At 36.2% G+C, this 72,089-nt stretch overlaps 1 protein-coding gene across 1 annotated transcript; it reads right to left on the bottom strand.

The window, feature by feature from the left end:
- Positions 1-31,810: 31,810 nt before the first annotated feature.
- LOC131077487 (serine/threonine-protein phosphatase PP2A-2 catalytic subunit) lies at positions 31,811-56,929 on the bottom strand. The gene is made up of 6 exons (XM_058014983.2): positions 56,107-56,929; positions 52,122-52,236; positions 51,226-51,334; positions 51,026-51,103; positions 33,114-33,305; positions 31,811-32,931 (listed from the first exon to the last, which is right to left on the bottom strand). Exons 1-6 carry the CDS (start codon positions 56,357-56,359, stop codon positions 32,758-32,760), a joined length of 921 nt encoding a protein of 306 aa, XP_057870966.1. The 5' UTR covers positions 56,360-56,929; the 3' UTR covers positions 31,811-32,757.
- Between the last annotated feature and the right edge of the window lie 15,160 nt (positions 56,930-72,089).

Below are 72,089 nucleotides of genomic sequence, written 5' to 3'. Positions count from 1 at the left end.
TCTTTGGAGTAACCTCAAGGAAGCTCCTAGGATACATTGTCTCAAGAAAAGGCATTGAAGTAGATTCGGTGAAAGTCAAAGAAATCATGGACATGCCACCTCCAAAGAACATCAGTCGGTTAAGGACACTACAAGGGTGGCTATAATCAATTCAGATATTCATTGCACAATTGGTTGATAAGTGTCATCCCTTCATGCATCTATTACACAATAATATCCACTTTCAATGGGATACAAAGTGCCAACTAGAATTACAAATGCTTAAAAACTACCTAATGAATACACCATTATTGATCCCACCAAATCCAAGTAGACCTCTATTGCTATATATTTCAACTACAAATGCGGTATTAGGAGTACTGTTGGAACAACACAATGCAGAAGAAAAAGAATGTCTTGTATATTATATCTCTCGCACATTGGTAGGCTATGAACTCAACTACACACCTATTGAATGAGCTTGCCTAGCAGTTAGCTTAGCAGCCACCAAATTGAGGCACTACATGTTAACACACAAGGTATAACTCAAGTTGCTTGGCCAAAGGGGTTATGATCTTGAGTAAATTTGATATCAAGTATGTGGACCGCAAGGAAATCAAGGGGCAAGCTATTGTAGATCAATTGGCTGATGCACCCCTCGCAGGTGACCATCCTCTTGTTTCCAATTTTCCAGATGAAGAGATATTCATGATCACAGCTACACAACCGTGGAAGCTCTATTTTGATGGCCCATATACCAGACATGGCTCGGGGGCAGGTATTGAAGAGGTAAAAACATAGCAAGGTGATATCAGATGGTTAGTAGGCAAACAAAGCATTCAAACACATTAAAGACATGAAACATTAACAAACCATATGAAAACATAAACACAATATTTATACCTTGCAAGTTTATACCTTCTCCCTCATATTGAGCTTGGTGAAGTGAAGGCGCCCCTTGATGATGCTCCACTTGATATGCTCCTTTGAGTGATTTGAATGTGGTTGGCTCTCCAATATAGTGCACAAATCGGATGTGATGGATTAAGGATTAAAGGATGGAATGGCTAAGTATGGATGAGTGCTAATTTTGGCATGGTAAGGGTATAAGGATGATTTCTTGGGCACAAACTAGCAACATGGATTTACTAAACTTGGAGATGATATATGAGGGGATGGAGAACTCAATTTATAGGAAGAGGGGAGTAGAAATGGAGGGCTAGGATTGACCCAAGATGGAGGGTCAGGATTCCTTGTGAGCCCACACAAGGCCCAAGAGGAGGTGGCAAGACAAGTGTGGAGACCAAGAGATATGCCTTAAAGGAATTTCTCGTCTCCACACTCTTGAAGGTTCATTGGGAAGACTTACCAATGTGCCTAGGGAAGAACAAGGAATAAGATATTCCTTGAGGGATAGAGATGAAGAATTAAAAATTCTTCAAAAAGGATGTTCATGGGGATTGGAGGAATAAGGAGGAATTAAAAATTCCTTGGAGGATGGGATGCCTAGAGGAATGTGAGATTTTGAAAATCTCACATTCACCTAAGAAAATAGCATTTAAGGAAGGTGGTTGGATGGAAGGGACAAGGAGTTGACTTTGTAGCCACTAGCAACTCATTAGGAGAGAGATTAGAAGAATGATTAGGTGGGATTAGGGTAGATAAGATTTGTAGGAGGATTTGACTAGGAGAGAGAATGAGTGGAGGGAATTAAAAATTAGAAGAATAATGCTAAGTGAGTTTAGGGAGTTTCTAGAAGAATTCATTAGGTTAATGATGGATTAGGAAAAAGTTGATTTGTAGGAATCCCTTAGGTTAACTAATTAATTGAAATTAATTAGTTAAGAGGAGGAATTTGTGGAGACTTGATATTAAGGATTTTTAGAAGAATAAAAGTGGATTGATTTATCAAATAAATCAATCAATGGACTATAGTGACAATATTAATTATAATTAATTAATATTGAGGAGGGATTAAAAATTGGCACAATTAATAAATTAATTATTTCAGGAACTTAAAATAATTAAAATAATTATTTTTAAGTGTCTACAGGTATTCTTTTCATCACACCTCAAGGTGAAAGCATCTCGAAGTCATACAGGCTCACTTTCCCATGCACCAATAATATAGCATAATATGAGGCCTTGATCACAGGACTCATATTGGCTATACAATGGCATATAAAAGAGCTACAAGTATATGGAGATTCTCAGCTAGTCATCTGATAAGTCACTGATGAGTATCAAACTAAGGATGATAAGCTCATGCCATATAAAAGGATGGTGGATAGTTACAAAGAATCATTTACAATTATCACATTTGAGAAAGTACTTAGAGATCAGAATCGAGTTGTCGACACAATGGCTACAATTGCATCTCTCCTGGATCTTCCGCAAAATTCAACATGCTACGAGTTCTTAGTAGAACAGCTTTGGATCCCCGCGTATGATATCCCCGAAACTGAAATAATATGTCGCCTTGTCGATTTTGGATCCCCATGGTACGGTGAGTTCTTCACTTACCTCCACGATCACACACTTCCTCCTAACCAATCCAATAACCAACAAAAAACCTTCATCCACCAAACCACTCGATACACCATCATTGTTGAAACCCTATACAAGTGAAGTCTTGATGGTACTCTCCTTCAATGTCTGGAACAAGATGAGATAACAAAGGCCTTGTAAGAGGTACATGAAGGAATTTATGGGGCTCACTCAAGCGGTCCTTCACTCACAAAGAAAATCATACACGTTGGATACTGTTGGTCATCCATGGAAAAAGATTCCTACTATTTTGTAAGAAAATACAAGAAATGTCAAGTTCACGGAGACCTAATACATGCACCAGCACAGGAATTGCAACCAATCACAACACCATGGCCCTTTTGTCAATGGGGATTTGACCTCATGGGTAAAATCCATCCATCTTCATCCAACGGTCATAAATTTATCATTACCGCCATAGAATACTTCACAAAGTGGATAGAAGTCATTCCACTTACCCAAGTCACCGACAAGAAGATCACCTCATTCATCCTTAATTACATCATCTGTTGGTATGGTTTACCCATGTCCATCATCACAGATAACGGGCTTCCTTTCAAAAATCAAGATGTTCGTGAGCTTTGTGAGAATTTTCACATCCAACACCATTTTTCTACTCCCTATTACCCACGAGGTAATGGTCAAACCGAAGCATCAAACAAAAACATATTGAGGATCCTTAAAAAGACAGTCAATGATGCTAGTCGTGATTGGCACATTTGATTAAATCCAGCACTATGGGCGTATCGAACTAGCATTCGAACCCCTACAGGCACAACTCCCTACTCACTGGTCTATGGAGAAGAATCCATCCTACCTATTGAGGTTGAAATACCATCTCTACGGGTCTCTTTCCATAATTTGATAGATGATGAAGCATACCGGGTCTCCCGTCTTCAGGACTTGGAACTGCTTGATGAAAGACGACAAGCTGCATACAACCACTTAAAAGCCTATCAACAACGCATGAGTAGAAGCTACAATCATCAGGTTAAACCTTGTACATTTGAGGTAGGTGATCTTGTTCTTTGAGATAATCCTCGCAACCAACCAAACAGAGAACATCAGGGCAAGTTTGAATCCAACTGGCTAGGTCCATATGTTATCACTGTTGTATTTGGGTCTAGGGCATATTAGTTGGAAACTTCAGAAGGGGAACCTCTAGGAGATCCGATCAACAACATGCACCTCAAACGGTTTCATACATAATTTGTACAAAGCATCAGGCTCCTCCACTATATCAAAAAATACCAAAAACATTCAGAAAATGTCCTGAAGAAAATACAAAAAAAATCAAGAAAATCGTAAAGAAAAACCATTCATCCAAACGGTGAAAACCACTACGGTGACACCTTGGGTAAGTACAATGGTGAAAACCTGGCAAATAGGTGCCATTCGTAAAGGCTATGGCTTCGTTGTCTTTCAAACTTGTTGCGATCACATCCATTGCATCCATCCATTCATTATTTAAACCATGGCTTGTCATTGATCTGCAATCAGGGTTAGTACTTCATGTGTCCTGCATCTCGCTTTCATAGTGACATCTAACTGGGGGAAATGCTCTTAACCTACTGATGGAAGTGGATTCTACATTAATTGTGATTAATTGAGTTCCTTATTCAAAATTGGCTGGAAATAATACCAAAAACATTCATAAAAGCTCAGAATAATACCAAAAATATTTAAAAACACTCACAAAACCCAAAAACACGTCAAAAACATCAAAAATCAATCAAAAACATGGCAACGTATATTATTCTTTGTACATACACGTCACAACAGACACCAAACAAACATTTTGAGCTACTCAAACGATGATCACTTATCAAATCAACCAACCAATCAAAACATCTACACACAATTGTCTTCACAAGGACACATCTTTCCTCACAGACAAGACATGGTAACATTTTCTTTGACAAGAAAATTTTGTTTAGCTGATAAGCACTTGGTCGGTTTGTTAGTTATTTATTTATTCATATCAGGTTCCTACGCTACTTTAGGATATCCACAAGTTATTAGAGTAGTCAGGATGGCTCCTGATATCTTCTTCTTTGTTTGTTGTCTACGGATTGTTCTAATGAAGTTCTGGGGCATGCACTAATGGTGTCTACGTGGGAAGTTCACTAAGCTACGTGATCCTATGCAAAATATAGTCATAGATCACTATGGCTTACTAACTACAGCGTATACCTCGACCATTTGCACATGAACCAGAATGGAGGGTAACTTTTCCTTGTCTATAAATGCTTGCCTATAGGTGAAATGCTCAAACTTGGTTCCTGCTACCTCGGCCAAGAATGGTACTACCATGCTCAATGATTAAAAAAATGCACTTTGAATAATTTATGGATCATCATTTCATCTCATCTGTATATATTGCATTCCATTGCATTCCATCCATACATACATCTATATTGTTGCATATCATTCATACATAGTAATGACAATGAATACTCTTTTTTTCGATCTTCTTCCATAGGAATGAGTCCTAGGTCCTCCATACCTTCTATCTAACATTGATCCCCCCCTCACCCTCCCCATCTTGATCATCAGCATCACATACCCTACATTGTGTCCCATCAACTCAATCAAGCTACGTTCATCACCGTCCATCTCTAACAAGAGGGGTTGCATTTCCCATCCTAGGTCATCCTATAAGTAAAGCAAGTTACTCTATCTATACAGGCACATTGACTCATGCACACCTAGACTATCAACAAATACTTTTTGATCAAGTATCTTCGGGTCTCAATAGGTAATCAATTATGGCAATCCTAGACTACAATAGGCATTTACATCAATTGCCTAGTCTCAACGGGGCTGCTATGATTCACCACAAACAACCTACAACGCAAACACTATCAATTGATCAACTAATCAAACACAATCACAACGGACAATTACATCAATTGTCTAAGTCTCAACGAGTATTTTGCTTCAAATACCTTGACTTCATCGGGCAATTACATCAATTGTCTAAGTCACAACAGGTCACTTTGATTCACTTACTCAGACTTTATCATGTCCAAGCGAACACCTGACATCAACTATCACGCTTTGACTCAACCAGGGCAATTAAACCGATTGCACCAGATTGTCCAACCAATTTTGATCAATTGTATAGCATCACTTAAAAGCAAACACCACATTTGTACCATATCTCCTACATGACCTAAGGGTACTCACTGGCTTGCCATTTCTCTGTATTCACTCTGTTTTCTCCCATTCTTTCACTAGTATTTCTAAATTCTTCTCTTCTACCTCCCCCCAACTTCTTTCTCGTTCTTTTTTGAGAGATCGCCCAATTTTTTGAAATTTTTCAGCCCATCTCTCAAGGGGGCATACCACCCACTAAATTAACATTTATGGGGCATATTTCTTCACACCTATTTTCTTTCTTTGAAACAACGCGATAAACCACACCATCTCAAAGAGGGGCAAATGTAGTCACATAAATCTGTCCACATAATTAAATGAATATTTAATATTTATTTGATTATTTAACCATCAGTCATCAATTAATTAAATTAATATTTAATTAATTCATCCTCAACCTCTTCTCCTATTAATTAAATAAATTATTCAATTTATTTAAATTAATTCACTAAGCCACACTCAAAATCAATTAAATGAATAAAACACATTTAGTTAATTTAACCCCCTTTCATCTTTTAAATAAATAATAAAACACTTAATTAAATCTCTAAACTACCCCCCTCCCCCCACTTGCATTCTCCTACAAATGCAAGTTGCACCTATTTTATTGAAATAAAGTAATTTTATTTTAATTAAAATCCTATTTTCCCTCACCCACCAAACTCACTTGCATCCTAAACCCATTCTAGATTATGTTGGCATTTCAATAAATCTGTTGGTATAAGGATATTGAGAAGGTTGCTGGAGATTATTGATATAACTGATAAAGGATAATTACTGTCTTAATAATATTATTTTGTCATTGATGTCAAGAAATTGATTTTCTGATTCAGTATGATGTTGCCATATCTTAAGAAGTATGTTTTGATGAGTATAAAGATGTCAGTAAGTGACACAGAATGAATGTGAAAATGAAGGGGAAATATGTTATTCAAATGGGCAACTGTTACTGAGTTAGACAGTGATGAGATTATGTCGTTTTGATTGTTTTTGATATCCTATATATGTGTATTCATTGACTGAACAAGAAGGAGAAAAGATTCCATGAGTAAAGGTTTGATACTGTTCTATGTTACCAAGCAAGGAGCTAGTCGGTAAACCCCAAGGTTATTGATATCGGTTAATGAAGGCAGAATGTCTACCGAGTGAAGTTCAGTATTAATCGAGTAACAACCAAGCAGTGACAGAATGCATTGGATGAATAAAAGCATTATTAAATGAAGGATGCCAATGAGCTGGAGATGTATAGATGATTGGTATGTCATGCAAGAAATTTTGTTGAGGATCTACGACAATAAAAATACAAGAGTCAAATCTACAGCGCAGATTAAACAGTCATAACCTAGCACAAGTACCAAGGAAGGAATACAAGTTCCAAGGCAAGATAAAATGTTTTTCAGATCGAAGAATTCAATGAACCTAGTCAAGTATGATGATCTGATGGCTAAGATTGATCATGAGAAATGTGATCAAGGAGATTAAGCGGTTAAGAATTGTTTATAAATATGGAATTGTTGAAGAACAATGCATGCGGGCAAATAGAAGAACAATGATGTTGCTGTAGTGATCACCAAGCACAGAAGATTGAAGATCCGATTGAAGGACAGATTGAGAAGCCCAACAAGAAGCAAGATAAGTCTTATGACAAGATTATCTTGAGTAAATTGAGCACATAGAATCTGCTTTAGCATTTCAGATGTGAAGTTGCAGATATATTTTATTACTGTTATTTATTTTGTAAGTGATAGGAAATCTCTTAACTGAGTGGACATAACAGTCTTATTTGTAAATCCTCTAGCAAGGTAACATTTTGAATGAGTGTTTGAAATCCTTTGACAAGGTCACTTCTAACAAAGTGCAAGATTCTAACGGATCTGAGGGAAATCCCTTAACTGGGTCACATCTAGCAATGTGTTTTTGTAATCTGTAACAGGATTGGCTTTTAACCGAGCATACTCTAGAAGGGTATATTTCTTAGTGGGTCCGAAATCCCACAGTGGTTTTTCCCTATTTGGGTTTCCACGTTAAATCTAGTGTTAAATATGTTGTGATGTTTTAAGTTTGTCAGCTTATGAGTTTGAATGATTTACAGTCTAGGTTGCATATTAAAGTAAATGCTATCGAGGTTGAATCTGTTGAATATATTGAATTGTGAGTTTATATGATTCACCCCCCCCCCCTCTCATCTTACTAACAATTGGTATCAGAGCTCTGGACTCCGGAAGAAAAGTTTAAAGGAACTTGAGGCAAGATCTAAAGATGTATAAGAGGGATGCCCCAAAGCTGAACAAGTCGAGTTTCTCCACATGGCAGAAAAGGATGAAGTTGCACTTATCAAGAATTGGAGAATATGCAACATATTATCTGGAGAATGATTACACTGCACCGAGCACCTACCTGATGACAATGGAAGAGATAAAGGCAAAGCAAGAACATATTCAAGCAATGATTAAAATAACATCAGCATTGACCGACTCAGAGTTTAATGATCTGGAAGGTTGTAATGATGCCAAAGCAATGTGGAATAAGCTCATATCTGTGTATGGTGGTGATGAACATGTTCAGAGAGAAAAAGTAGATAGTGTAAGAGGTCAACTTGAATCCATGAGAATGAATGAAGGTGAGAACATAATCCAATACAGTACAAGGTTAAAGGAAACTGTCAATCAAATCAAAGGAGCAGGAGGAACTATTGAAGAAAAGGATGTAACAAGTAAGTTGCTTAGAACACTTCTACCTACTTATGCCATTCAAGTCTCTGCAATTAATGAATTAAGGTATGTACCAAACATGCCAGTCTCCTTGGATGCCACTATCGGTAAGCTACATGCATTTGAGTTAAGTAATTTTGATAACAGTGGGTCTTCGGTAAATAAAGTTGAATCTGCATTCAGTTCTTTTCATCTTGGTGAATCTGATGATTACAATGATAGAATGTATAAGTATACTGAAGGAAATCACAGTGGAGCAAGGGAAAGATTTTAAAAAAACATGGAAGAAGTACAAAAACTATATGAGGAAATTAGAAAGCAAGAAGAGTTTGAAGCATTACTAGCCAGAAGGTTACCAAGAGGTAAAGGTAAGTATAAAGGGAAGTTACCTTTGAAATGTTTTAACTATGATAAAATAGGACATATGGCTTATAACTTCCCTAACAAAGAATCTAGTGAAAAGAGAGAATACCGAGATGATAGACAGAAAGACAATCATTACAGAGGGCACCGAGACTTCAGAAGGAGAGATAGGAAGACATGCCTAGTAGCTGATGAGGAATCCAACAATGATAAATCTGATGAAACTGAGACAGAGGAAGTTGTTTATGTGGCTATCAAAGATGGATCAGATGAAGAAAGTTATGAAGAAAAAGCCTTAATATCTCACATAAATAATAATGATTCTTGGATCATAGATAGTGGATGCTCACATCACATGACAGGTGATAAACACAAGTTTGTTAAATTAGAAGATTATGATGGACGTTATGTAAGATTTGGTAATGATGCACCATGTCCGGTGAAAGGTAAAGGACTAATCACACTTCTTGACAATGCTAAATGTGATGATGTATATTGGGTTGAAGGTTTGAAATACAATTTGTTGAGTGTAGCACAGCTAAACAATACAGGATACCGAATAGAATTTCAGAAGGGAATTGTCAAAGTTCATGACAAATATGGAAAGTTAGCTACTACCGGGACTTAAACAAGAGGTAATACATTTCATCTTGACTCAACTCGGAATAATTGTTTGTATGCAAAAATAGAAGATACCTGGTTATGGCATAAAAGGTTTTGTCATGTAAATTTTGATAACCTGATCAAAATAAGTAAGAAGCACCGAGTAAGAGGTCTACCGAGCTTGGAAAAACCTGAGAATGCTATGTGTCGAGGATGCCAGATGGGTAAGATGACAAGATCAAGCTTTACAAGTAAGTCCTACACTTCTAAAGGAATTTTAGATCTTGTGCACATCGATCTTTGTGGTCCTATGAAAGTTCAAAGTTATTATGGTGATAAATACTTCATATTATTTGTGGATGATTACTCAAGGATGATGTCAAATATGTTTTTAAAAGAAAAATCAAAAGCCTTTTAAATGTTCAAATGGTATAAGGCAAGAGTTGAAAATGAAACAGGAAGACAGCTGAAATGTCTAAGATCTGATAGAGGAGGAGAGTTCATTTCTGATGAATTTAACTTATTTTGCAATGATCATGGTATAAAGAGACAAGTGTCTGCACTGAGAACACCACAGCAAAATGGAATAGCTGAAAGAAGAAACAGATCTATTGTAGACTGTGCCAAAACCCTGATGATAGAAAAGAGGGTACCTCAAACATTTTGGAGAGAAGCATTAAGCACTACAGTCTGCACCTTGAACCGAGTACAACTGAAGAAAGGATCTTTGAAGACACCGTATGAAATCTGGTATGGCAAGAAACCTAATGTGAGTTATTTTAAAATATTTGGGAGTAGATGTAATGTTCACAAAGATGACAGAAATGGAAAGTTTGAACAGAAAAGCGAAGAAGGAACATTTCTTGGTTATTCTTCTTGAAGTAAAGCATTTAAATGTTTGATCAAATCATCTACCAAAATAGTGGAAAGTGCAAATGTGAAAATTGATGAATTTGCAGAAAGAAATGATGAAGGAAATTCCAAAGAACCAGAAGATTATGAAGAGTTTGTATATGTTCAATCGAGAAGTCCTGCCAAGAAAGTTGATGAAGCAAATGAAGAAAATACCTAGTTACCGAGTGATGAAGAAGATCATACATAGCCTACCGAGCCTATATTAGACAAATATGTTAGAAGAAATCATGCATCAAGTCAGATTATAGGAGATAAGGATGATCCAGTGATGACAAGAAACAAACTGAGATAGAACACATGTCTGAGATCTAAATTTGAACCGAGGATAGTAAAAGAGGCATTTAGCAATGAAGATTGGGTAAATGCTATGACAGAAGAGATTGAACAAATCAAGAAAAATGAAACATGGACACTGATCCCAAGACCAAAAGAGAAAAATGTAATCGGTACAAAGTGGATTTTCAGAAACAAGCTAAATGAAAAAGGTGAGGTCATTCGGAATAAAGCAAGGCTAGTCTGCAAAGGTTATGCTCAAGAAGAAGGAATAGACTATGGTGAGACTTTTGCACCTGCGGCAAGACTTGAAGGAGTAAGAACATTGTTGGCATATGTTGCTTACAAAAATTTCAAGGTATATCAAATGGATGTTAAATCTGCATTTTTGAATGGTATACTAGAAGAAGTTTATATTGAACAGCCTGGAGGATTTGTTGAAGAGAAGAATAAAGATCAGGTATGTAAGTTAAACAAAGCTTTATATGGCCTAAAGCAAGCACCTAGAGCATGGTATGAGAGATTGCACACTTACTTAATCAAGATTGGTTTTATGAGAACAAGTGAAAACAGTAACATGTATATGAAGAATGATGAGGACAATGGAATACTGATTTCAGCCATATTTGTTGATGATATTATTTTTTGTGGAAATGATTCTTTATGCAAGAACTTTGGAAATGAAATGTGCAAAGAATTTGAGATGTCATTAATCGGTGAAATAAAGTATTTTATAAGTTTACAAATACTGCAAATGAAAGATGAGATTTCATTACTCAATCCAAGTATATAAAGGAAATCTTGAAGAAATTTGGAATGGAGGATTCTAAACCTGTAAGTACTCCGATGACTACCAATTGTAAACTATCAAAGAATGATGAATCTGCATCTGTTGATGAGACACTTTACCGATCTATGATTGGAAAGTTGCAATATGTAGTTCACAGCAGGCCTGATATAGCACATGCAGTAGGTACAGTTGCAATATTTTCTGCAGATCCCAAAGAAACCCATATGATAGCAATCAAGAGAATTTTCAGATACTTGAGAGGCATTGAAGATTATGGTTTAGTATATAAAAAGAGGAATGATTTTGATTTAAAAGTCTATACTGATGCTGATTGGGCAGGAAACATTGATGATAGGAAAAGCACAAGCGGTGGAGCTTTCTTTTTTGGAGAAAGACTAGTGAGTTGGCTTAGCAAGAAACAAGGATGCATTTCACAGTCAACAGCTGAAGCTGAATATGTCGTTGCAGCATTGAATTGCACCAATATAGCATGGATCAAACAACTGTTGGAAGGTATGAATGAGAAAGTTACCGAGCCAGTAACTATATTCTATGATAATACTAGTGCTATTAACATTTCAAAGAATTCAGTAATGCACTCTAAGACAAAGCATATCTCTATAAAGTATCATTATCTCAGAGAATAAGTTCAAGAAAAGAGAGTTGTGCTGGAATATATTAGTTCAAAGGAACAAATAGCAGACATCTTCACAAAGCCACTGCCAAGGGACACTTTTGAGTATCTCATAAGCAAGTTAGGTGTCCTACCCCTATCTTCTACTCAATGACAAAGTTCAATGAAAGCATCAATTCTATGACTCAACAGAATACTGTTTATGAGTTGATGTTGATTTACACACTTTAGGAGGTCGCCTAAAGTTGTGCAGGAAATAGTGATTGAAGACAAGATGCTCTGACCGAGACTGAAATGATACAATTGTATATGTTTCAACTGCAAGGAAATTACTTCACAGGGAAAGTAATCATGCATTAGTTTTCCTTTTTGGCATTGTTGTCAAAGGGAGAGATGACTAATGACAGGGGGAGAAAGTTTGCAGGAGATGTTTACAGCTCAAGGATTAACAGCAGATAATTTTACAGCAATCTGAATCCGAATCAATTGAAATAAATCAAGTTGGTATTGCCATCAATGCCAAAGGAGGAGATTGTTGGCATTTCAATAAGTCTGTTGGTATAAGGATATTGAGAAGGTTGTTGAAGATTATTGATATAACTGATAAAGGATAATTATTGTCTTAATAATATTATTTTGTCATTGATGTCAAGAAATTGATTTTCTAATTCAGTATGATGTTGCCATATCTTAAGAAGCATGTTTTGATGAGTATAAAGATGTCGGTAAGTGACACAAAATGAATGTGAAAATGAAGGGGAAAATATGTTATTCAAATTGGCAACTATTACCGATTTAGACAGTGATGAGATTATGTCGTTTTGATTGTTTTTGATATCCTATATATGTGTATTCATTGACTGAACCAGAAGGAGAAAAGATTTCATGAGTAAAGGTTTGATATTGTTCTATGTTACTGAGCAAGGAGCTAGTCGGTAAACCCCAAGGTTATCGATATCGGTTAACAAAGGCAGAATGTCTACCGAGTGAAGTTCAGTATTAACCGAGTAACAACCGAGCAGTAACAGAACGCATTGGATGAATAAAAGCATTATTAAATGAAGGATGCCAATGAGCTAGAGATGTATAGATGATTGGTATATCGTGCAAGAAGTTTGTTGAGGATCTAAGACGATGAAAATACAAGAGTCAGATCTACAGCGCAGATTAAACGGTCATAACCTAGCACAAGTACCAAGGAAGGAATACAAGTTCCAAGGTGAGATCAAACATTTTTCAGATCGAAGGATTCAATGAACCTATTCAAGTATGATGATCTGATGGCTAAGATTGATCATGGGAAATGTGATCAAGGAGATTAAGCAGTTAGGAATTGTTTATAAATAAGGAATTGTTGAAGAACAATGTATGCAGGCAAATAGAAGAACAGTGATGTTGCTATAGTGATCACCAAGCACAGAAGATTGAAGATCTGATTGAAGGACAGATTGAGAAGCCCAGCAAAAAGCAAGATAAGTCTTATGAAAAGATTATCTTGAGTACATTGAGCACATAGAATCTAGTTTAGCATTTTAGATGTGAAATTGCAGATATATTTTATTATTATTATTTATTCTGTAAGTGACAGGAAATCTCTTAACCAAGTGGACCTAACAGTCTTATTTGTAAATCCTCTAGCAAGGTAACATTCTAAATGAGTATTTGAAATCCTTTAACAAGGTCACTTCTAACAAAGTGCAAGATTCTAACAGATCTGAGGGAAATCCCTTAACCGGGTCACATCTAGCAATGTGTTTTTGTAATCTATAACAGGATTGGCTTTTAACCGAGCATACTCTAGAAGGGTATATTTCTTAGTGGGTCCGAAATCCCACAGTGGTTTTTCCCTATTTGGGTTTCCACGTTAAATCTGGTCTTAAATATGTTGTGATGTTTTAAGTTTGTCATCTTATGAGTTTGAATGATTTACAGTCTAGGTTGCATATTAAAGTAAATGCTATCGAGGTTGAATCTATTGAATATATTGAATTGTGAGTTTATATGATTCACCCCCCCTCTCATCTTACTAACAGATTCTTCTAAACCATTCCTAATTAGCCTAATCACCCTCCTAATTATTGTCACATTCCTAAGCAACTTGAAGTCACTTCTCAAAGCCTCCAAAGTCTTTGAAAAGCATTAAATGCTTTATGTCTCCAACAAGTTAACCCCTAAAGTCTTCCAAACCATTAATGGTTCTTACATGACCATTTATGGCTCTTACATAACCATTAATGGTTAAACTCGACTCACCCACATGGTTAGAGACTTTCCTTCAACCTCCATTTAACTCATGGGACTCTTCAAGCATTCATTGCTTTGACCATGGTTATCCCCACTAACTCTTGCACAAGAGTTTGTCCATTGGATAAAAGCATTATTCATTGGATAAAGGCTTTATTCATTCAACTCAAGCCTAACCTTACCTCCCAAGCTAACCTTCATGTCATCTCAAGCATTTAATGCTTCTTCCCTCTCCTCTCAAGTCATCTCATGATGGCATTTGTCATACTGGGATTGGGTTGAAAACCCTCACATGGATCATAAACCCGTCAATCTTGACCCTTGTTGAGATTACTCAATCTCAACCATCCATTTCTCTATTTTTCCTATAAATAGAGCCCATTTCCTTCATATCCAGATCCAGAAATCTTGTATGCATCTAACCTATACCAAATTTGAGAGAGCATCTAGGAGCACTTTTCTTTGTTATTTTGGATAAAATTAACATAGATTTAATTAGGCTTTCTCATATTTAGCTTGTATTTGCATAATTAATCATTTTCATAATCTTGCATCTCCATAAGACTTCCATAGTAGTGCACAAAGCTGAGGGCTACACTCATGTGGAACTTGGAGAGGAGAGGAACAAGGGAGGAGCAGCTATGAGCATGTTTGAGAGCATTTGGGAGGGTTTAGTGTCTTTTCTCCATTTTCGTATGCTTTCTATAATATGTTTAATATCTCTCTTGATATGCATGCTTAGAATTGTAGTTTCTTTTGTATTTCGCTTATGATTGATACTACTAACACTAATGAATGATTTGTCTTGTTTTTCCTAACATCCTTTTTGTATAGCATCACTCCTCATTTTGGAAGGGAACCAAATAGCCTAAAATTTGAGAAAATATCCCAAATTTCCTAAACCATGAGAATATCATATTTTGTAATTTCGTTTGGAATAGAACCTTTCAAATTGGGCGTTTCACTCCCAAATGGGCATGTGTCCTCAAGGACACATGGCATTCCTTAAAATGACACATGTCCTCCTTAAGGAAACATGTCATTTGCATCCATGACACATGCCCTTCTCAAGGACATGTGTCTTCCTCTCATCCCTATCCATCTCCCCCTCTAGCATGTTTAAACCCCCTATTTTCCTTCACAAATCAATCCACTTTCATTTTCATACCCTCATAATGCAAAAATGCTCACTCATCCTTTTGCATAAACACATCCATTTAGCATAGAATTTTGTATCACATCTTGCTTAGTTTTCATTTTGCATTCACTATCATGTAGCACAATCAAGTATCTACTATATAGCAAGCACACATCAAATCAAGGGACAATCAAATCGAAGGAAGAAATGGAGTTTGTATTTTAATTAGTTTTATCTTTTTTATCTACTTTTCTTTCTTCTTAAACGTCCTAGTCTTGAGTGTGGTTGAGAGATGGGTTTGTTAATTGCCTAGTTTATCTTTTCAATAGTTTACACAGATATGTTTTTGCATACACCACCAAAACATTATGCTTCACATTAATAATTATCTACTAATAAATAAAGATTCTTTGTGTTTGGAAGATATTATTTTCTTAGATTTTTTTAATTCTTTTAGATTTAAGATAAGGATCATATTTGGAATCACCTTGTTTGATTCCTTGAGAAGCAAGGAAGAGGTTAGGAGCACCATTAATAAGAAAAATATAGTTGAGGAAGCATATATCATCACCCAACCAATCCACTCAGAGAAAAACCCAAAATCTAGTAAGATGCATTGAAGGGATGACCATCCAACTTTGTCATAAGCTTTGGACATATCAAGTTTAATGAACATAGATTTCTCCTTAGAACCAAACATAGGTTGGATGGTTTCGTCATTTATAACAATACAATCTAAAATTTGTGTCCATTTTACAAATCCTCTTACTTAGGAGAAATTAGATGAGCCAAATATTATTTAATGAGATCAATAATAAATTTGATAACAATCTTGTAAGTAGCGTTACATAGGGCAATAGGGAAAAAGAGATCTAAAGAATTATCTCCTTTTTTGTGGATAAGAAAAAGAAAAGTACCATTAAAATGAATTTGAGAATTTTTTTTTTTTGTGTGATTCTCTAACAACATCAAGTAGATCATTTTTAAGGATTTTTCAAAATTTCCTAGAATAAAATTATAGAAAATCCATCAGGTCTAGGTCCCTTACCTTTCATTATTTGAAAACTACCTTCTTGGCTCCTCAATGGAGATTGGTTCTAGGAGAGATATGTTCATATCTTTCACTTGGTTATGAAAATAAGAGGTATTTCTATCCCCTTTCTTAAAGCTAGTCAATACATAATTTTTTTAATAAAAAATCTCTTCTCAAGTTTCCATTTTGAAAACACCTTAGAACATTGTTTCTCTTATTGCAAGAGATATTTTTTCATCCCTTCTTTTTTGATATGAAAAATGACTCTATCCAAATTACTCTAAAATTTATTTTCGGGTGGGTGCAAGGAGTTGGGCCGCAATTAGGGGAAAGTGCGCACATTTGGAAGAGTGTCGCTAAAAACGAGGACTCGTTATTTAGAAAACAGGCACCTATTATGCTTTAGGAGTTTGAGCCAAAAATTCACAAAATGGGGCCCTGTTATTTACAAAACAAAGACCTGTTTTTTTAAATATATATTTTTAAATAATGGGACCCCATTTCGTAAACGAAAAAAAAAAAAATCCTACAAACTCATTTTTGTACTTAATATAACGGGCACCCGTTACATTTAAATAACAAGGACCCGTTATAGAACGGAGCCCTGTTATTTAAAAATTGAAAACCAAACCCACCATGTGCCTCAAGAGTTGGATCGAGTAAGGCCTAGAATGCCCAAACATGAGCCTTGGACCTGCAAGTACAAGGATAAACTATGTCAATAACAAAATACTGACTTCCGACATATGTTTGATGCCCTTTTTAACACAATTATTAGAAAAAATTAAAACCCATTAGAGATGACGTTGTGCAGATTCCAAATATATAAAAAAAATTAGGATTTTGATTTTTTTTCTATTTTTTAAGTAATTTGTACTGAATCTGGTCCATAAACTTGAAATATCAAGTTTTCTTATTTATTTAATACCTTTTTATTTATTTATTTTTGAAAAAAAAATTATATGACATCAATCTACACAAAATTATTTTCTAAATGAAAAAAAAATCAGAAAATGATAATTTTAGGTCAAATTATAGTGATTGTACATAAGGGGCCTTTAAAATAGCAATTAGGGCCAGTAGAAAATTAGTTTAAAAGAATTACAAAAAAATATCCTCATCAATCTTCAATGTCTCACAAATCTTTTCCTAAAAGGGTTTGAAAAAAAAGCTTTTATTTATGTCAAAAAGTGGTGGTCGTACACATGCATCGTATGGTCCTGAAACGGGCATTTTTAAACAGTGGTTTTTAGAAATCCCTTTTGAAAGTCAATTTATATTATCAGTGTATTAAAATAAATTACATATTTGGAAACTAGTCTTTGAGTGCTACATTTCATATTGCTGACCTTTTTCAAGATTCAATCTCTAAGTACTTCAAATTTTTAGGTCAAATGTGACAAAATCTGAAAATCGGGGAAAACACTTATACTTTTTGGCCAAAAAGTGGACTCAACTCTTGCACACGCCCTTTCTATTTTGAAGAGATTTCCAAAATAAATTGTGTTCCATCTTTTGAGTTTAAACTCAACAAATTAGAATCTCTTGAAAAATGAGTACATAGCTAATTGAAAATTTATCTTACCTTCCAGCCACCATCTTTCTATATAATTGAACAAGTTCGCATCTCAGAGCCACATGAGTTGAAATTTGGAAAGCCTTCTTGGAAGTAGAAAAGAGTGAAGATGGGAATTTTATGGGTCAATGATCTAACCCCTTCTAATTCAAGCTTTTATAGGATGTATTCTAATTATTTTCTACCTAGGGATCAAAATAAGAAACTTATCTAATATTTCAAAAATAGCATCACTCTACACCTTCTATTACTCCAATTTTATGGTTTAACATCCACCAATTTGAGAAAGGAAAAATTATCTCTCAATAGGGTAGAAGGAGATCCAAGATGATCAAATCCTCTTTTTTTTCCATCCAAATCATCAAGAGCATTGATATCTTCTACTAGAACTCAAGAAAGAGAAAGAGCTCAAGATCGAATATGTCTAATCTAGGACCAAAAAATCATGTTACCAAGATAGTCAATGGATGCATAAGCATTTACAAACAATTGGATACTCTTGAATCAAAGAAAGAAGCCACCATTGAGATTGAATATCTAATTTTTGTCCAGCATGTGGATGTGAGATTACATGGATCCCATGAACAAGCAATTCCACTAGCAACACCCTAAGCACCAATATATTGACTATAGCCTCTAGTCCAAATCCTGCAAGAAAGATTGGTCATATCCTCCACTAGAAGTTTTGTTTCTTGGAGAAAAATAATATCTATTCTATGTTCACTAATCAAATCTCGAGCATCCTTTTGTCGAAGGATTTTACCTATAACTCTATCACTCCATGATATTAAAATCATTTTTAAGAGGCATGATCGTGAGAATGCATTGGTTTAATAACACTAGATTCAACTAGTGACTCCCCTATCAATTTCACCTTTTTTTGAACTTTTCTTCTCCTAGTATTTGACATTTTAACATTTTCACCTTCCTTAATGTTCTTTTGTTGAAGACTTAATAAAATAGGAGACTTTATTTTTCCATCTTCTTTCACCCTATATTAATGAAAAGGACCTATAATAGCCTACAATTCATTTGACTCCATTTGAACTCCTTCAACCTAGATGGACTCATTTTCAGTTGGGAATACCCCTTCACCTTCTTGTGGGTTATCTATTTATGTCATGATCATGATACGAGGATCTCCCCACTATGGTAATCTATGCTTTTCCAAGATTAAATGTATGTCACCAAGAATAGAGAAAGTGTCTAAATACAAAATATCTACTTCTTTACTAGATGGATTCTTATAATTCTCCATTGCTTCCACCTTCTCAAAAAATTTCAGGATATCAAATTTGTTGTTAAGAATTTCTCTAGACATGTCCTTTTATTATCAATTCATAAACTTCTCCTTACCACAAGATCTTACAAGGATGAATCCATTTGCATTTGGTCCCTTAGGATTGATTGGGTTCTTGTCTTTTTCCTTTAGATTTATTGCATCTAATATAGAAGAGATTTAAGGGCATTCAAAGCCTCGCTTAGGATAATTTCTTTTAAACTGATCATATCCATGGCATACTTGACATCAAAAGGTAGTACTTCATAATCAATCTCTTGAAACCAATTCATAGTACCCAATCTTATTTCCAAAGAAACCAAGAGAGGTTTATTCAAATTAATTTCAATACATTAAAAAAAAAAAAGCGGTCTTTAAATCCACAATCTAATGAGACAAAACCAAGGGTTTTCCATTAGCAATTGCAGATAGATTGAAGAATGTCCTACCTCCAAAACTCCTTTGAAATCCTACAAGATGAATGCAACCAAGTATATTATATGGAAGCTCCTCCTTTAGGTTCAAACCAACGTGCCAAGAGTTAATGAATAAGCCTTCCTAGTTATGAAAATATGGTTCCTCCCTATTCTTGGTCAAAGCCACAAAAAAGTATCTATTTGTAGCTAAAACTATTATCATCTCCCTCCAAGATCTACTTATTTTGAGGTCAAATTTCTAAAAATTATAGAGAAATATGGATGCTTATAAACATGCAAATTAAAGCATACTTTTACAAGTAAAGGACATCATCTGCAATAGGCTCAAGATTAATCATCAAACTGATTGATCTTTTCTCTTCTCAAGGAAACCATTAAAACTTGAATGGTTGATTATTCATTGCTCAAATTTGGTCTCTTTTATTGCATGCAAATAAAGTGAACAACTTTATCATGCCTTGAATTCGATGAATCATCCACATTAAGAATAAATGTAAAGGATAGGTTAAGGGGGTCCCCTGGACCCCCCAACCACTGCATGTAGATCACATTCATTACCAAGTTCAAAAGATAGAAAATTGACCCAAAACTGAGATAAAAGAAGAAAAAAATCATGCAAGAAGGAGCTCCTACCCCAAATGGGTGAATTGCAACATGGTGACAATGAAAACACAACCACAAAGTAGTAAATAGTGGCATTACTAGGTCACCTAAACTGTGACCAATTCAAGCACCGATTATCTCACTAATTTATTTATGATTATTAAATTATAATTGTTTGAAAAATTAAAGAAAATTAACTTAAAATTAATTATATTCATTTTCCAATAAATAAAATAATCAAGTTATAGTGTATTACTTGATTCATTGTGTAAAGTTTTAAAATGGATTTTTAGAATAAATAAATTAGATAAAGGTTATACTTTATTATTTAAAATAAAAGCATGAGCTATATTTAAACATGTGAGAGGATAATTAATAAATTAGAATTATAGTGATTTTTAATTATGTAATTATTGCATTTATGTAATTTGAATAAAAGTAATTTAAATTTTGTATTTTTAAGATTCTAAATTGAGTTTTTGAAAGAGAGTTTTATAAAATCTTACAAAAAATTTATAGACTAGACATACTAACAATATAGTGTGAACCTTGTTGTATTATGAGATCCAGCCATTTATTGAACATCTCCACGACCATTTTGTTTCTTTAAGCTTGATCCAACATCTTTTGATTTGCTAGAGATTTGGGATCAAATGATACTGCCACCTATGACAAGGGTTGAGGATTTGGATGGTGAAGGGAATTGATGTACTTAACCATTTGAGTGATGATCTGCTTTAGCTCCCTTTTATCCTTCTCATCCTTCCATGATCTAGAAATCCTTCTCTTCATGGAAGACTCCAAATGTTTAAGATCAATGACTTGTGAAGCAACCCCTAGATCAATCTTTTCTACTATGAAATTATCCTTGGTAGCTTTATCTGAGTCTCTATCTGGAATAGGCCTGTTGCTTCATCTACCTCAAGCATCATTTGTGTTTTGAGTCTTTTTCGGCTTGGATACCTTTCCAAGACACTTACTGACCATATCTTCTATAGGGATTGTAACTAGAACCATCCTATGTTTCTTCCCAACAATAGCTTCTAACCATCGAGGTGTGTTTGTAGGTTCTTTGGATGGAGGAGTTGTCTGAGTATCTGGTGAATTGACAATAACCAGAGTGTTCATGGGATTCAATTCACTCTCTATTTCTTTACCTATTGTCCATTTCTTGTACCGTAGGTTCACCCAAATCCTGTTGATCCATTAATTACTTCAACGGAATATAAGGCATTTATGAAGGCAGTATAAGCAAGTTAGATTTCTCCCGCTTGGAGTGAAGGTGCGATAAGAGAGAGGGGAGAGTGGGAAGGCCTATGTTGGTTGCATGGAATGATTGCTAAAAGTGTTGAAAGAGATTTAGATGGAATTAGTAGAGCAAGTGCATGGTAGCATTCAAGAAGATAAAAAAGTGTTTCTTGAGTTGGTGAGAGCTTAGACATTTGAAAATCATGCTACCACAATACTATTGATTCATAGATTTGTCCTAGGAGCCTATAACATTGTTGTTGCATTAACATTTTTCACACTCATATGTGCCAAGAGGAGGCATAATCGAGTTTGGATCCACATCTTTAAACACAAGCTAGCAACTATCTCTTTTCTCCTTAGTACCTTTCTTCAATCATTCATTTTGCAATCTTCTTCTCCTTCATAAAATTCATTAGTAACTCGAATTATTCCTTGTTCAGATCGTTCCTTCCTCGTGGATTGAAGTGGGAAAACTCTATCTTTGTTTTGTAAACTATTGTTAGACCTTCTAGCAACAATATCAAGAATTGATCTTTAGGAATCTCCATTATTGCAAAAAATTGAAACATCACAATGACATAGGTGAGTTCACTATGGAACTCAATAAGATGCCTCCTTTTGTCCTAAAAGACCTCTTCATTCCTATTCTTCCAAATAAACCAAAAACTGTGATTTGTAAGCACAATCCAACACTAATTTATTTCAACATTAAAGACATCAACATATCCAACAAGAATTGCATGCCAACAAAAGCCCAAGATTTCCATTCCAAACCACAAGCAAACCAAAGAATAATGAACATATTGTCAAGGCATATTTGTAGTCAAAAAATAGATGCTAATAATTATAGGCAATGCATGCGAATTCTAGATGTTCAACAATTTTAAGCAATGCATGCAGATTCTAGGCAAAAATCCATAGGTATGTAAAATATTTTCAATAGCAAGGTTTTTAAGAACAAGAAGCCAACAAAAATAAGCTTTTTTGGGTTCAACAAAGTTACACCAAATATGCAAAAGTCTTGTGGATTACTCAAAATTTGACTAATCAAGGTTCCATCATTCATTTAGCCATTCCTATACCTCTCTCGAGCTAATCAACGTCATACATAATTTGTTAACAGAAATTTCCTTGATTTTTGCTCCATCTTTCCATCGAATCATATTGTTTAGGTCTATATTTTTTATTACTTTAACTAGACAACAATTCCCCAATTTATTTTTCAACAACATGTTTTTTTATAAGACATGGGTATATCATAATCAGTCCTCAACTACTCCCAAGTCTTCATCTTGCCATTGATCAGGATATCCTACAACACCTTAACCTCCACTGAGTTCCAATTTTTGGCAAAGTTGACTTGAGACAAAGCCAAAGGTTTCCCATTTAGAAGTGCATTCATATAGGTCTAGTCTTGACACAATACACGAGAGTCAAGAAGGCAGACCCATTCAATATCAAATGCCTTACTTTACTCCATGCCTTCCAAAGGGTGGAAAACATAGAGCCAGATACTCTAACCTCAAATAGGCTAAATAGGATGTCATGTAGATGCAAAGGGCCCCATTGTTAGCCCTTTTTTGGGGTTTTAAAGTCCAAATTATTTCTAATCAGAATCTTCCAAGTTTCATCTCCTTCAAGAGCTTTGAAAATCCATTTGGATGCAAGGGCCAAACCTTGAATCCTTAATTCTTTTAGTTTTAGGCCTCCCATGCTTTTTAGCAAGAAACACTAGGCCCAGTTCACACTTTGTCTCTTACGATTGCTCTTGCCATGAGAAAAGAAAATCTCTCAAAATCCTTTCTAATTTACCAAATTGAACATCAGCAAATACCCAAATAGAGGAGTGATAAATTGCATGAGATGCAATAACTTTATGCACAACATGGATCCTACCAACAAGAGATAGAAAATGGGTTTCCCATTTAGTATGCTTATTTTCTATCTTTTGGTAAACCCATTCCCACATATTTTTTAGAGGTGAGACAACAAATGGTATACCCAAATATTTTACCACTTTATAACGATCAGCCCATTGCCAGTCCTTGTTTGAGAGCCAATTAGAGGGTCTTTAGACCAACCAATCACAATAGACTTATGAAGGGAGATTTTTTACCCTAATTCTACACATATGACATCCAATCTTTTGACTATGTTATCAAAAAATTTCCTTTGATAGTTCAATGAACAATGCAATATTGTCAGCAAATTGGGCATTTAGCAACTATTCCAAATTAGGTAATCTAATGCAATTGATTGGGGGGATATGAAACTAGTTCTTAGAATATAATTTAAGGCATCTGCTACAATAACAAAAAAGGCTATGGCTATTGGGCAACCTTGTTGATTAAGACATTCAAAAATCGATACAAGGGTTTATTTTATGTGTGAGATGTGGAAATTCTATCTCAATGAGTTATAAATGGTATTGCATTTGTGATGAGCTTCATCCTTTAATTGTTATCTATTACGTGGTGAAAATATTAGTCTAGATTTGTTTCCTATGAATATTATAATATTTATAGCATATTTTACACATTACTTTGATTAAATAGGTCAAAGGTTTGAATCTTTGAAAATAGATTATCCTATAGGTGTAGTGTTTTTTTATTTTATTTTTTTGGAGATATAAGAGTAATAAGGTAACTTTCAAGGATTAGGCAAATGGTATTGAAGAAAGGGTGAACAATTGAACAAGCCTTCAAGGATATTGATAGGGAAAATCACGCATTTTTAGTGGAAGCTTTGGAGTACGGCCTCTATTGTACCTATTACCTCTCTATCAGAGATTATAGTACTTACTGTGGTGCTACTTTTGAAGGGTAAGGACAAACACAAGGTCATATTAGAGGCTAGTGGCACTAGAGGATTGAAAAAATTCCGTCATCTCAAATTAGCTTCTCATTTTGAGATGATGCTTTGATTGAGAAGCATTTTTGGTTTGTTTGTTTTTCTTTTTAGATGTTAACATATTTGAAGAATGTGTATATATTGTGATGTTTGATTTTTGGAGACAAGGGATTTGGGTGTTGAGCTCAATATGGATTGCTATCCGATGAATTTATGAGACTGTTATCGAGAAGTATACCCTTTCGATGGTCATTAGACAACTTCATGGGGCTCTATCGCAGGTCAATATGGATAATCGTTGAATAGTTTGAGAATTCATGATCTGAGAGTTTAGGGTTAAGAACTCAAGAATTCATCTTGAAGCTACGCCCTTTGAAGGATTACGAACCAATTCAATAGAGTTATGCATCATTTGGGTATTTTTCTTCAAAGAAAGATTTGAAAAATATGTGTTTATTTTATGTAATCAGCCAATTATGTGATGTAAGACTTAAGGTGGGATCCTTTGGCAAGGTAAAAGTTGAGCTTTCAAGGGTACATTTACAAGAAGAATATAAAAGGGACGGAAATGTTAGCAAATGTTAACTTGTAGATGTCTTTATTGCATTGTTTTGTTTTGTATATGTGTTTATTACATTGTTTAGTTTTGTATATGTGTTTGTTATACTATTTAGTCATGTTTAATTAAAGAGATAATCCAATTTTATAAATTACTTATATTTGTATCCCTATAAATGTTGTTGATATTCATGAATAATAAAATATCAAGCATTGGCCATTGGTAAGGAAGGGATAAGGAAAATGATCTAAAAGTTTTTCAATGACTATTCTATCTGCTAAATGCAACTCACACAATCAAATCGAGAAGCATTATAGGCATTTCATGAAGTTAGTTTGTTGAAATTTGATAAAGAACAAATTTGGGGGAAATGTGTCTTGAATGTCATTTTAGCAAAATTGAGAATTAAGAGATTTGTAGAAATTCTAATTGACTATCTAATAATGTTGGCTTTCTAAAAATAAAAAAATTAGATGTAATTAGTTTTTGGAAACCATTGTAGTCTTCTCCCTACATGTAAAACTTTGTATCACTATTTTTTCATTTATGTGCATGTTGGTTATGTTTTTGGGTAGGTTAACAAACTAGAGCAATCCCATTGTTCAATCATAAGAAATTATTCTATAAAAAATATGCTCAAGTTTAGGAGGACCTTCTAGGTTAGTTGCTTAATCCCCAGTGTTAGGCAAGGTCAGGAATGACCTACACATTACATGGGGTTAGGTGTGCCACCTTGTTTGACTAATAGGGTCAATTGCACCACCTCTAGCACTACTTCTAATGCAAATGATCTTTATATTTTATTTTAAAATATAAGTTCAGTTTGGCCCAATTCAATGTTGACGTTATTTTCCACATGTGAAATTTGTCATACGTGCTTTCATAGTAAAATTTATAATTTGTATGCATATGATGTTGATCTTATGCATATCTATTTCTCCTAACTCATATTGGAAAGAGTTGTAATATTATATTCTAATAAACTACTTGTTGATATGTGTGTGTGTGTGTGTACTCATATTGCAAAGAGTTGTAATATTATATTCTACTAAACTACTTGTTGATGTGTGTGTGTGTGTGTGTGTGTAATCATATTGTAATATTATATTCTACTAAACTACTTGTTGGTGTATGTGTGTGTGTGTGTGTACTCATATTGCAAAGAGTTGTAATATTATATTCTACTAAACTACTTGTTGATATATGTGTGTGTGTGTGTGTGTGTGTACTCATATTGTAATATTATATTCTACTAAACTACTTGTTGATGTGTGTGTGTGTGTGTGTGTGTGTGTGTGTGTGTGTGTGTACATACATACAAGTCATATTGCAAAGAGTTGTAATATTCTATATAACACCTTTTTTCCCCTTGTAGTTATCTTCAATTATCCTCTCAATTTAGTTGAAATTTATGTTGTTGTAGGTATGCTCGATTAACCACAGGCAATGATTTGCCCTCCCAACCATAGTTTGCCTTGGATGAGGAGACACATTTCTTGCATGAGGGTCAGCTCACGTTGTTTAAACAAATATTAATTACATTTTATATTTAATATATATCATGGTCGGCCCTATGAGTATATTTTTTTTTTGAAAAAGGTGGCAGTACCACTTAATATATTTTATTATATAAAGTTGATTCAAAGAGCTCCCGAAGAAAAGAACCAGTAAGAAAAACTTTGATCCTTGTTCTACAATACATAGAAAGGTCGTGAGATTTAAATCTCAAATATGCCAAAAAATACAATATCTTATAGTGTCCAGAATACCGAGTGCCATAAAACATCCCCCAGTATCGAATGTTTTATGGAATATATTGAACAAGATGCAGTCCAAACCAAAACATCACGAGAGTTGTACACATTTCCATAGCAGTCGACAATCTGCCTCACTTATGCATTTATCCAACTTACAATCCAGCATGCTTCTCAAATCGATATCCCTTCACAATATATAGATACAACAAAACCACGGGACCCTGCACTTATAATACCACACATACCAATTTATATCATTATGAAAAAGACCACTGCATAGCTATATGTAATATTATCATGTAACCATATCCTCCAAAATTTTCCCCTTAAGAATTGGATAAGAATCGAAATCACAATTCGGACCCATCATATTAAGTTCCTCCTTGGAACTTCCCATATTTGCCAAACGACCTGCAACCCTATTCCCTTCGCTATACACATGTGAAATGGTGAAGTTTGTAAATGTATCAATTAGTGTCCATGCTTGTTCAAGTAAATATCTTATCTACCAATTATCAATCTTTCTCTTTATGCAAGCGTTGATAATAATAGTTGAATCGCCTTCAATGTGAATATAAGAGATGTTCAGTTTTTTTACTAGTAGAATACCTTCAAGTAAAGCATATGCCTCTGCAAAGTTGTTAGTACCCGGTGGAATAAAAGTTGATTTCAAAACAAAATCACATCCTGTGTGATCCCTTATGCATACTCATATCCCTGCATCACCTGGGCTCCCTTTAGAGGAGCCATCAAAATTTAATTTGAAATGCATTGAATCCGGAGGACACCATTTCACTTTATTTCTATCAATTTTACTAGTTCTCACTCTTGGAAGACAAGGTGATACAAGAATAGAGATACCCTTCTAGCAATTAATAACTTGACCATCCCAAGAAGTAAATTCTTCGTTTGAATTGAAATGATTTGAAACATAAGCATTAACCAATTCTGATACTGATTTTTCAATATAATTGAAAACATCAGAAAGAGGAGATGTTTGCTTTCTAAAATACGCTTATTTCTTTCCCACCAAAGTGACCATACTACTATGGATGGGATCACTTTCCAAATACATGCAAAAAGAGAGGATGAGTATAAGACTAGCCATGACTGGAACAAATCTCATACATTATCTGGAAGAGAGGTGCTAAAGGAAAGTTTATCAAGCACAAACATCCAACAATAGTGAGCAAAATCACATTGGAGGAGGAGATGATCTAACGTTTCACTGTGTTCACCACAAAGTACACAAGCAAATGGATGTGCAATATTCAATTTAACAAGTCTCTCACTGGTGAGTATTCTCTTATGTAGAGCAAGCCAAGCAAACATCCCTGCCTTGGGAAGAACATTGTTGTTCCAACAGAAATTGTAGGCTCTTTGTGAAAAGGATTGAACAGACATTTGATGAATTGCCTTGTACCCTTCCTTGATAGAGTACTTTCCATTCTTCACAGGGCACCATATCAATTTGTCCAAACCATTAGAGATGAAGATAATATGGTTCTTGAGAATCACAGAAAATTTTACCTTTTGACTCGAGGAGGTTGGGAGTAGAGTTGGCTTCTTCCAAATGACACGATTTGAAGGCTTCTCAATATTTAATATATACTCATTTTTATTTTCTTCAAGTAGACCTAAGAAGGATACCGATCAAAGCTACAATAACATCAACACTCCCTCTTAGCTAGGGAGGAATCCTTCTAGATATCTGAGTCACGTAGTGACATCCACCATGGCTACTCCTAGAGGGTGGGTCCATCATGGCTACTCCCATGAATGGAAATGCAAATGAACACAAGTGCCCATCACTGAGTCACTCAACGTGGTGTCGTCATCTCATCATGACGTTCACCATGGCTACTTCCAGAGGGTGAATAAACACAAGTGCTAAGTCATGGAGTCTTTCAACGTGACATCCACCATGGCTACTCCCAGAGGGTGGATCCACCATGGTTACTCCCAGAGGGTGGAACAAGGGCTTTCACCTCAAACTTCTCTCACATAGAAGAATGCATTAACAAGGGCTAGCACCTCAAACTTCTCCCTCACAGAGAAGAATGCATTAACATGGGCTTGCACCTCAAACTTCTCCTGCAGAGAAGAATGCATTAACAAATCTTTATGATGGCGTGGCTCCATCTGAATCTGATATCGACCTTCTGACCTCCTCGTCCAAGGTTGTCTGAAATGGTTTGTCAAACTCCCTATGAATGTTAATTCCTTCTCTTCGAAGAACCTATTCACAATCTGCATAGACTCTTCCTCTTCGAGAGAGATGTCTCAACTCAATCCTTAAGGACAACAGGGGCAAGCCCCACTCTCCAATTTGAAGACAATCATCCCTTCAATATTCCAAATTATTAAGGAACTCAATCGTGATGAACCAGTAGGTTTAGGGGGGCCTCAGGCAAATCACAATGTTCTTGACTCAAAAGACACACTTGTACAGAGAGCGTCTCGGTTTAAGTCAATGTCTTGTTCTTTCAGGCCTTATAGTTCGAATTAATCAACGATACCATTTCATGCTAGGATCAGCACCCATCTTCAGCATCAAGGAAATCAATATCATCCTTATCACTGATCACGACATCCTTGGAAATCATATCGCTTACATACCAGCGGGATAACCAATATAATCTGATCATGGCACTATTGGAGGTGGTGGCAGAGATTCACATTCTGATCGCATATCATATCGAGGGGACATCTCTACAATAACAAGGCGACGATATTTATGACATCTGCGAAACATATATATGCCTCGGTTGTGGGCGTAGGGCTACGTAGACACTACTGAGGGCGTCTAGATGCCTAGAGGCGGCATGCGCCTGCTCTGTCTCCCTGCACTACGACTCTGTGAGAGGACATCGACTGCTCCTGCGTGCAGAGGTGCACAGAGGGGTGATGTCGTTGCTACCTGAGTGGGGGTAAGGGATGCCCTTCCCACTGCTTCATCCCAAACTTGCAGACCCCCTTCGTTGTGCAAGTGCCAAGAGCCCATGTTGTTCTGCAGAGCTTCCGCAAAATTCCAACCCGTGCCTTCCCTTCCAATCTTTTCAGCGATCAATGCCACATGAGCTTTTACAGCCTCTGCCAATTAGTAGGAGTTGGTCCAATGTGCAGGGTCAACGCTGCAAGGGAATGTGCAGGGTCGAGGAGGTGGGTCGACGTCGCAGTTGGAGTTGGAGTACCAAATATCGCGCTACTTGGCCAAATATCTCCTCAAGCTCAATGGCGTGCGGATGGCTCCAAAGACCTCTGTTCAAGTTCGAGCAGCAGCAAACGCTTTACTGAAACGTCTAACTTTAGGTCTCCCTGGATTTTACAGCTCTAATACTATGTTGTTGTAGGTATGTTCGATTAACCACGGGCAACGATTTGCCCTCCCAACCATAGACAATACCCGATTGTCTCCCCTGAGCACTATACTTAATTGTTTTCAATTGATTGATTCCCAAGTAAATGTGATAACCCTTAATATATATCCGCCTTGGATGAGGAGACAAATCTCTTACATGAGGGCCGGCTCACATTGTTTAAACAAATATTAATTACATTTTATATTTAATATATATCATGGTTGGCCCTATGAGTATATTTAATATGTACTCATTTTATTTTCTTCAGGCCTGAGAGGGATATCGATCGAAGCTACAATAACATCAACACTTTATACAAATGAATTGGTTTTTAAGTGTAATGCAAATGATCTGTATATTTTATTTTTTATATACAAATTCAATTTGGCCCAATTCAATGTTGATGATATTTTTCACATGTCAAATTTTTCATACATGTTTCCTTAGTGAAATTTATAATCTGTATGCATAAGATGTGATCTTATGTATATCTATTTCTACTAACTCATATTGCAGAGAGTGTAATATTCAATTCAACTAAACTACACGTGTACATATATATACATATATACACATACATATAAATGCATGTATAAATGTGTATATATACATACATGTATACTTATGTACTAACCTTGTAATGGTACAAGTTGCCATGATTATCCATTTATTTATTGTATGGATGCTATTGATGGACTCTCTCTTCAGATATAGCTGCCAAAAATATTTTGATAACATCTTATTAAGTTACCACAAAGATTGATCCTTTTGCATATATTATAGTACAATTGATTACACCTTTTTTCCCCTTGTAGTTATCTTGAATGATCCTGTCAATTTAGTTGATCTTTATACAAATGAATTGGTTTTTAAGTGTGTTTTAAGTTGGTCATGATTATTTTTTTTGGTGTGTTGTCTTATGTTTTGAGATTGATTCTTGATTCCCAGACCTAGGTACTAAAACTTGGCCTTAAAATCCATACCTATCCTCGAATAAATGATAAATTTATATAAAATACCAGCCCAAAGTCATGATTGAAATATAAATTAGACGGGATTGAAAAGCACTAATCTAATAAGAACTCCGCTTACAAAATGCCAAGAGTACCACCAGCCTACATGCAATTACTAGCATTTACTGTTACCATTTATTATCTTTAATTATCAGTTTTAGTTGTATCTGGGCAATTTTAAGAGTATCATCTATCTTGTAGATTTAGTACAATTTTGTGTAGTTTATGTGGTATTTTGTTGTGTGTGCAAGGATTCATGACCCATACAATAACTTCTCTTGCCTTGTTGGCATGTGGATGCATAGGATGGATAGGAAATTTTATTTTTGAGTTTTGTTTTTGGTGCTATTGTTTTAGAGTAAATTATTTTAGTGGAAATATCATCCTAGATCTAGTCTATCTCAAGATGATAACAATGGATGCATGCCTCATCAATCATTAGGCCTGGACGAGAGCACAACCCTTCTTTGATGATTATTAGTCCTCCAAATTCCATAACATATAATTTCTAACATCTATACGCATTTGGACATTTTTACATAAGTCGTATATTTTTTCCGGCACTACCTTGTTGCCGATTAATAGGTCTTTCCTCTTCATGACAACGACAAGTAAAATTGTTTTTTCAGTTAGCTTATTGAATTATCTCATTTAATCAATAGTGTAAATTTATTCAAAGCCAACAAAAGATAACTAGATATTGTAGACTAAACTCTGAAATAGCAATAAGAACATGTGATAACCCCAAAGTATCATTATCATTAACTACAGTTTACATATTTCAGCAGGGATCACATTTCTTACAATTTTTATAAGACATACTTCATAGCAAGCATCGGAGGAAGGCCGATGTAAATACCTCTCATCAACAAACACCATTCTATTTCTTCCTACATCTACTCTTTCATGAAAACTGATAATCTTATCAGGGCAATTTCCAGCACATATGATGTAACATAACAAATATTTCCAGAGCATCTACTCTACTGTGAACCTCCGGAAAGCAAAATATGTCCCCTTTAAGCACACTTTTGAAGATTATGCTCACAATAGAAATGTTGTGTGCCCAACTTTAAGAACGCTCTAAAGCCAGTCCAGTCAAGCAGCAATCATCCCAATTGCTTAAAACATAAAATTTGTAAGAACTGGTGACATTCAGGATCAAAGAAACTACAAGCTGTATGCAGATGGGAGTGGTGCAGTTGTGGAGGAAACACAAACTTTAGAAAAATGTGCCAAAGACATCCAAAAGCCAATGGATTTTCATCGGGCTTGGTACCAATAGTTGTATTGCATAATTTTTGGGGGTCCATACGATAAATAGTTCTCCTTTCTCCTCTTCCTTACATTTATTCCAAGACCACCAAAGGCTTCTGAGAACAATAAAAACTTCTGACACCTGACAGATCCAAAATCTCTTATTTACACTCCAATAAAAAAGGCTTTTCTTTCTAATCACTCCCTTAGGCTTTACAAAAAGTAAACATTGCAGCTCATACATTTATCCCTTTTTATCTAAATTCTATATATTATGGATGGGTGAAAATCTAAACGTTCCTTAGCAAAAGGAAACAATTGCCACTCCAAATAAAGAATGCTCTCAATTTCTAAAACAAAAGTTTCTTGAGACTGAAAAATTTACAGATCAAAAGGAAATTCCAATAATCCCAAATAATAAAGATTACAAAAAGTAATCTGGAGTCTTCCGTGTAGCATCTGGTTCAAACTGACGAGGTGCAGGCTCGAACTGAATAAAATTTTGTTCCATGCTCTCACTAACCTCCATGATGGCAGCCATGTTCCCACAACGATAGCAGTAGTTTGGGGCACTAAACACAGTAACCACATTTTTTTCCTGCATTTGACGTGACAAGTGTTTCAATACTTATTCATCCATGATGATAACTAATAAGAATATGTTTATTAAAAATCAATATTATTAAATCCTATAACCAGAACGCATTATCATGTCTGTTAAAATAAGGCCATTCTTGTGGTGCACATCTAAATGTTCAAAAGAAATGTAAAATGCATTACCTGGCACCAATTGAAACCCTCCATAACAAGCTGGTGTGCTCTGGATACCAGACTCAAACCATTGGTATGATTGAACTGTGCAGCTATATCCTGCCCAAATGTGTATCCAGCCCCTCTGGGTGATATCCCCCAACCACAACGATCATCTGGGTCTGACCAAAGTAGATCACACATGGGGCCTTCATGTGGCACCTAGGAATGACAAAACAGCACAGGAGTTAAAAGAAAACACAAATAAAGATCAAAAGTAAACCTAACATTCACATCAAATATCTAAGATTTGTCTTAAAATAAAATATAAATGGCAACGGAAGTTCCATATAAATGGCAAGGCATTAAAAATTTAACCCAAGACAAGTATTGCCTGAGTGGGCCCATAATGCGTACTCTATAAAGAAGACCACCGGCCTACATCCTGAGTGGTGTAGAGTTGTACACCTCATTGAAGAATATATAAGGTGATTGGAAAAGTAATCACATTGTGGCTTCCACAAGGGGGATCTTATACACCAAATTGATGTCTTTCTTGGTGATGACCTTAAAAATTACACTATCTTTTACCTTTCCGCTAAATTCCTTATGGAAAATGGTTCAAAATTAAATTTTAATTTATGTATTCACTGCAGTTTCTCATAATAGACAGCAAAAAACTAAGCAGCATACACCACAGAAAAAAAAATCATTATAGACTGCATATTCCTTATTGGGAATTTCAATCCACATTACCTATCTGTATAGTTACTTTGGCACCTGATAATAGTCTAAATTTTTTTCCCTTCTGGTTTTTAGCCATATCAACATTTATTTCTGCATTTTTCTATATGTTAAGACCTCCTGTTTTGTAGGCTGCTCGTATTTGTATTGAGGTGGCATAAAATAACCATTTGCCAGATTCTCTAGAGATTTGTTTAGGCTCAGCTTCCTGGGTTCAGCAGCTAGACTACGAGTCTCTTCCTTTCAGATGTAGAGTTTGTCATGAATATGGACATCTTCAGCATCAGTGCCCCCGAGTTACTAGAGCTGCTGCTGGTAATAATTCCTCTAAGCCCCTGCGTGCAGAGGGTGATAAGGGGGCAAAGGTAAAGCTCCTATTTTGGAAGGGGTTTCTGCAGGGGATTAATTTATGCTAGTTAAACCTCGCTCTAAAGGCAAGGGACAAAAGCGGTCTCTCAAGGATAGGCAAAATGAGGAGGATTTTAATCGGTTTGAGGTTTTGGCATTAGAGGAAGGAATTCAAATGGAAGTGTCTTCTATAGCAGTGGGTATGGGAATGCCTGTGGGGGTGGATGGCGATGTCCCAGCATCTTAGAACCCCCAGATACCTCAGGAAATTTCTTATGGTCAGCAGATACACATTTCTGATGACTTTGGTATCTTTGCAGGATGATGTTGTTTTGGCAGATTTGAACAAAAAGGTTTCAAAATCTAGCAAGAGCAAGGGTTCTTCTCAAGCTTTGGGTTTACTCCAGCAGCCTCATAAGAAGAGTTCATTGGAAACCCCTAAAGGAGGCCGCAAAACGGATCAGGAGAAGCTTCATTCAACCGAGGATTTGTTAGTGGAATCTGGGTTGTAGAACACTATAGATTCCCACTTTCCCTCAAATGATTATTCTTTCTTGGAATGTGCAGGTGTTGAATAGCTCCTCCTGTCAAAAAGCTATTCGTGATTTTTTGGTGTTCATTCTCCGGATATTTTTTGTATTCAAGAGACTAAGCTTTTTGTTGATGTAATGCTTCAGCGAGCTCCGGCTGTGTGGCACTATGGCCAATGTCAGTATATTGGTTCCTTAGGTTATTCAGGCGGATTAGCTCTCTTTTGGGATCCGAATAAGATGACTCCTCTTTGGTGACTCTCTAGTCAATCTGCTCTTTCCTTGGTTGCCTCTAGTTTGGAGTCGAGCGAAATTTTTCTGGTTACTAATGTCTATGCTCCCATTGATATTCGAGGTAAAGCCCAGTTGTGGTCTCATCTATGGCATGTTCGGTCTTGTGCTCCTTACCTCCCTTGGGTTCTTGCTGGTAACTTCAACTCTAACCTGAGCTTAGCTGAGAAGGTGGGGGTGTGGGGGGGGGGCTGCTGGTCAGATTGGGTCCTCCTCCTGTTTTCTTTCAGGATAATGTGGATTTTCTGGGCTTAGTTGATGTCAAGCCATCTAATGGAATCTTATCTTGGACTAATTGGCGGTGTGGTGAGGATGCTAAATCTGAGAGATTGGACAGATTTTTGGTCTCCTACTTCTGGGTAGGGGATAGGGTGTTGTTTAGCTCAAAGATCCTGGACTAGCGGGGATCTGATCATTGGCCAATCAAGTTCTGTTGGGTTTGTTAGTGGTCATAAGAATCCTCCTTATAAGTTCCAACTCGTGTGGCTTCGGGAGGTTTGTCTCCATGATCTCATGGCTCAATGGTGGCATGACGGGGGTCCTGCCTATGGTACTGCTATGTATACTTTTGTTAAGAAGCTGAAGTTTGTGAAATACCAACTAAAAAAATGGAACAGGTTGTGTTTTGGTAAAATCTTTCTCGAAGGAAAAGGAGTGCCCAGGAGTCCCTTGATGCTATCACTCGACAAATTCGTGATTCTGATTTCACTAAAGTTTTGGGTAATGCTGAATCTCGGGCCTTGAAGGATTTGGAGGAGTGGGAGCTTCGTGAGGAGATCTTTTGGAAGCAAAAAGCTCAGATTGATAAGCTTCAAGCAAGTTACCATAATACTATTTTTTTCCTTAAATCTGTCCAGGCTCGTTGACAAAGGAATGTGATTTCTTCCTTGATCAATTATGTTGGCATTTAGTTGACCTCTCTTCAAACTATGTCACAGAGGCATATCAGTTTTATTCAGCCCTTTTCTCTGATGATCTACCGCCTGCTCTTATGGAGGAGAACCAAGTCTTGGCTTGTATCCCCTCTATGACAATAATATGATGAATGAGTCTCTCATGCGTCCAGTGACTTTGTCGAAACTTCACGGGGTTGTTTTTGGTATGGCTAAAGGTAAAGCTCTTGGCCCAAATGGTTTCCTATTGAATTTTTTCAAGAGTTCTAGGGCATCATCAAGTTGGATTTGCTAGCGGTTGTCCAAGATCTCATAGTAGCAAGCAAATGCTTTGAGCCTTGAATTCTACCTTCCTAGTTCTTATTCCTAAAAAGGAGGGTGCCAATCAGCTTGAGTTCTTTAGACCCATTGCTCTCTGCAATGTTGTGTATAAAATTATCACTAAATTAATTACTGAAAGACTAAAAATTTGGCTTCCTTCATTGATCTCTGATGAGCAGGGGGTTTTGTGGATGGCAAACAGATTTTGGATGGGGTCGTTATTGCTTTTGAAGCCATTCATTCCATGGCAATGTCTATGGAGAGGTCTAGGTTTATCAAATTGGATATGGCTAAAGCTTATGATAGGGTTAGATGGAGCTTTTAGCATCAAATTCTCCTAGCCTTTGGCTTTAATTTGGAGTGGGTCAGTTGGATTATGAGTTGTGTGACCTCTACTTCCTTCTCTCTTCTTATCAATGGCGAGCCTTCATAGTTATTTGATGCTTCTAGGGGTTCGTGGCAAGGTGATCCACTTTCCCCTTATCTGTATATCATTATGGCTGAGGGCCTAGGACACTTCTTTAAGTCCCAGGTTTCTCAAGGTTTGATCCGGATGTGGGATTGGGGTGCTGGATTACCTAAGTTTTCAAAATTTGCAGTTTGTGGATGGCACTACTCTTATTGGGGTTGCTCACATTCAGGAGGCAGAGTCTATAAGGAATTCGTTGGATGTTTATTTCGCTGCTTCAGGCCAACGAGTGAATGATCACAAGCCTTCCATCTTCTTTTTCAATACCCCTGAACATCTTCAAAGAAGAATTGCTAATATTTTGAGGTTCCAGATGGGTTCTCTCCCCTTCGTCTATCTGGGGATACCTCTACCTGTTAGTCAACAGCTAAAACCCTTTTGGCAAGACTTGTTGGATAAGTTGCGTCAGAGGGTCAACCATTGGACTCACAGGTGGCTATCTACTGTTGCTCGAGTTACTCTCCTCCAATCTGTGATTCAGGCTCTTCCTATTTACCGAGGTTTTGTTCAAGCTGCTCCTATATATTTTCTTAAGGAATTCGATACTTTATCTCGTCAATTTCTCTAGAGTGGTGATTTGCACTCTTCTAAGTGGAGTTTGGTTAAGTGGGACCATGTCTACCGACCTAAAACTGAGGGTGGCCTTGGCCTTCGATCTGTGGTCTTCCATAGCCAAGTTCTTGCGGCTAGGCTCTACTGGAAGTGGTATACCAATCAACATTAGGTGTGGGCTCGTATCCTCACTCACAAGTATTTAGGTCCCATGGAGAGCTAGAATGTTCCTTGCTACCAATTGGAGGGCAAGGGATTTGAGATTTGGCATACTCCGAAAACTAGGGCCCAACTTATTAAAAATGGGCTTTTTTGGATTTGTAACAAGAGCTCAGAGGCACTTTTCTGACTGGACTCTTGGGATGGTAATCCCCCATTTTGTCATTGTACCCTCATTTACAACCTCTTTATGACATCCTTACGACTGTAGGTTGGACTATGGTAGGTCATTATAAGTCTATTTAGACTTTTGGGCCGACTGTTGGTTATAGATGGAAGGATCCTTGCGAATGGCCACCTAGGGGCTCAAAGGATTCTCGGCGGGAGTTGGCTCATATTCTAGCATCCCGGGAGTGTAACTCCTTGGTGGGACCTGATATTTTAGCATGGGGTAGTGATTCTTCTAGGAAATATTTCGTTGTTGCTGGCTACATGAAGCTAGTCCATCAAATTTATGGAGGGGAAGAGGTGTCTTGGTGGAAGCAAGTGTGGAATAGATTCTTGGCCCAAATGTAACTTCTTTTTTTGGTTGTTGGTCCATAATCGTTGTCTCACTTGGGACAATTTGTGTAAGCAGGGTTTCTGTGGGCCTTCTATGTGTGTTCTTTGTTGTAGTAGTGAGAAGTTTGCTTCCCATCTTTTTTTTCAGTGTTCCTTCTCTAGGAAGATTTGGCACTCCTGGTGGGAATGTTGGAACCGTTCATGTTGGCATGTTTCTTCTCTTGCTGAATTTTGGGACCGATGGGTCAGGCTCATGTTTGCACCCCATTTCTTCGGGTTTCTTGGTCTTTAAGACCTCCTTTTATTATTTGGCACATCTGGTTGGAGAGGAATTGTTAGATTTTCCATGATACTAGGTTAGCTATTCTACGTGTGGTGGAAAATTCTTCATTCACTTTGGGAAACTATTTTGGCTAAGTGTGACTTTGTTGGAGGCCCTGCTCCTGGGAGATTGATATCTGTAGCCGGCTTTATTTCCCTCTTCAAGGGGATGCTTTTGTTCCTAGTGTGCAAACAGCTTGGCAAGTTATGAGAAACAAGTGTCGTCATCCTTTACGGAAAATTTCTAGAGTGGGTCATTGGAACCCTCCTCCTGATGGTGTTTTCAAAATTAATATTGATGGGTCTTCTAGGGGTAATCCAGGGCATGTTGGTATTGGTGGCGTGGGGTGTTATAGTTATGGGCAAATCTAGTTTCTTTTTTCTATATATAAAGGGGTTTACACAAATAATTATATGGAGGCTCTTGCTATTTTGGTTGTGGTGGAGCATCGTTGTTCTCTTCACTGGCAACAGATTGTAATGGAATCCGATTCCCAGATCGTGGTGACTTTGTTGAATTAGCAGAACTTTGATGTGTTAGTTGGCAGCTTCAGATTCTTATTCGGCAGATTCTTTCGTTTTGTAACTTCTTTGAGTCGATCACTTTCATTCACATTCCCAAAGAATGGAATGGGGCAGCTGATTGTCTTGCTAAAGGGGCTTCTGACTTTATGGAGGGCTGGTCTATAGAGGATAGGGGACAACTTTCTCCTGTGTTGTCTCACACGCTGGATCAACTTGTGGCTGGGCGGTTTGCCTTCTTTTGATGTACTTCTTCTGTTTTAGATAAATTTTTACCCCTTTTTATTGTCAAGATCTCCTGTTTTGTCATGTTACTTGATGATGAGTGACCATTTTCAAGGTTGCAAGTCATGGCTTATTATCTAGAGACAAGAATGATGCCACAAATGAATTGATACCAGTACTTACGGGCAAGTGTACCACTTTACTAAATCCCAGCTCCAATTAAATATTACTTATTTGTACCTAACAACAAACGGGACATATTATTCAAATTCTCAAAATGTCATGAACCTGTAAAAATCTCAAATATATTATGAAAGTCATTCTCGTGGATCTAGAGGCTTTTCATCTTCAGAACTAGATCTGGTTATAGTTATTTATATTTCCCATTTATGTCACTAAAATTATCCCACATGCAGAGGAAGAAAATGGAGAATCAACCGTAAAAGCATCATCCCATTCAGCTACTTGCTTCTTAAATTTTGACAGTGCATAACTTGAGTCTTCTCGTAAAATGCTGGAGCAACTATACTTCTAAGATTTGAGGCTTCAGCAGTAGATGGAGAGAGGGTTCTATATTCTGTAGGCACTGCTTTACTACAAACATGCCACACAGCTACACATAGTCTTACCTCCTTTTTAACATTTCTGTTCAGATTTTATCTCCAAAATTTGGTAATTAAAAAAATGTCACAATTTGATTATTATTTAAAACAAGAAGGTAAAAAGAAATAACAGTACCACTGTCCCAAAAAAAAAAATCTAACGATTTTGAGCAGAGCACGAAAGAAAAAATGGTTAATGCATAGATCCCTGCTGTTACTAAAGCTTTTAGGAGTTCATGTATGATATGCTTTTGGAAGTCGTTTTCACCTCAAATATCACCTTGCTCACATATCTAGACATAACATGCCAGTGTGCAAAAAAACATTGAGCCAGAGGTTGTCAGAAAGGAGACGACTCAAATAGAAAGATTTCTGGAAAATAGTTAGCAAATGATAAGGCAAAACCAAAAGATACTTGCCTAGTCGGCTCCATTTTTCGAAATGAGTTCTAGTAGCCTTGGGCTTATAGCCCATAAGTTGGGGATAACCAGAACCATCATTCGAAATATACACGTTAAAACAAAAACGAACACACAGCATCAAGGAGTTTGATGGGTGTTGGTACTTTTGTAATATTCCCTTTAATGCAGGTACTTTAATGCAGGTAGGTAACATTTTTTTTTTCTTGTTATTTATTCTAGATTTTTTTTTTTTAAATTAAATATAAATTTTAGTAGCATTATTTTTTTTATTAAGATTTTTCTTTCACAATTTTGTTAATTAACATCTTTTTCTGTGCTTTAGAATCCCTTACAGATAAGGATTGATAGGTGCAAATTTCATAACAGGTTGGGATTTCAAAGACCCTTCTATTGATAACATTTGACAGACTAGACGACAGACATATAGACAATCATCAATGAGCAGCCAACTATTTGAAGAAAGAAGGATTACATTTCTGTACTTGATGGATGTTCTCAGAGAAAAAATAGTTTTCTGTTGAATTTCTTCATTTCGTCTTTGTTTCACACTATTTTCTTTAAGTCAATTGATGCATTGTGCAGACAAAAAGATTTGATTATTTATGAATTGTTAAGAAGACAATTTGGTGGAGGCGGGTGAAGAAAATGTGTTGCTATTGGTTCATGACGAAAATGTGTTGCAAATAGCCATCAAAATTGGAGCAAATTATGTTATTGAGGTAGGGACTGGAAATGGAGAACAACTATTTGTACTCCTTGCTCACCACATGGAATTGATTTAATAATATTGAGGATATTGGATTGCAGACCATAGGTGCTGCTTTTGCAAAGAATATATAACAAACAGTCAAGACAACCTATGTCAACCAATTTTGCAACCTCATTCATCACCTTACAGTATTTGCCACAATCAAAAGCTTCTTCAAAATAAAAGTTTGTTACCAAGCAAGGGACCAAGTCTTCCTACTCAAAGACAAAATGTTGGGGTTGATGTTGTCGATTGAATATTTAAAAGACTCAATCTGAATTCCACCAAAAGAGATCATGCATACTGTTGTGACGTTTTCATACATCACCCTATTGCAAATGGGGGCCCCCACTTTTTTGTTTTTTAGCTTACTGTTTTTGCTTAACTTTGCAACAATTTCTTGATCATTTAGCCTTTGTTTGTGAGAGGGGTGTATGTCTTGTCAGTCCGGGAATAATGCTTCGAGTAATCTTTGAAATGTCTTAGGAATGCAATGTCTTGTCCATAAGGTGTGCAATCAAATCAGGAACTCAAGTTTTGAGTCCAGAACCCATGAACAAATGTCAGAATTGAGAATTGGAGTCAAAATTGCAAAGATTATGAAATGTTGTCAATATTGTCAAAAGTTGTCAAAACATCAATAGTGTCAAAATGTAAAAAATTGTAAGTTTATGCGTGAAGTGAATTTCTGCCATTGAGTTATGATGTATATGCATGACAAGGTTGGATTTTTGCCTTGTATGTGGTGATTTATGCAGGAGTGATGAAAATTTCCGCTAAAAGTGAAATGAAGAATACAAGGGCAAGAGTAAATTTGTTTGTTTAATGCATGAACATCACTAAATTCCGACCTTGTCAATGCGTGCATGCTACTAAATTCCGACCTTGACAATGTGTGAGGTCTTCTAAATTCGGACCTTTCTCAATGCATACCCTATGCAAATCTCCGCCTTTGACTAATGCAAGAGCACTCCTAAATTCCACCTTTGTCCAATGCCTGACTATAGTAAAACTTCGCCCTCTTATGCACAAGTATCACTAAATTCCGCCCTAAGCCTTTGTGCATATCATAGGTGAAATTCTGCCTAGGAAGGTAGAGATTAGGTCAGCCTCCTTGGAGGTCCTTGGAGGGGATTTCAAGAAATTTAAATAACCAAACAATTGGCCTTTGATATACCCGACTTGAGATGAGAAATTTGAGTCAATATAACAAGCAGATCAAAGTATGAAAGGGCAGAACTAGTGTGAGATCAAGAACAGAATTGCATTCCTTCCATCAGCAATCTTCATTTTACATCAACAATACCAAGTGTTGGAAGAATTTCAATTGGGTATCAGAGTGTAGTTACCAGATTTTCAAGTAATAAGACGAAGCAATTTCCAGATTTTCAAGTAATGAGAAGAAGCAATTTCCAGATTTTAAACTCCATTCCCAGATTTTGCGAAAACTGAATTAGCATTTCCAGAATTGCAAGGTTGTAAATCAGAATTAAAGTTGTTAAAATCAGAATGGATTACAGTTCAAAGTTTAATAATCATCAACATATTTTAGATTTGTTGAAATTAGGATTTTCATGTTTTTTTTATCCTTAAACATTTTAACATTAAATAGGATTTGAATGCAATTATGATTCAAGATGTTTTATGTTCTTGCAAGGAAGATGGAGGACATGGAACAATAGTGCAAGTAGTGTTACATGAAGAGACGATGCGAGGATGCCAAGATTAACACCTTCAAAGATGTTGGTGAAGAAGCAAATGGAAGAACTTAATAATGCAATGAAGAGGCTGAGATTCACAAGCATGAATGAACAACAAAGGGTGGGGATGAATGTACAAAGAGGACATTGCAACAAGACTTACATTACCATTATGAAAGAGATTTTACAACAATCTTGAATTTCCTTTCCAAGATCAAAGTCAGGAACATTCAAGATATCAATAAGATGATAGTGCAGGACAAAGGTGAAGTTGAAAGGACAGCATAATGATATTCAAGGTTTTGTATGATGAAGAGCCGCTACAAGAGGAACAAAGTCAAGAATTACACCAAGGAATCCAAGTCCAAGGCAAGCAATTTCAAAATCAAGAACATTCACCTTGAAAGATTCCAAGGTTGAAAGCAGAAATGCATCACAAAGAGGAAGATCCCCAAACATGAAGATGTGAAAGTGAAAAGTGATCCAAGAGGAAAGATAGTTTCAGAAGAGAATCGAAGTTGGAAACTTGATCATCAAGATGATGCAATTTAGGAATATGAACTATCACAATCAATCAAGGTGATGATGAGAGTTCACAAGTTATAAAAGCAGAGGTGGCACCCAATCATCATCAACCAATCCAGTGATGCCACTTCAACATGTCTAAGTTCAATGTACTAACTCATCAACAATTACACATGTGAAGGACACTTAATTCAATATACCTAACCTCATTTATCAATGGCCCGAATTCAAGGAAGGACGTGTATTTAAAAAGTTGTAATGACATCACTGGTCGAAGAGGAGTTGGTTGTAACTAACCCTAATTGGGATTCTATTGTTAAATCTTGACCATTGATTCCAAATCAATCTTGGCCCTTGAATTGTAATGTGGATCTCTATATAAAGGTTTGGCCTTTCATTTGTAAAGGTTAATAGGAGAATAGAAGTTAAGAATAGAGTAGTAGCATTTAGAAGTAGGGTAGGAGGAGGAAACTTGAAATTGTTGCCAAGACTATGTTGAAATAAATTCATGATTTTCATTGAAAATATGGTGGACTGGTGTGCTGTGTTTCTATGTTTTGCATGGTTTCTTGTTACTTCTCAAAGCTAATTGAAGTTCATTGATCATGGTGTATGCATGTAAAGATATTTGATCATTCCTTCGGTTCATACCATTTACATCTTGTTGATTGCAAGTTGTTTTGCATGGTTAGCTTGAACCTTGTCATTGTGGCTAAGTTTGATTGTGGATATTTGTTCAAGTTGCACCAGCATTGGGTATTTAGATGGATGTTTACAATGTGAAAAGCTTTCGCTACCTACCTTGGGAGATTGCACTCTTTCTATGGCATTGTGAGCTATCTTTGGTCTAGTAGAAAGTAATTCCATAAGGAGTTTGTCTATCCAAGCATCATCCATTATTATCATTGTCCTTAGAATTAGCATAGATTCTCTAAACCCTTTCCCTTTTGATATTTCTTTGTTTGAATAAGTTAGTTTTGAAGAGTTCCAGCTACGATTCATAAGCGTAAGTCCCTTTGTGGTACCAGCATATCACATATCATTGTCCTTAGGATTAGCATAGATTCTCTAAACCCTTTCCCTTTTGATATTTCTTTGTTTGAATAAGTTAGTTTTGAAGAGTTTCAGCTATAATTCATAAGCGTAAGTCCCCTTTGTGATACCAGCATACCACATATATACTAAGTCTATCCATTTGCATTGTCAAGACCTGACTAAAGAAACCATAGGCTAGCCTTACTTGATCACATTATTTAGCATATAAAGTTTCCTTGCTTAGTAATTTATTCTATGTTGACAAGTGTCATAAAAAACACATCAACAAAACATCTTTAACTTTTTGCTTCCTCTTTTCTTTGTGGTTTATATTTATTTTTCATTTTTTTATTTTCTTTAGAGATATTTTTTTCATGTTAGAGAAGAGCTATTTTGTTAAATAGTTTATTTTTTTACAAGTTATTCAACCATTAAGTCGATGGAGAAAAACCAGCAAGCAGCTATGTACATGGGGGCATGGACCATGTTAAGGAGCATATTAGACCATTTGGGATATGATTGACTAAAATAAGATAAAATAACTTCATGGTCCACTTCATGCATTCACATGTTTTCTCAACCCAGCCTTGCAATTCCTTGAGAGCTTCAACGCTAACTAGGAGGTTATGGGGAGGACTAAACAAAATCATATAAAGTGTGGAAGTAAGTTGAAGTAAGTTAGTTTGGCTTCATTAAAAAGTTTGATTTTTAACTTCACTTTTTGTTATTAAATATTGAATTTTTTTTCTTTAAATTCTTAGTCTTATGTGTTTTAGACTTTTCATTACAGATGCATGGTGGAAAACATTTTTATATTAAAATTCCAAATCTTCAAAGGATTACCATTAAATTTTAGTATTCTTAATTTGAATTTTTAGTCTTGTGTTCTAGTATTTTGTTACAAATGCGCAGTGGAAAATATTTTGTATAAAAATTCCAAATCTTCAAAGGACAATCATTAAAATTTGAGCCAAACATGCTGCACTTTGAGTTGTGAGTGCAATTGGAATTTAATTGAGCACATAAACTCCAAAAAGCTAAATAGCTTATCAATGAAAAGGTTTAATGAATCAGAATTTGTGTATTGCAAATTGCATCTCTGCCACAAGAAAATTATAGAAGCTACAAAGAATTAGCTTGCATTAAACTCTAGATATATGATCCCATTTCTGAGTGGATCGCCAGGGCCAGTGACCCCATATTTAGAAAGGAAAGCTATGAAAGGGTTGATCAGGTTGCTTGTGAAGCAGAGCTAGTAGCACAAAAGGGTGAAGAGAATCTAGATAATTTGAGACCAAGAAGTTGAAGGAGAGCACCATCTCTTTTGCAAATGATTAGCCACAGTTGCTTCCTTGATGTACACAAAGCATAGCGAGGTCTACTATCATGTACCTAGCATTAAAAGGAATATCCCCTTCCAACCTTAGTTTGATCATTTTATGTTCTTTTTATTGATACCAACATGGATTTATAAATCAATTTTTGTGTGAGTTAAAACAACTTTTCAACTTTTCTTCCATATCAGCTTTCAGTTTCAATTCAAACTTTGAATATTATAATATTTACACATTTCTTGGTGTATGTGTGTGATATATATAGCTGATTAGTTTTGTGCATATTTAAAGCTGATTAATATGGAATGTAATAAAATATTTTTTCCAAAAAAAATTGCTATTTTTGAATCTGTTGAACTTTGGTTGAATTTTCTCATTGAATCTAGATTCAAGTCAAAAATGAGCTTTTGAGTTTTTGCCATGTCTACATCTCAACAATATGGTTTGAACCTGCACCCAGAATTTTCCTCAAAGCCGAAAGGTAAAATCTTTGGCTTCAAGCAAACTTACTGACAAAATATTCCTTGCTAATCACAATAGAAATAGAAGGCGAAAATGTTAAAACCCTAGCAGAACATATTAGAACCTTAAAACAGTCTTCAAAAGAAATTGCATGTGGTAGCACCTCCCAATTTTGAAGTAACAGAAATTAGTTTGGCAAGGAATCTTCAACCAATAAAAAAAATGGCAATTCAAGTTCTTTCTAGATTGTGTCATCTTGGGGATACAATTGAAGCAGTGCTAGAATGTACTATTGCAATAAGCACTATTCTACAAAGCCAAGGTTGACCATATGCATACACCTTCTTGTATTGGGTCCTAAATTAGTCAATTCCAAGGCAAGGCACCCCATGCCATAATCATATCCAAGTGCCCAATGCCCCACCTAGAAGAACACATTTCACTCAAAAATAATGAAAAGAAAAAAACAAAACTAACCTAAACCCTAAAAGCAACTTGGCTAAAAATCTAAAACAACGTTAACAACAATAAAAAAAAAAAAAAACTCAGAAGTTTGCACAGCCAAAAAGGCAAATGAGTTGATGTGACTGAATTCCAACTTTCACCTCATAACACACAAAACAAGTACAAGAAGGGTGTAATCGGTAATGAGGCATTGTGATGTGGGACGAAAGCATCCCCACTTGGAGTGCTCCCATTTCTAATTTCCTTATTTGAAAGTGAGAAGCATGAGGCTGCTACACAAGACCTGCATGGCATAGCTAGAGGGTGTGCCACTGCTCATGGTTCTAATTACCCAATTGATGATGTTGATGCTCCAGACAAAGAGCACTATGATTCCTTATTTTGAGTATCCATGTAAAGTTGAATGTTTAATTTAACCATCGATTATTAGTGTATTTGAACATATGCAATTAATTTAAAACATTTTGATTTTGAAAGGCAATACACAATAACTTCCTACTTAATCCATATGTTACCAGATTGGTGGGCTAACCCAGGCTGAACCAAGACAAACCTGGGCGTATCCGGCAGCATGGGCATCCAAAAAGGGCCCCACAAGTCAAAACAAAACCATTTCAAAATTAAAAATGCCCCCCCCCAACCCTAGTTTTGCCCTACCTTTCCTTCTTTTTGTCATTTCACCACATTTTTCCAACAGAAAACTTGCATTCTCACCATTTTTTTTCTCTTAGTTGATTTTGAAGGTTGCTGATTTAGATGCTACAGTTGCACAACTTGCCAAGTCCCTAATGCAACTCTTGCAATTGACATAGACGTAGCTAGTGAGAGTGGCAATCTAATGGATTGTGGTTCAAATGAAGTTGAACCAAATGTTGACCTTGATGCTTTTGATGAAGATGAATATGGATATCGAATACGGATTGTAATTTGAATTTTCATTTGTGTAATGACATTTGGAGACTTGAATATTATCATTTTTGCAAATTATGGATATGATATCACGAGGTGTTTAAAAAATTCCTTTATTGGCAATTATAGATTTATGAGTATCACTCTTCTTATAGTTATACAGTCATAGTTATATTGAATAAATTTGATGTTTGAACACATGTATGTGTGTGCACACACATGCAGACATACACATACCAATACCCAATGAAAAAGAAATTTGCAGTACCCACATACCCGAACTCATATTCCATAGTGACAACCGGACCCGCACCCATACCAGTACCTGAATCGCCAACTTAGCTTAATCCCATGAGGAGAGAGTTAACAAGTTATTTGATCCACATAAATTTCAGCAAAGTCTCACCATGTAGACGGTACTTAGAAACAAAAACACAAGCATTTAGAGTGATTTGTTGGTAATTTGGCCATAAATGTGTAGAAGGCTAACTCCTGCTCCAAATGCACTATGAAATGAGCCTTTGGTGGAGGCCCTCCCTAGTTGGATTTTTGATCAACCAACCTCTTTTTGCGATGCTTCTTCACGTCAGCAAGTTTACCACAATAATGACATGTGATTATCTTCAAATAATTCAAAGTATCTTCATTTTGTCCTTGACCTCCTTTCTTCTCAAGCCACTTTCCTTTGCCCTTATTCTTGGCTACAAACTACAAAGGCATATTCTACACTCAATGAATCACTGTTGCTACCAAACTGCTTCCTCCATCTATCCTGCTGTGTGAGGGTGTTGCATAAATCGTCCAACTTTAGGTCAACATTAGTAGATGCGATGTCGAGTGTTTCTATGAAATGCTCATATGACAATGATAAGCTTTTCAGCGATATATGGCAATGATAAGCTTTTCAGCGATATAAGATTTAGGGAGGCCCTCCCTAGTTGGGTTTTTGATCAGCCAACCTCTTTTTGCAATGTTTCTTCACATAACCAAGTTTACCACAATAATGACATGTCATTGTCTTCAAATCATTCGAAGTATCTTCATTTTGTCCTTAACCTCCTTTCTTCTCAAGCCACTTGCCTTTGCCCTTATCCTTGGCTACAAAGGCATATTCTACACTCAATGAATCACTATTGCTACCAAATTGCTTCCTCCATCTGTCCTGCTGTGTGAGGGTGTTGCACAAATTATCCAACTTTTTAGGTCAACATTAGTAGATGTGATGTTGAATGTTTCTATGAAATGCTAATATGACAATGATAAGTTTTTCAGCGATATAACCACCATGTCTTCTCTGTGCAACCAATAGCAACTAATTGATCATGAATATCTTTCATCTACATCAAATGATCTTGCAAAGACATCTTCTCATCCACATTATCGAGAATAGCATATTCTCAACGAAAGAAGGCTATGCCTTTATCTAACATCTTGTGCACATCTCATAGGAATTTCCAAAACTCCAGATAAGTTTTTGCATCTCCGGAAGCATCTCATCTGTTACTGATAATTTAATGAGCATAACGGCTTCACAATTACGCTCATCAAACTTGTCTCGGTTTTACCTGCAATTGTTGCCCCAGTGTCAATATTGAGGACGATCTAATCAAAGCATCTGTACTCAAAGATTGTGAGTATTTGTTGTTTACAGGTGTTGTAATTTTTTCCAGGTTTTGAAAAAAAATCATCAAAAAATCTGCAATAACAATTTTGGAAGAATTTTAGAATTTTTAGCCCAAAAAATCTTGTGCCCTATTTTGAAAGAATTTTAGAATTTTTAGCCCAAAAAATCTTGTGCCCTAACCATCCACAATTTTGGCAAAATAATCTTTAAACACTTAGAAGACCCACGATTTATCAAAAATCATTCAAAAAAACAAGTCTGCAAACCCATCACCCACAATTTTGACAAAAAAATTGTTCTTAAATCTTCAGAAATTTGTCGTTGTAAGTGCAGAAAAAACACGTCGTGACCAAAAACTAGTGAAAAAATCGCTTACAAACTCATTAAAAATGCATCATACGCCAAAATTATCCTATTGCAGTCAAGAAACTTCAAAAAATGTTACAATTTGAAAAGAATATAGGTGTGATTTGCAATCAAAACTCCGTGAAAATTTCAAACAAAAATGGCGCTTGATTTTTTTTTTTGTCAAATCTGTGATAGCTTATAGCTTCCAAAAAAAATATGATTTTCAGACAATAATAAGCTGCAATTTTCAGAAAATAAGGGCCGCAATTTTTATCAAAATACCCTTGCACAATTTCAATGTGAAAAAACCACAAAATTTCCAACAAATGATTTGCTAAAAAAATCCACAATCCAAAGGAAAAAACATGACACAATTTTTCCAAAAAATGACCCACAAAATTCTACTGAAAAAAAACCCACAAATTTGCAGAAAATGAAAAATTCACCAAAAACCTTTATACAGAATTGTCAATCATTCTTTGGTAATTCTTTGTCACAAACACAAACACCTCAATACATTCACCGATTTTGAGGTTTCACAAACCTGAGCTCTAATACCATATTACAGAAAGTAATGACACAGAAGATGATTATCATAATATTTGATATTAACAAAGGATCAAAACTATCTTCAGATAAGAGTTACAAATGATTTATCCGTAAAGGATAAGATTGACAACTAAGAAAAGCAGATGACAACTAAATCAATAAAGAATATTCTTGAAGCCAATCCTAACGACTTAAGTGACGATTAAAACTAAATGTTACAGTATTATTTTAATAGTTACATGATCTAATTAATTTTAAAATAATTTTTTTTAGTTTAATTTTATAAACAAAAAATTACAAATAGTACATTACAGTTTTAAAAGTCATAGAAATAATGCTTTCCTTGGTCAAAGATATCCACTCAATTACAAACAAGGACACCTAAAAAAAAAGAATCTTCTTTGCAAGCTATGAAAAGTTATAAAAGAGCACCTGGCAGATATACAGCTCTGAATAAAAGTCATGAAATCAAAAGATCTGTTTGAAAACTAATTACATCTACAAGGAATTTCACTCGCTAGCTGGAAGATGTTATTCCAAGGTAAAGTAAATAAAGATATACCATTTGTTGGAGAGGTTGAGAAAAACATCAGCGAAGAAAATTTAACCCAAACAGCAAATCTGCTCCCCTTGTCTTTATGACAGACTAGTTATCATGTGTCACGGCTTTTTGGTTCATAGCAAGTTATCCTAACCTCTGGCTTATATAGCTACAGTTCTTAATTTGGGTTGGTCATCAACATGTATGTATGCTCGACTTCTGAGGCCCCTATAATGGCCCACATGATGTTCATTGTTAGTTCTTAATTGAATTACATCAGACTTCAAACCAGTTGCTGGTATTTCATTCAGATATCTATATTATTTGGTATATGGTCTTTTGTGAAGGTTACTGATCACAGTCATTTCTATTTATTTTCAAATGATTTAATTTCATTCATTTCTCTAATTAAAAAAAAAAAGCACTGAAGAGAAGATAGATTAGTTATACCCTACTTATCAACTTTGCTGACACCATAAGGTGCAAACAAAATGCACCTTACAGCTTCAAGAAATAACATTATCCAGAAGGCATGGGAAATCAAGTTAGATGCATAATACTTGGTAACAAAACAAACGCAATGACAAAGAATTCAAAATGAGCTGTAGACATAAAATTCTCTCATAAGTGTTTATATAAATTTAAAACATTGCAATGAATTTTGAATGTTGATGATGATAATATGACATATGAAAGAATACTACGAATGAATTTAGTAGGGATTATATCTCAAAAGACTTACTTCTTGAATGCGATCCAAGGAACGAATGTTATCAAGTGTATCCAATGATGGGGAGAGACCACCATGCAAGCAAAAGATCTGTAACCACCAAAAAAATGCAAAAGTGGACTCTAAATATATGCAAAATCTCAAGACTCTTTCTACGGCACTCCAAAGCTAGCAAACTTTGCTAAATTACTTTAACTTTGACTTTTATTTACCTGACTTTCAATGAGAGCTGTCAGAGGAAGGTAATCAAAGAGATCTGTAAAAAATTTCCACACATTTGCATTGCCATATTTTCTCAAGCATTCATCATAAAAGCCATAGCTGAAAGCATAACATTAATTTCTGTCAATAAGTATTTAATGCACATTATTAACATTAAAAAGTAAACTATCTCTTCTCTCGTCCATTCATTAACATCTATAAGTTTATTGCAATGAGTTAGATATAATAGTCAGACTCTTGATCTTTACAAGTTGTTACCTATGACCCTCTAATGTAATTTTACCTCTTCTATTAAATTAAATGGATAAACCATAATTTAGTCCAGTAACAACCTACAATGTGACCCATACCTAACTAATTAAATCACCTGTATTTATAAGAATGAGGCCCTTGTTCTTCACTACCTGAATTGATCAATTCAAGACTTTCATTTTTTATTTCAGAACCCACTTTAATCTTCAAATCCTTAGCAAAGTGAAATCAACTCACAAAATTTTCATGCGAGCAAGATGAATCTAAATTTGGAACAAACATAAACACCTCCAATACTAGACAAATGTCATCACTGGAAATTATACCTCATACAAGACGCTTGAATTATAAGCACTGAAACAAAAAATTGAAACACGGCCTATATGGAAAAAGGCTCATCCTAATTTAGCCATGTATATACATGTGTGTGTATATTTATAGACATATGTATGTGTATGTATACTTATACATGTGTGTGTATATTTATAGAGATATGTATGTGTATGTATACATATAGACATAAAAGCAATGGCAAGAAAACTAAGTCAGTGGTAATTTCAGGTGGAACCAAAGGCACTATTCAGCCTTTTCACCGATCAAGAAAAAAGCGATGTTCCTTGCCGAAATATCTTACACTTGGGTAATTTGGCGACTTTCATGGTTTCCTCGCAAAATGGTAATTCTGTCCCTATAGCGAACCTTGAGAGCAACTAGCAGTGTCACTGTCTCCACAGAATAGTATCCTCGATCTGCATTGAAACCAGACAGATACATAAATCAAGTTTTAAATTAAACAGTTTTATAAAAACTAAATTAATAAATCTATAATGCACATCCCACATGCCAAGCAATGTAAGACTAAGAATACTTATTGCTAGGAGTTTAAGCATTACACCATAGCTGGTGAATAAATAAATTATTCAAGGATTTTTAGTTAATAGCCTGATAGGTTTAAACATTTATTTATCCTGATACTTCAGGCAATTTTTATATCATTTGGTATCAAAGCGGATTTGATTCAACCCCTGTGATGAAAGATGCAGCCTCTTTTTTGTTGCTCAGACTGATTTTAGCCCCATTTACTTCAATCATCGTATGTAGCTTTAGTGAGCAATTAGATTTAAAACGATTTGTTGGTTTCTTCTCTGATTCATGTGAGTTATTTGTGTGCTTTGTAAGTGGAGCTTGAATGCCAGAGAAAAGTCTTTTTTTCCCTGTGAGGAAGATGATGTTATTTTGTGCATTGAAGTGTCAAAGAGGCCCCTGTGATGAAAGATGCAGCCTCTTTTTTGTTGCTCAGACTGATTTTAGCCCCATTTACTTCGATCATCATATGTAGCTTTAGTGAGCAATTAGATTTAAAAAGATTTGTTGGTTTCTTCTTTGATTCATGTGAGTTATTTGTGAGCTTTGAAGTGGAGCTTGAATGCCAGAGAAAAGTTTTTTTTCCCTGTGAGGAAGATGAAAATATTTTGTGCATTGAAGTGTGAAAGAGGTGTAACTATTATTTGCATTGTGTTGCTTATTTCTAACAGTTTGAAAAGGAATTACTAGAATTACAATATCTTTTTAAAGAAAACTAGTGATTTAAATTTTAAAATGTTCTGGAAAGCTAACACATCAGAGAAAAACTCAAAAACATTTTAAGAAGATTGTTTGAATTGAAAGAGCAGTTTGACACAGAAAAAGAGGGGAATATTTGCTTATATAAATGGAGTCTGGTTGTAAGGAGCATCCAGCCAAGATAAATCTACTTCTGTAAAAAATACAGATCAGTGCTTGTCTCTGATAACTCTGGTTTCAATTGAATAAAATGACAGTTCAAAATTGTACAGCGGTACAGAGGAACTGGATCCTTGGATAGCATGAGCTCACAGGCCTTATCCCATCTTGTTGTTGCTTGTAGGTGCATCTACAGTAGCACTAAGCACATAGAAACATCACTCATTGGAGCAAACAGTCAAAAGAAGAGGTTTCTAGTGTTTACCATTAAATTTCATAGAAAGCTCTTTATATAATTTAGGCTTTTATTTTAAAAATTCAAATTAGATATTTTTTCTAAGTCAGCAGGAAGGTCTGTATTTAATTCATCATCTCTCTATTTGGGAAACAATTCTATTGATTATTGATTTTTATCCAAAATTAGAAAAACGAAATCACAAAAGATCTGTCAAAAGGACTTTGTTTAAGCTTGTCTACGTTGGCAGCCTTAATTATTCTAAACAAAGAAAAAGGCATTTAAAGCGAAACACTTAAACTGGAAGTTCCTGCAAATGTGCATTTTCGGTAGAGCCAAACACCCTTACAAGATTTTCAATTGAAAAGGGAATGCTTATTCCCATAGAAATGACAAACATGGGGGAAAACATTCTCTTAACCATCAGCCAGCTTCATACAACAGTCTGAGGTTCACAGGACCATTGGGATCGATTTATCTAAGCAAGCATATTTCACAGGAGGCTGGAGGAGTGGAAGAGGATAGAGGAATATTCTCACACTTCAGTGAGCTGCTAGTTCAAAAAGTAGTTCAATGTTTGTGGTAAACTAGAGCAAAAAAATTATAAAGCTGAAAACAAAATTATAATGAAATCATACTTCTACTACATAAGAGAGGAGAAGGTTTTCAGTACTACCCAACATTACTGAAGATCAATATATATGTCAAATGGAGACCCATGCCACACTCGTGAATAGTTGAGTTTGTCCACATACATGAAACATGTTAAAGATCAGTAAGGCCCAGAATAGCTGTGTGGCTAGTTGTGTGTGTCCCACGTCACAATGCATTGTCACCAGTTATGTCTCTCCCTGTATGCAACTTTGAAAGATAAACGGCTGAGTGCATCCTTGTTCATATATCCAATGAGGCCATTCCCACAAAAGAAACATGAAAGGCAACTCCTCCTATTACTCATTTTGGACAATCATCTATGTCCATATTCATGGTGTTGGGAGAGGACTGTTGAGTGTTTTCCTATCCTTGGTGGAGAGTTCAGCAAGGGCTTATCCCACTGAGGAGCTGTAGTGTGGCCATTCAAACCACTGAATGTTAGTATGTGGTGCTATGTGTATTTCTCAGTTCAGAAATTGTCCTCTCCAAATCTCGAAACTATGATGTACTACGGGGGGAATGCAAGAAATTTAAATATTACACCATACACCATAGTTAGTGAATAGATGGATTATTTATGTATATTAAGTAAGTAGGCTTAAATATTTAGTTCAACCTACTAATTAACAATTACTAGCTACTATAATAAGTTTGTTGAGGTTGTCAAAATCCCCACATAAAAAACAATTTAGTGGGGTTGCTTCCAAGATTATAGAAAACAATTTAGTGGTGATGTTTTTTGTATAAATATTTCTTCTTTGTTAACCAAAACTTATCTTGAAGCCTGAATGCAATAACAATCATTTCACCAACTATTCTAGATAAATATTGACATATCGCATAAAATTCAAGTAGCACATAACAAGCATAACTATGTCTCTGTTTATCAAATGAATTTCCTTCAGAACAAATTGCTTCAAAACTTCAATGTATAGTTATGATTCACTGGTAATAACAACATTTGCATTCTCTAATAAAGCATAATCAAAATCTACACTACATACACCATCAGTTCAAAAACACAATCCTCGGGAATATATCACATCATCCTTCAGAAGCAAAGATGTGCTGAAAGCCACCAACCCCAATGCAATAATAAACTTAAGTTAATAGTGTTGTGATAAATGAAAGATAATTAATTTTATAACGTTTTTATTAAACAAAAGAAGATAATGCTTATCAAATAGGAAGCCGAGAATGTAAATATTGCAACATTGAGTACAACTGGAATTTGTCACATTTCAGGAAAGAATTTGTAATTAGCTGTTTGATTAGATGTGTAGACAAGAATCGGTGCTTTTAATCAGTGAATCACAAGAAGAAGATGGTGAAAATAAAAAAATATAAACAAACCATTTCGGAGCTTCAAAAAGTTCCTTTTAGCGAGCATGGACACCTTCAATAGCAGAGTTCTAAGATTCTTATCATTATTTACAAATGATAAGAAGTGTGCAGGAATAGAACTCATGAGCACTACCATTAAAGTATGAGGGAATGTACTCATGAGCACTACTAATAATCACCACTTGCTTCGAACTCTACCCAGCCAATTTTGCCACAATAAAGCAAATATAGCATGTCAATTAGCAAGTAAAAAAAGCATATGACAAAACACAAAACAAAATGCTCAATACTCTATACTCAAAGGTAGGTTATTCATTTGAATTATACTGCTCAATTAGTAGAAGGCTGGGTATACTGGTTAAGTATACTTCAAATATTCCCTCGGTAAACGATACCGACAAAGGGATCAAAGAAAACATCAGTAATTTTTCATTTCTTAATCTCTTTGACAAGGTGTTTCGATCCAACACAAAAATTCCGAGATAACAATAAAAAACCACATAACAAAGTTCTGGCAATCTTCTGCTTTGACTTGATAAACTCGTCAAAAAAAACCACAGCAGTATAAAGATTCAATACTAGCTGCCAAACGCCTATGTATTTTAATCACCAAATCAAAGAAGCGAAAAACATTGCAATTTCAATTATTTCTACTCCAACTCACCCACATAATCACCCATGAACAAGTAATTGGTGTCAGGAGCCTTCCCGCCTATCCGAAACAGCTCCAACAAATCATGGAACTGCCCATGAATGTCTCCACAAACAGTGACTGGACACTTGACAGGCTGCACATTCCATTCCTCCACGAGAATCGCCCTTGCCTGCTCGCACAAGTTCTTTACCTCCCCCTCCGTCAGGGGCTTGCAGTCTAACAGCTGCTCTATTTGCCTATCCAAATCGGAATAGGAAGGCATGTCTGATCAAAAGCCTACTGATCCAAAACCACCTTTGCCTTGTAATCCAATAACTCACCAACTACCAAAACCCTAACCTAACTCAACACTGCCCCAGATCTCCCTTCTGCAAACCCTAGCTTTCAAAAATGCATAAACTTCCACCACAACCCCACTGCCTGCAAACTGCAATACCCACTTACGCGATCCTCATTCCAGGAAAGACACGAGTCAAACAAGCATCTCTCCAATATCCATAAAATCGGATCCTCAACTAGAGCTCTGTAACCCCCACTTTTCACACTGGCCTATGTATCTCGCAGTATGTATAGTGTATAACTATATATGTCAAATATATGTATATACGAAAGCAAATAACAAAAACTAGCAGATGCCCAAGTCAAACTTTGAAGATTTGTGTCTGCCCATTAAACCGATTTACCTCGATGGGCACTGTAAATTGTCATGTACTCTTTGGTCACCTCCACCTAGTGAATATCCGTCCGTCTCTTTCTCTTCATTTCCCTTTTAAGTATCTCCCGTTCCAACCAAACGAAAAGTCTTCTCCGAGCCTCGCTGCCTTGTTTTTCCGAGGCTTCAGATGCTTTAGGCTTGGAATACGAAGGCTTACTATAAACAAATATTGTATTTGGCTACAACAAATCTTGTTGAGTGTGTGGGCTTGTTATTGTAAGAAATGAGCTCGAGATCATGTATCAAGTGATTTTGGGAGAATGAATATCTCTTATTTAGTTCTTAGTCGAATAAGTTTCAACCTTTCATATCATATAGCTAAACAATTTTTGAGGTTTGATATAAAATCTTTGAGCTAAAAAAAAAAATGCATATTGTGTACTTTCTTTTTTTAAATTGGTATAATTTGATTGTTCTAAATCTAATAAATCATTGAATACAAGGATATATTTATGTATGAAAGTTATTAAATTACTTCATTTTAATTGATTTAGTTGTAGTTTTGTGTCACTTTCATCAACACAATTGCATTGTATAATATCTATGCACATAATGCTTGCATATAACCATGCAAAGCTACTCATCCATATCTACATAATTATCTATAAAACCACACATACTTGTTATCTATCAAATCATATATGTTCAACGAATTGGATATCTGCATCACAAGAAATGCAACCATATGTGTCAAACCCTGGTAGTGCATGTATGCCACAAGAAATAACACCATTTAAGTTTGACATGTAATACCATACACACATAATAACCAATAACATCCACACCACAAGGAACAACATTGTGTGAGTTTGATACTTGGCAACATCTTCTCCACACATGTCAGCGACATGATTAGACATGTGTTAACATCTATGGTATCTCACCATATCCTAGTTGTAGGGTAAAAGCACAAAATTGTGTCACATATCAGGTCAACTTATCAGCACAACTGAATTTAAGTAATTCTAACTAAAAATTAATTTTAATCAAACATATGGTCTATATAGATTCATTATAGCTGAGTTATATATGGGCCACAACTTTTCCAATTGGAAATGTTTACTAAATGTATATTTTATACCACTTTGGGTCTAATTACCAAAAAAAATCAATGTTTCAACAACTCCTACTCTTATAAATGATATTTTTTTTAAATGTAAAAATACCCTTCTATAGAACTATAAGTGAATTTTTCAAAATATACATATTTTAATTTTTTAATTATATTTTTATTGAAAGTAGGTCATTAGAACTAAAATGCAAAGTTGATTATCTTGTCAAGGAAAAATACTAAAAAAAAATTTAAAAAATATGATGTAGTAGGGAAAAGAATCTATGTCAAGATGATATAATTCTTTTTCTAATTTTGATAGATAACTAAGAAAAAAAGTGGCAGGAATTGGAAAGAGTTATATTTCAACACATGCAACTTTTCAAAATTATTGAAAATATATATATTTATAAAAAATAGTAAAAAATATATTCATGCACTAAAGTTTCAAGTTATCAATACACACAAAAAAATTGAAGAAAAAGGGTAAAATTTACTAAATAAAGTGTGGCGGCTTGTATAACTTCAATTTCAACATTTTATCAACAACTAAATTATAGTATTTACTTTATAAAAAAACTACATCTAAATAATTTTTTAAATTTTTTATAAAATTACAAACATAAAATAGACAAAATAATATAAATTTAATTAGTTTACGTCATTTCAAAATTCAAAGCATATGTTTCACTTTCTATATTTTAAAAAGTTGAATCAGCATTAACCAATTCATTTATAAAAGTGTGACACAGCTTTGTACTTTTACCCTGTAATTCATTTATAGATCCAAGCATTGTACATCTTGTACAATTAGAGATGAATTAACAAATTCACATCTTAACCTTATGTAAATATTTCTCATGTACATTCTAAATGGATGTAACATTGATTCCAGTTAAGGGGAAAATCTCTCTGCAACTTGGGTGCTCGTATCTGATATGGCGCATGCGAGGGAGATTTTCTCAGCAGCCTGTGGAGGAGGCTAGCATCCTCCTCCACCTAGGTACAAGTCTCATCCTCCACCTAGGTAAGCGTCCTGCTCGCGCCTATTCCTAGCGGTTTGTAGTTTGCATTTATGGTTTATTTGCCTCTCGTACTAGTTGTTTGTCTAGTTTTTTGCTCTCACTTGGTCCTTCATGTTGTTTGTAGTGTCTACTAAAGAGGTTGGGCTGGCAGTGTACCTGACTACCAATGGATGGTTCCCCACCCTCACATGGGGTTGAGGTTGCAAAACCCAAGGCAGCCAAGCGCAAATCTTTCAAAGATGCCCTAATTGATGCCCCTAAGGCATTACTTGAAGGGGCTAAGTTTGCTGCTAACATTGTTTGCGCTGCAGAGAATGATGGAGCCAATGAAGACCGACAGGGTAAGTCACCCTCAAACCCTAATAAGATTACCCTCTCTCTTACTGTAGAAATGGTAGATGTTTTAAATGGGAGAAAAAGTAGGCTAAAAAAAGTTGTTATTTTTCTTGCGGTTGTTGACCCATCCAAAATTTCAGCCAAGAAATTTCTAAATAACTGGTTTAAGAAATGTTTGGATCAATAAATTAGGGTTTCAAATTACCTTTTGTTGAATGATACAAAAAGGCTCATTTATTGTTTTCTTCAAAGATAACAATATAAAATATTATATTACTAGTAAGTAATATTGGAACATTAGAAATTATGTTTTCCATGCTCTAAAATGGTGGATGGTAGGCTTTCTTGCCTCAAATGTTGGAATCTTTGGGGAAAGTTCTAAGGCAAGACAAGGCTAGGGTTACCCTACCAAATCTTGATGTTATAGTCTTGATCTCCCTCAACTCAGGCATTGAAATTCTTGGCTCTATCCAAATAATAATTAATAATGAAGTTTTTCCCTATGAAATTGAGGTTTTCAATGGCATTAATGCATGTTATCTGTGTAGGAATGATGGACACATTCACAAGATCTATCCTATTATTATTAACAAGTCGAACAATCCTAAATCTAAACCTAAACAAGACCTCTCTAAGGTTTTTGCGATGGTTGATGGAATCAAATCCAATGACTACCCGACCAATTCTAGCCAACCTAAGGCTAGGTTTGAACAAATTAACTCTTCCAATAAGGGAGAATCCAATGACAGGGCGCTAGACAGTGTCAACTCCCTGGCCCCTGGCCAATGCCATTTGGCAGGCTTTGAGAGAGCCAAAAGACCAATTGAACCCTATTAATAAGAGTACAGGGAATTATTTCACTCTTGATTCCCTTGTGGTGGGAGGTTTCAATGCGGACCCCCCATACTCTGTCATAATAGTAGCCCTCTCCCAGGCCAAGAAACCCCTGTGAGATAGAGATGAAATGCATGAAGATAAGAATTCCCAACAACTTACATTGGAAAATATTATGAGTATAAACAAGCCCAATAAAGTGGGATTATCTGAAGATATGGTGGTATCTCCCTATGATGATAATGTGTAAATTCCAATGTAGGAGATTGATAGGGAGTCAGATAGGTCAATGACCAAAGTGGGTCGGCATTCTGAGGTTGGATCGATTGTTAAATCCATCATCCTTTAGTTAGAAGGTAAAAGACAAGAAGGTTTGATACTACATAATCAAATCAAACCCCATCCATCCAAACAAGGAAATGATCATAGCACTATTTCTAGTGGGGATGGTAATGCTACCCTGCTTATTTAGCCCCCAGCCTAACTGGCCTTGACTTGTTCTAGCTTAGGTGATGATCTTTATAACCCTAGTTGTAAATAAATTGTTCCATACAATAGCAATTGCAATTCAATCAATCATCTTGCAGGGTGAACCCACAATAGTGGGTTACACTTTTTTGCCAACTTTGACATTGCAATAATCATTTTCAGAAGAAAAAAAAAGAAAAAAAACTTCAGATTAAAACACCTATTACTTATAAACCGTAAGGAATTTGTAGATGATGTAAACTAGTGATTTGTGTCATTTTGTATGTAGATTCTAAAAATATTTTTTGATAATTTTTGGAATCAATTTGCTTCCATTTTTCTATCTCCCTCAAAAACTGGTTTTTTTCAAAAAATAACATTTTTAAAGAGTGATACTCACTCTGTATAGCATTAATTTTTTTTTATGATAGATATGAATGTAATTCTTTCGAATTTGGTTTTGTAACATCCATATATAGTGTTTGCAATTGGTTTTGTAACATTATCTTCAATATTTCATATATTTTTTTAAGATTTAAAGTCGAGTTAAATTTAATTTTGACATATGTCCATTTGATATTACATAACTTGTTGTATATGTAACAAAAATTAATTAATTTATTTTTTATTGGAAAGAGCACTTCAATACATAGTGCATAAATGTTTTTTAGAATTTTTTGGGTGACGTTTACAATTTTTCCATAAGTATTGAACAAAGAAGTTCATGTTCGGTGAAAACCCTACATTCATAAGAAATAAAATAAAAATATATTAATAAAATTAAATATATTAAAAATTATACTATTTGGAAAGCTTATAATAAGGGCTAAATACTTTAAAAAATAAACTTCTAAATAAATTCATTTGACCCCCAAAAAGCTAATGTAAAATTGTTTTTTTATCAACATTTGATAGATGCAAAGGAGACTCCATTGCAAGTATGATTTAGAAGTAGAGAGGTTTTGTCCAAGAAATTTTGATCTAAGAGCCTTTGATATAACTCTCTTCAATTAATTACTTCAAATGAGACCTCTTAGAGCTTAAATCATTATATTTTTTTTTAAATGTATAATTTCAGCAAAAATTAGGATGCACGAAAAAGTGGGAACCAACTTTGTGAGTTCACCCTGCAACCCATGGGGACAACCCTGACCTAGATGGCATTAGAGAGAAGAAAATGATGTATTTTAATGATGAATCTAATACAGAAACAAGTGATTGGGTTATTGTGGCTAAACAGGAAAGGAAATACAAAGGCAAAGAATCGACCTCTCCCATTCACAAAAGAGTGGAGAATGGAGATAGACTACATAAGTGCTTTGAAGGTTTTAAGAAACCAATGGATATCTTTCAACAATGTCTATGATGAATATGAATTGCATGTCTTGGAATGTTCAGGGATTGGACTCTCCAAAAAGGAAGTATATTGTTAAAAGATTTATCGATAACATCAAACACAAAATGTTGGGTTCTTTCAAGAAGTCAAAGCCACACAATTTACACTAGATACTAACTTAAGGTGTATATGAAAATGATGTTTGATACAGTACTTTACATGAGAAAGGCAAGGGTGGAGCAATGATTTTATTATCCAACAAATGTATGCATTATATCACAAATCATGGCTTCTCACCTTGCAATCAAGCAGTATGAATTATCATAGGAAAAAATAATGTGAAGTTCAGATTATGCTCGGTATATGCCCCCAATGATTATAGAAATAATATTCTTATGGAAATGGATGTGTAATTTTCTTGAGATCTTGATTGGATTGTAGGTGGAGAATTTAACATGGTGGAGCTTCAAGAGTATAAGTGTGGAGGAAGTAAGGTTGAATGGAATAGTAATGGAAGACACTTTTGGTATAAGATGAAGAACAAGCTTAAAGTTTTTGATCCTTTAGAAGGAAGAAAGAGTGAGCATAAATCTATTTGGTACGCTTGGTGTAATTTTCAGCAAGGTGGAAGAAGAATTTACTATAGGCTTAACATAATTTATGTGAATAAAGACATATTTAGTTTCAATAAAGTTAGGGATGGTAATAGTATTAAGGTTGCCCCTTATACACTATCTAATCACCACCCCATTCAAGAAGACATTATCTACAAAGAGGAGTGTAGGTCGAAATCAATCGGGGATAACAATTTTATGGCCAATACCAGGTTGCTTAAGGATGAGGATTGCAACTTTGCAATGTATATGATCAGACAACTCAACAAATGGGGGATGAAAGATAAATCAAGAATTGATAGGTGGGAGCATAACCTCAATAGCTGGAAAATATTATTCCAAACCATTGGTCAGAAGAAAGACAAGGACCACAGAAAAGTGGAAGATCGACTCAATAAAGAGCTCTATAGTGTAGAAGCTCGAGTCCAAGATAATCCCTAGCAATTGGAGCTTAGAATCAAGGTTTATAGTATCAAAGATAACCTCGGGAAACTACAGAGAAAAAAGACCTAGGGACTAAAGGTTAGATCCAAAGCTATTTGGGTGCATAATGGGGACAAAGGTTCCAAATTCTTCTTCGATATGTGTTATCCTATTCTCAGATTTAGCTTTCAAATCTTAAAAAATAGGATAACCCCCATAATTTTTGTCTAAATTGTGGCCTATATACTCTAAGTACATCAATAGGGGTGAATTTCATCTAAATTTCCTCTCTCGACTTGGTCCTTAAGTCATTTGTGTTTAAATTCTTTTCTTTGAAAGATTTTATCCTTCATTTTTTAGTTTTATTTCATCTTTATTGATTTTGGTGTCAAATCAGGTCCTAAACTCGATTCTACACTTGAATCTAGGGGTTTTTGGTGTCAAAACGGGTCTTAGACCCAATTATGCACTTGTGTAGTTAGTTTTGGTGTAAATCAGGCTCATAGACCCTAAATGCACCTAACTATGCAAATCGGGTCTATGAACCCAAACAACACCATCACCATGACTTTCCCAATGTAAGTCGGGTTCATCTACACCACCACAATGTTATATCATTTGTGGTGTAAGTCGGGCATATGAACTCGACTTACACGAGTTGTTCTTGCCTTAGGTGTAATCGGGTCCATAGACCCGACCTACATTATTATGATTGATTTACCCCTTTCAAGTGCAAATCAAGCCTATAGACCCGACTTACACTTATATTTGATTTACCCTCTCTAAGGTGTCAATTGTGTCTACAAACCCAGTTTGCACCCAAAATTTCATGAGTTATATCCTAGGTGTAACTCGGTCCTACAGACCCAATTGACACTAGCACATAGTAATTTTAAAATATTAAGAGGTACAAATGTTTACTTGGATTTTTTCTAAGTAGTAAGAAGAAATTCCTATTCTTGGAGGACCTTTGAATATAATATTTCCAGTCTTCTTGTTCCAGTGAAGATATTTTCAGCTAACTCAAGAGACTTTTCTCAAACATGTTGTAGTCGCAACTACCAAATGGATTCACCCTCTTTAAGTCAAAAAAAGATGAATTTCAAGAAGCAAGACTCCTATTCGATCTTCCCACCATCCTCAGTGGCATCAAACATTGCAAACATTAGATGATTTTGAAATATAGGCTTCTTGGCAACAATATGAAGGTTTTTTGAAGAAGTAAGATCATAGTAAAGATGTGTCTCTAGACACTTAGTCATTTTTATGCATCTCCAATGTAGTGGCATTTTGTAGTTTCAATATGTAGTGTCCTAAATTGTACTCCCTTACAATTTTGACCGCATTTGATCCCTCACCTTGGCATCAGCACATCGAGGCATGAATAGGACCTAATTATGCTCTTGCTTTGCATATTTATCATAATTTTCATTAAATACATCATCTTGCCCTTAAAGTTTGGAGCCTGATTGGGTAGGACCAGAGCGCCACGCCTTGGTCCTCCCAATCAAGGCCCAAATTTGGGCTCCTTAATAGTCTTAAAATAAGAGCAAGACACCCATCTTTGTGTTGGCTCATGTCAGAAAATTAGTTTTTTTTCAATGGGCAAGTATAAAAAGAGGTCTACCCCTCTCATTTTATGGATACACACAAATGAAATTCAATTTGACATCAAGTAATCAAGTTCAAGAAAGCAAGAAATTAGTCATCATTCAAGCATTAGAGCAAGGATAGAGTCAAGATTCAAGCATTGGAGTTGACATTCATGTTCTATGTTACTGAAGACTTCATGAAACCCTAATTTCACGTGGACACAAACAAACTTCAAGGTGGTATATCATTTGTGTTTTCAGTCATTATTCAGCATCTCCCTCAAAAGGAGAACATTTCCTTTACTGCAATTCAATCAAATTTCATTTCTATTTCTTGGTTAATTCCAAAACCAGGGTTTGACCTAAGGAAAACCCCTATTCCCAACCTTCTTCCTTTCTCTAGTGTGTCCAAGAATAGGTACATGGCTATAATCTTCAACATAAGCTTTATTTACAAAGATGAATCGATCTCCCATTGGAGTGTGAAAAGTTGGGAGGACCAGAACAACCATCGCTCCAGTCCTGACAAATCAGGAGCTCCTTTTGGGAATAGGTCTGAATCCTCTGACGATCCTCAAATCCAAGTTTGTGGCTCAATCCAATAATTGTAGCTCATTGTTTATGCATTTTTACATCAATTTCTAGCATATTTACCCTAATTTCAAAAAATCAATTCAATCTAAGGGAAAGAAGAGGGCACATTTAACACCCCTCGAATCTAGATCAATATTTAGGCCTCATAGGTTTAGATCTACCTAATTCCTATCTTTCCCTAATGCGGTGGTCTTAAGCAAAAATTAGCGATTTTCATACATCTAATGGTGGAAACCCTAATTTTTCACTTACATATTTTAGTGAACCCGACTCCTTACACCTGCAATTATGTTCTCAGATTTGAATGTTTATGCAATTTCAAACTCTTGTGAGTTTAAATTTTTATGGAATTTTAAAAATTTAGAGGTTAAATTCACAAAAGCCCTAATTTTTTTATTATAAAATTAAACTCGTGGGTTGTCTAATTTGGATTTATTAGTTCAGATCTAATTATTCATTTAATTTAAAATTCAAATTTTCCCTCTTAGATCTCATTTTTGAATTGAATTACATAAATTTAGTGGTTGAATTTACAAAATCCCTAGTTTATATTCTTAAATTTACCATGAGGGTTGCATAAATTTTCAATTTAATTTTCAGATCTGATTTTCATGAATGTTATGCTATGATCTAGATGCACCTCTCTTTCAAATTTACAAATCAAATTGCTTAATTAATTGGTTAATCAATCATTTTCACAAATTTTGGTATCCTTTTAATCATAACTTTCAAAATCAAATTCAAATTTCCCTCCTTTGTGCATGAGTATTACTACTATTAGTCCTACCTATAACATTCCTGTGAGAAGAAGTTGTAGAATTAAGGCTTCCCAAGGTTTAATAACTAAGGATATGGAGCCTAACTTGGATAACTTGTTTCATGAGAATGTGGATGGTTCTTCTATTCCAATAATTGATGTTGTTTATCCCCATTCTAAATTTACATAATTATCATGACGAGGGTGAATCACTAACTAGGGTTTCCATTGACCAATTGGAGAAGATTGACAATGAATTTGAGAATCTTCAACAATGGATGAGTCGACAATACCCAGAAAGTGAGGCTATCCCATTGATTGAAGGATTAAAAACAATGACTCAAACTGATAAAATTGGCGTTGATTTTTAGTGTGGGCTTGGTTATATTGTTGACACTAATATCATGCCTTTGAAAATTTGTGTTGAAACCCTTGGTTACACCTAACCTCCTATTGAAGGTGATCCTATTACACATGTGAAAACATATCAAAATTTTTGTAGTGATTTTGCTTATGATCAAAGACAATTAGCTAAATTATTTACTAGAATATTTAGAGATAAAGCTTTGCAATGGTTTTTGTCTTTACCTCCTTATTCAATTACATTATTTTAACAATTGGCTAATGCTTTCATTCAATAATTCCATAATAATATTGGTCCTAAGATTACTTTGACTAATTTAACGAATTGTAAGCTAGGTGTTAAAGAAAAAGTGACTGATGAAAAAAAATAGCAATGATAGTCTCATAGATTGGAAGCCGGATGGCATCGTGCATGCGGGGGTTCGCAAGCTGCTGAGATAGGGCACCGATGCCCTAGCTCGTGGGTAGAAGTGTGTGTAGGTGCGACGGGGGAAGGAAGTGGAAGATGGTGCAGGGCAGGGAGCGGCCGAGGGGGTGGGGGGTGAAGCGGTGGTCAACAGGTGGGGAGTTCGTTGTGCGTGGGAGGGGGGGTCCTATTTTGTTGTAGACCGAGGGTTTCCAGTGGGGCGAAGGGCTACGGCTGGTTCTTCCTCTCGGTGGTGTTTGGGAGGGGTGGGGTCTTGGGTGTCGTACCTTCTCGCGGGCCCCTTTGGGGTGTGGGTTCCTTATATTTTATTGTATTTTTTGAGCTCCAATGTCGGGTGATGGTGGTGAGGCCTCGAAGGCACTTCCCACCATGGATTTTTGTGCTACAGTAGGCTCAAAATCCCTATCCCTTAATATGAAGACTTTTAACAATAATCTTTTCTCCTCATAATCGGGGTCTGGGAGTGCTGGTAGCTCTCGCATTATAAAGATCAATGGTTGTCTGGAGAGATGTAGTGAGAGGCCAAAGCTGGTTATTCCTCCTGAGATGATAGTTGAAGATGTTGAATACTTTTCAAAACACTCGCTATATTGCAAGTTATTGGGAATGAGGGTTTCTTTGCAGTTTTTGGAAAATTGAGTGTAGAGGACTTGGGCACTGGAAGGGGAAATGAAGATTATGCTGTTGGCAAACAACTATTTCATGGTTACCTTCAACTACATGGAAGATCGCAATAGGATCTTTGAAGGAGGCCCATATTTTTACAACCAAGTGGGGTTGTTTATCAAACCTTGGCATGCGGGGTTTAACCCTTCGGAGGAGCTCCCGAATAGGGTTCCAGTGTGGGTTTGTTTTCCACATTTTTTAGTGGAATGTTGTCGGGAGGATGTGCTATAGATGCTTGCCGCACTGCTTGGGAAGCCAGTGGGATCTTCAATGCAAACCTTGGGGACAAAGGTAATGACCTTTGCGCGTATCTGTGTTGAAATTGATCTTAGTAAACCTTTTCCAGATGTTATAGATATGTGTGCGAGCTCTTATTCTTGGGTTCAGCAGTTAGATTATGAGACTTTACCATTTGGTTGTCGTCTGTGTCACGAGTATGGTCATTTACAGCATAAGTGCCCTAGATATAAACCAGTGGTGCACCAACCTCAGCAGCCGGACTAGAGCCTAGATAGGGCTGATAAAGGAAAAGTTGCTATGTCAGTCGAGGTAGAGGATGCTGATGGTTTTGTCTCAGTTAAACAAAGAACAAGAATCGAGGACAAAAGAGGCCCTTACAGGAGAGACAAGAGGAGGATATCTTCAACATATTTGAGGCCTTGGAGGACCTTAGCCATCATGAAGTGAATCCAGAGTTAACCCCTTTGGATCAAGGTGCATCAGGGGGGCTCCGGAAAGAGTAATTGAGGACTCTACCCAAGCCCTACAAGTGGTTGGAAGCCAGAAAATGGAGATGGATCAGCTAGTAGGGGTCCAATTGGGACTCACTCCTGGTTCGGAGGTGAATTTGGTTGGGGGGGAGGGTTCTCCAATAGCTCTGAAATTGGAACCGGCTGGGGTTAGAAGTAATAAGTCTTCCGTTCACCTGGGTCTGCATCAGAAAGATATTAAGAAAAGTGCTTCGGAGAAGAACTCAAAGGTTGGCAAAAAGAAGGATTTGGATAAAATCAAATTGATGGGGGAGAATTTGGTTGAGTCAGGGCCAGTAAAGACTCTGGATTCTCACTTTTCTAATCCTCCAAAATGATTCTGCTTTAATGGAATGTGAGGAGCTTGAATAACGGTCCTAGACAAAAAGTTGTTCGGGAATTGATTGGGAATCATTCACCCGATGTCTTGCTCTTGCAAGAAACTAAACTTTCGGTGGAAAGTATCATGGGTCTGGTGCCGAAGCTCTAGGGGTGAGGCGAGTGTCAGTGTATTGAGGCAGTTAGTTCCTCTAGAGGAGTGGCCTATCTCTAGAACCCTTTAATGATTCGCCTTATCTGGTGGGTGGCTTCCAGGTCTTCGTTATCTGAGGTTGTCTCTAGTCTTGAGACTGGGGATTATATCTTGTTTACTAATATATATGCCCCCACTGATCTTCAGGGTAAGCAGAACTTATGGTCTCATATTTCTTATATGCGAAGGCTGGTCCATTTTCATCCTTGGATTATGGTGGGAGATTTCAATGCCATCCTTGAGTTGAGTGAGAAGAAGGGGGGTGTTATGCGATTGGAACCTTCTTCTTTCCTTCTTCGGGATAGTATATCTTCATTGCATCTTGTTGACATTAAGCCTAGTAATGGTTTGTTCACTTGGAACAATAGGAGGGTAGGGGAGTATTGGATTGCGGAGAGGTTGGATCGATTTCTGGTTTCTGGTTTTTGGGTTGGTGGGGGGTGGTCCACAAGTTATGGGATTCTTGACTGGAGAGGGTCATACCACTGACCCATCAAGCGGGTTTCTTCTTCTACCCGGGTTGCTCGCTATCCTTCTTTCAAATTCCAACTTATGTGGCTTCGGGATCCTACTTTGCAGGCTCTTGTAGCGGAGTGGTGGAGGAAGGGGAGGCCAACCTTTGGCACTGCTATGTACACTTTTGCCAAGCAACTGCAATTTGTTAAGGTTCAACTTAAACAGTGGAACCGTCAGGGTTTCGGGAACATTTTTCATGCTAAGAAAACTTCCCAAATAGTGTTGAATGGCATCACCAGTGAAATCAAAGAGCATGGGTTGTCTAAAGCCTTGCTTAGGGAGGAGGATAGGGTTGTCAAAGCTTTAGAGGAATGGGAGCTCAGGGAAGAAATATACTAGAAATAGAGAGCTCGTATTGATTGGCTTCAAGCGGGCGATAAGAACATTGCTTTGATCTTCAACTCAGTGAAAGGAAGAAAACATGGAAATTCCATTCCTATTCTGGTCAATGATAGAGGTGAGTTGTTATTATCCTTGCAGGAGATCTCTAGGGAGTCTCTATAGTATTTTCGATCCCTCTTCAACGAGGATTCTCAGGGGGAATCAGTGGAGGAGAATCAGGTTCTCGCTTGCATTCCTTCTCTTGTTACTGGGGAGATGAATGAGCAATTATGGGGCCTATTTTGCTGGAAGAACTCGAGAGGATTATTTTTCACACGAGGAAAGGAAAAGCTCCTGGACCGGATAGGTTCTCAGTTGAATTCTTTCAAGATTTCTGGGATATCATCAAACTGGACTTACTGGAAGTAGTTCGGGAATCCTAGAGGAATAAACAGATGCTTTGGGATTTGAATGCGACTTTCATTGCGCTAATCCCCAAGTGCGAGGGGGCCGACTGGTTAGGCCAGTTCCGTCCTATCTCTCTCTACAATGTGACTTATATGATCATCTCTAAGTTGATAGCGGATAGGTTGAAGAAGTGTATGGGGATTTTTATCTCTGAGGAGCAGAGCGGGTTTGTGGAAGGGTGCCAAATTCTGGATGGTGTGGTCATTGCTACGGAGACCATTCATTCTATGGCAACCTCCAAGGAAAAAGCTATGTTTATCAAGCTGGACATGGCTAAGGCTTATGATAGAGTTCGTTGGTCCTTCCTCTGGAAGATCCTCAGGGCTTTTGGCTTTGCTGATGAATGGATCCAATGGGTTATGAGTTGTGTTACGTCTACCTCCTTCTTTGTGCTAATCAATGGAGATCATACTAAGTTGTTTGGTGCTTATAGGGGTCTTTGCCAGGGGGACCCCCTCTCTCCTTACTTATTCATTCTTCTGGCTGAGGACCTAGGGAGGTTGATTAAGCATAATGTGGGTCCGGGTAGTATTCAGGGTTGGAGCTGGGGTAATGGCTTGCAGTCGCAGTCTGATTTGCAGTTTGTTGATGACACGACCTTGATGGGACTTGCTCAGATCAGAGAAGCTACTAATCCGCGTAAGGTTTTAGATGTTTATCTTGCGGCCTCGGGCCAATTAATCAATGAGGATAAATCTTCTATCCTTTTCTTCAGCACTCCTGGAACTATTAAAAGGAGGATTGCTCTTATCTTGAGATTCCAAGTTGGCTCTCTGCCCTTGACTTATTTGGGTATTCCTATTTCTCCTAGTAACCCTCCTTGGGACTCATGGCAGGGTATCTTGGATAAATTTCGCTCGAAGGTTGGTCACTGGACTCACAGACGGTTATCATTTGCTGGGAGGGTTCAACTGATTCAGTCGGTGGTTCAAGCTCTTCCGATTTATCAATGTATGCTTCAAGTGGCTCCTAAGTGGTTCTCAAAGGGTTTGGACTCTCTAGCAAGGCAATTATTATGGGTAGGCAATCTATCCTCATCCAAGTGGAGTCTTGTCAATTGGGACTTGGTGTGTAGCCCAAAGCAGTCGGGAGGGCTTGGTTTAAGGCAGTCTATTTTATTCAGTGAGGCTCTGGCGGCTAAATTATACTGGAGGTGGTGTGTCAAGCAAGATCGAGGTTGGGCTAAGATTTTGGCCTACAAATATATGCAGAGGATCCCCTTTGAGGAAATTCCAAGATATCTGCTTGAGGGAAAAGGCTCAAAGATTTGGTATACTCTCAAGAAGGGGGATTCTCTCATTAAGGAAGGACTCTTTTGGATCTGCAGGAGGGGGGAAGAGGTCCTTTTCTGGAACGACTCTTGGGATGGATACCCCCCCATCCTTGATCAATTTCCTAACCTAGAGAACCTTTGCCAGAGGTTTTTGGAGGTAGGGTGGTCAAGGGTGAGTGACTTCAAGGCTGTTTATAGGTGTGGGCAGCTGGAGTTGGAGCGATGGAAGGCTCCTAATGAGTGGTTGGTTGTTGGGCTGGAGGAAGAGTGTGCTGAGTTGTATGGCATTCTAGAGAGTAGACATTGTATTTCCCTCGAGTGTAGGGTTAGTCTTGCCTGGTCTCCGAATCCTAAGGACATCTTTATTGTGGCTAGTGGATACCGAGAACTGTTGAACCAAAGACTGGAGGGAAGAGAGGTGCACTGGTGGAAACAGGTGTGGAATAATTTTTCTTGGCCGAAGTGCAACTGCTTTGCTTGGACTTTGGCATTGAATAGATGCCTAACTTGGGACAATATTCACAAGCAGGGATTCTTGGGGCCTTCTATTTGTGCTTTGTGTGGTAATGGGGAGGAAGATTCCTCACACCTGTTCTTCAGATTTCCCTTCTCTTTGCTTATTTGGCATTACTGGTGGGGGGTGTGGAAGCACCCTCGTGTTCATGTTGATTCTTTGGCAGAGTTTTGGAGCAGTTTGGGTAGACCTCCTATCTTGTCCTCCTTCCTCCAGACTGTCTGGTATATTGGGCCCATTTTCATACTCTGGCAGATCTGGCTCGAGAGGAACATGAGGATCTTTCGCGAGGTCAGACTATTATTTCAGCAAGTATGGAATAAAATCATTTTTATGATTCGGGAGACGGTGGAAGCTAAATGTGAGGTGATTTTTCCTCTGGATAGAAATGAGGCGGATATTGTGAGTAGGTTTGGCT

The sequence above is a fragment of the Cryptomeria japonica genome, chromosome 10 (assembly GCF_030272615.1).
Source record: "Cryptomeria japonica chromosome 10, Sugi_1.0, whole genome shotgun sequence".
Taxonomy (NCBI): Eukaryota; Viridiplantae; Streptophyta; class Pinopsida; order Cupressales; family Cupressaceae; genus Cryptomeria; species Cryptomeria japonica.
The sequence above is the reverse complement of the archived record's forward strand: the minus strand, read 5'-3'. Positions and strand labels throughout refer to the sequence as shown.

What these genes read in the sequence shown, in the direction of transcription:
- LOC131077487 (XM_058014983.2), bottom strand. Translation starts at nt 56,359, where the DNA reads ATGCCTTCCTATTCCGATTTGGATAGGCAAATAGAGCAGCTGTTAGAC. An exon ending in AGTCGCCAAATTACCCAAGT is followed by an intron (nt 51,335 to 52,121) that starts GTAAGATATTTC and finishes TTATGCTTTCAG; the next exon opens with CTATGGCTTTTATGATGAAT. An exon ending in CCTTGGATCGCATTCAAGAA is followed by an intron (nt 33,306 to 51,025) that starts GTAAGTCTTTTG and finishes TGTCATTCCTAG; the next exon opens with GTGCCACATGAAGGCCCCAT.